Genomic DNA, 72089 nt, shown 5'->3' with positions numbered 1-72089 from the left:
TATGAAGAAATATCCTGTCATGAATGAACTACCAACTAAAAGACGAACCAGGTTGAATAATCTGCAGATTGCAAAATTAATATATTTTAATCAACGTTGTCTATCGGCCATTGTTTTCTACGAGCAGACAGTTTGAAAATAAATAGTTGTTACTCACAGTAATAGATTGGCTTTGACGCGGAATTGGTAGCCGCGCCGAAGACAATGGCCCTGCCGTCCTCATCATTTGCCATGACTTGTATCCCATAGCGACAAGACCTCTGGCAATTTGCGTCCACAAAGTCGAGGAAATAGGCAGAGTAGATGCCATCATCTTTTGTGGTATCAGCTCCTTCAGTGTACAATACATGTGGAGAATTTGAATTTGACAAGGGATAATTGATAAATAAGTATCACAAGGTAAAAGAGTCGGCCTAATTTGTTTCTTGGCATCCAGTGACAAGAAACCGACACAGATATGTTTGCAATCAACAAGGAATGACATAGCTAGCAATACCGTTGACGTAACTATTTCTTTTCGAGTAATGACAAACAATGAAAGGCATACATGTAGATAACATAATTTAAGTGCTAATCTGGCTGTAACAACATTTGTCACATCTTTCGTAAGAATCGACTTGTTAATTGTGTAATCTGTGTTGCTCATTTTTTTGGATACAACGTCATAAAACTAATCAAGTTTCTACGTGTAAAATAACATAATCCATTTTCAGATTTTCAATAAAAGTCGGTTCGGCTTATTGCGAACAATAGTATGAGAGACAAAGTACCTACCACCACCATTGTCTAGAAGGGGCAGCTCAATGGCATCGTACGGACTTGGCCTTTCAACTATGGCCGTGACCTTGGCATTGTTGACCTGTTGGTAGCCTTGGGAGAGGTCAGCGTATATTACGTCATTGGCGGGGATTCCGTGATTAGACTAGAACTGCTGCTTGACGACAATCTCAGTGGGCCTGAAGTCGAACTGGCCGACTTCGATTCTATCGATATTTCCACCACCTGATCTCGCGAGTCAGTGTTTCTGATGTGGTACAACCAGTGCCCTGGCTGCGAGAAGAAAGTAAAGTTGTACTGATTCGCAAAAGACTCGTGGTAAAGAATGGTTTTACTGACACGATACTAGAAATAAATAATGATTTGTAATAGTGAAGAGATAAATCTCGATACAGTAAATCATGTTATCTTGAAATCTTGCAACTTAAAGCTCCATCAATGATATTACATCTTTAGAAAGATTCATGATCAAATAAATACTATTTTTAGAAGAAGATTGAATGCAATGAAACGACTTTCTTAGTGTTTATATTACTATCAAATTGGTATTCATTTCCTGAAGAACTACTAAATTTGACATATCTGTACTGTCAGCAAGCAAACTGACAGAAGTACTTGTAAGATATTGGTTAATGAGAATGTTTATGACCATATGTCTTCTTGAATTGGTTTCATAGATATTGTTAGTAAACGATAGAATGTTTACGTTACGGCAACGTGTTCGATAAATAGGTTCGCTCCAGGAACTCGTGCTTCATACATTTTGCTACATTAATTTACCAGACTTTACTGCACAGACATTGTGTAGTGATGCAACAATAGACAATAGTATATTGTTCGACAGGTAATATTTGCAACAGAAACAATAGCAAAGTAATAAAACAAAAACAAAAATCAATAAATAATATTCGAAATAACATTGAGAAAACAACAACTATATGCTGTCGCGAGAACTTAATTTTCTACCTCGGCGATTCCTTCAATTATGATGACGATGCTGTGTGGTACCCGTATCAACAAGATAATTGTCCGAATTTTCGTCGATAATAGTGCCATGGGGAGATGTAATTGTGACGTCAACTCGCTGATTTCTCTTCAAGTCCCAGAATATGAAAAAGACGGTGTGTCGACCAATGGAAGAGTCAATGATCACGTGATTATGATAGTCATCTCCGCTGCCGATTGTTGTTTTGTAGCTAGCAAGCTGTATTTGGTGAGAACCGACAATAGCGTGTAAATAACTTGATTTGTTGAAAGACTGTTCTTTGTCTTACAAGCTAGAAGTGAGTATACATTTTGAAGAAAAATCAGAAAAATTTGCAAAGAGAAAAGACAGACGCTTACTTATTGAAATCTCGAAATTGACACTGTGTCCTTGTCGAACAAGGTCACATTCGGAATAGTTTACGAACGAATACAAACAAATTTCAACCAGAAAAATAGAACACCTTTCATATAAATTTCGAGCAATTGGGAGAAAGGTTTCAGCATTTAATATTGCATTGATCGGTGGTCTAAAGATCTCTATATTTTATGCAGGAACATGATGCTCGACGTTTCCGCATTACGTATCGCCCGTTTTGCAAGGCAAGTGACAGATAAAATGTTGCACAATTTCACTTCATGCAAGGACGATAGCCTGTGGTTAAGTAAAGAGTGTTAGCCAGAACATTTGGCGATGAATTCCTACAACAAACTTATTACGTAGGTTGCATTCACAAATAATGGGGATTGTCTAGAGAAATCGTGATTGAAATCTTACTTTTTCAGATTTTCAATCAATAAAAAAAAATTAAATCCCCCTTAAGTTTTCAAGTCCCCACAAAAGAAAAACCAATATACAGCAAAATATTTATTAGAGACGGAAAAATAAACATAATGTATTGCGCACTTCTGCCCACCAATGTTATATACTACCTTTTCATGAGGAATGCATCCTGTAATGGTTGCAGATTGCTTTCAGCAGTTTGTAGTACGGCAACTGAGGAGGCTCATGAAATCACTTTTAATAGTTTTATTTCAACTTTGATTTTGACTTTAGATTTCCTTTTCAATTGGATTTTCATTTTAATTTCGAGTTAAGTTTGCTTTTGATTTTGAAATTTGACTTTAGATTACCTTTACATTTTGATTTTCGTTTTAAAGTAATAATCATTTTTATTCTTGAAAATTAATTATATTTCATTTCAAATTTGATTTCGATTTTGATTTTATCTCTCGAATTAAACTTCACTTTGGATTTCCTTTACGTGTTGATTTTCATTGTCATTCTTAAAGATGAAATTAATTGTCATTTCGAGTTTAATTTTGCTTTTGATTTTATCTCTCGAATGAAAATTGACTTTAGATTTCTTTTACGTTCTGATTTTCGTTTTTAAAGTAAAAATCATTTTTATTCTTCAAAATGAAATTAATTTACATTCCGAGTTTGATTTTATCTCTCGAGTGAAAATTGACTTTAGATTTCTTTAACATTTTGATTTTTGTTTTACAGGAAGAATCATTTTCATACTTAATAATAAAACAATTTTTCATTTCGAGTTTGATTTTGATTTTGATTTTTTCTCTCGAATGAAAATTGACTTTAGATTTCCCTTACATTTTGATTTTTCATTTTCATTCTTGAAAATGAAATTTAATTTTCATTTCGAGTTTGATTTTGCTTTTGATTTTATCTTTCGAATGAAAATTGACTTTAGATTTCCTTTACATTTTAATTTTCATTTTAAGTTCGAGTTTGGTTTTGCTTTTGATTTGTTCTCTAGAATGAACATTGACTTTAGATTTCCTTTACATTTTGATTTTCGGTTTCAAGTAATAATCTTTTCATTCTTGAAAATGAATTAATTTTCATTTCGAATTTGACTTCGCTTTTGATTTTATCGCTCCAATTAAACATGACTTTTGATTTCCTTTACGTTTTGCTTTTTCACTTTAATTCTTAAATATGAAATAATTTGTCATTTCGAGTTTAATTTTTTTTTTCTCTCGAATGAAAATTGACATCAGATTTCCTTTACGTTTTGATTTTTCACTTTAATTCTTAAATATGAAATTAATTTTCAAATCAAACTCGAAATGACAATTCATTTCATGCTTAAGAATGAAAATGAAAAATCAAAACGTTCAGGAAATCTAAAGTCAAGGTTATTTCGAGAGATAAAATCAAAAGCGAAATCAAATTTGAAATGAAAATTAATTTTATTTTCAAGAATGAAAATGATTCTTACTTTAAAACAAAAATCAAAATGTAAAGGAAAACTAAAGTCAATTTTCATTCGAGAGATAAAATCAAAATCAAAACCAAACTCGAAATGAAAATGAAAATCAAAAGCAATGGAAATCCAAAGTCAAAATCAAAGTTGAAATAAAACTATTAAAAGTGATTTCATTAGCCTCCTCGGTTGTCATATCGTAGAGGTATATTGCTATGAATGCGTGTATGTAGCGTCCAACCAATTTATTGCAAATTGAAAATTGAAATAACCTTCAAAATGCAATTTCCATTTTAATGAAATAACAACCAATTTTAATATTCGTTTTTGCAGACAAAATTTTTATTTTGCCGATTTTTTGGCACAGTTTTTGCGGCCAATCATTTCTCAAAAATATTAAAATGCATTTTAGCACAAAACGCGTTATTTAAATGATTGAAATAGAATTTCATTTTTCATCATTAAAATGAAAATAGCATTTTTAAGGTGATTTCAATTTTCAATTTTCAATAAATTGGTTGGACGCTACGTACACGCATTCTTCCGCAGTAGGCCCTACATGCAGTAGCGCGGGTAACAAGTATGCGTTGAGGAAACCAAAAGTCTCGTACGCATTGATACTGCTCGCCCATTCGCCGGTAGAGGGCCGGGAACAGCAAAGAAATTCAAGAGAGTCGTCTTTCGACCATTTTCAAAAAAATGAAAAAGGTTGAAACTTACAATTTTCAATTTCCAATTTCTAATCGCATGCACCAAAGTAAAATTGCAAATTCCTCTTAAATCGGTAAGACATGATTTTATTTCAAAGTGTTTCCGTTCTCTTCATTTTGTTCTTCATCAAATACGCACAATGCCCCGTAATAAATTTTACGAATCTTGAAAATAGTACTATTTTTTATTTTAAGATTAGGTAATATTTGATACTGGTAATGATTTTTTTTGTTTGTTGAAAATGAAAACATCATTTTAGGATTCAAATTATAATATGACAACAACAACTTTCCTTAAAATAATCCAGAACACGTGATTTTGAAATTTAAGAAATACAATAGAATTAATAGATTAAATTTTATTTTGTTTTCACTGATAATTGCATTTCGGATTCAGAATATGAACAAGGCGAAACAGAGTTACGTTTCATTAATAACGTAATAATACAAGCTTTATTAAAATTGGTCTGTCAATTAGTATTTTCAATTAAGATGAATATGAAAAATAAAATTCTATTTCAATCATTTAAGTAACGCTTTTTGTGCTAAAATGCATTTTAATATTTTTGGGAATTGTTTGGCCTCGAAAACTGTATCAAAAATCCGTAAAATAAAAATTTTGTCTGAAAAAAACGAATATTAAAAATAGGTTGTTATTTCATTAAAATGAAAATAGCATTTTGAAGGTGATTTCAATTTTCAATTTTCAATAAATTGGTTGGACGCTACGTACATGCATTCCTATGGCAAGTTCTGACATTAATCAATTTTCAAATGCACCAGTAGACTGTTTTGGATTTAGTGACCGACTTGGTTAATCCAAGTCTGATCGTGTAATTAGTACTGGCTTAAGAGCAAACAAAAGACCATTATGAGAGAGTATGCAATCTGTGAATTCCTAGCAACATTTTGCCAAATAGTGAAAAACAGAGCACGGTGACCTACCGAAAAATATATTTATAAAGTACAGGAAATATGCGATATAGATGCCACTTAAAAGTTGTAAAAATTTGACAATACCTTAAGATTAAAACATCTCATCAAATAAAGGTTTTAACCTCTGAAACTTGGATGTACCAATGGCAAAATCAAGATTCTCAACTGTTCAAACTTTTTATTTGGTTTGTTGTACGACTACAATGCGATAATTTCATTCACTGCATACTATTTTGTAAGGGATTATAATATTTTAAGATCTCTCGGAGCAAAATGTACAAGTCCCCACTAGAAGCGTCGAAATTTCAACCTCCCTGAATTTCTCCAGTCCCTCTCAACCCTGTATTTGTAAATGCAACCCGACTAGAAACTGACACTGTTGTTTTACTCACCTGTACTGGGGTGTTGACGTTAGCACCGGTACGGCTGAGAACGGTGTCCGTGTAAGCATCGTGTAAGGCCGTCGAATAAGGGCTTTCCGAATACCAGTACGCATTGCCACCCGTCTGGTCAGACAAATCGGCCAATCCATCGTCAGCTTCGTCACTCAGAGCCAGTGTATCCACGACAACCTCTTTCTCGACCAGTTCATCGATAACGTCTCTTATATACGGGGATCGATTTTCACGTCCATCGGTGACAAGGAATAGTATCCCGCCAGCTGCAGTGCTCCCCCCGTGTTCCAAGACCTAAGTTATAAGTCGTGAGAAATATTCTCTAATTTCTGAACAAGGTAAATCTGTCAAGTTGTCTTTGTTGGATTTCAAATCTTTAGCTGTTATGTCACTTATGTCGCAAATTTCTATAAGTGTGAAGCGTTGGAAGTGTTTGGTCATGTGCATCATGACGGAAAATTACACAGTAGTTGCTATCAAAACGGCCTCCGGACATTTTAGTCCACCTTGGAGCTAGAACAATGGTTAGGGTAAGTGGATGAACATCAAGGGTTAAGTACTATCCTGGCACGATAGGATTCTGTTGATGTAACCTCACACAAGTAACAAATGGTAGAGCATTCTAAGATTTCGGTTTTATAACTTTTCAGGGTTTTTACTGACTATTAATTTATCTTCTCGATTGACTTTTTGATTATGTGTTGTTAGTCGTATAAAAATAAGTAAGATGCTACATTATCATACATGCTATGCCTGTATTGCCATTCTTCTATTGTTCAGACGGTACTGATATGAGCCCATATTTTAACTAGTGAAAATACGAATTATATTTTCACTGTAACCGAACTACTTACAGCGACGCGTACGCGTGACCTTCGCTGTATGCATGACCTTCGTTGGTTTATGTACATATAAAACAGCTGAGCGAATAAGACAAATGACAATCCGAAACGTCATTATGATTATGGTCAAAATTATGTTGTTTGCAGTCACTTCATGGGCATTGCACTTAGGCACAAGTACAGTTGTACCAAAAACATACAAACAAACGTATTGAAAATTTGTATAATTTGCCGACACCTGTCACTTCACGGCCGGTCCCGTGGCGGTGCACGGTGCAGTGTTTTCGTGTCGTCTACGCTGCTGAATATTTACACCATGGAAGTATCATTACACGTAAAGATATCGGTTGACAGAGCATCATGATAGAATCGCTTTACGACAAGTTTCCTGTTGATGAGCTTAAAGTATCTGGGCGGTGAATTAATTTACATCGTTTACAGTCATAAATGAGCCACGAAAATCCAACCGCACTGAACATAATCGTGACAGACAAGGTTGAAGGTGCACATGATATTTCCGATTTGTACCTGTCTGTGCACAGGATGCGGTGCGGGTTTCAGATAAAAGTGTACCATCTAGGGAAAGTGAAACTTTCGCTTAGGTTGTTAAAGGAAGTTTAGTTCTATTTAGGCAAGCCAGGAACGAAAATATACGAGCAGACGACGGAAATACCTTTGAAATGTTTTATTCGTACAGCAACAAAATCACGAACAAGTTACGACACTACAGCTTACAGTGTACTCACTTCATGTTTTCACTAATCCGCTTACTGAGGTTGTAAATTCGGCATATTTGACGTCTGGGAACATGTATAATTCTTCGAGATAAACTGACTGGTATGGGTATTACATTATATCCACTGTATGTGCATTCATAGATGTCGCAGAGCTGCTTGCTCTGTGCTCTCAGCTGTTCATACTCGATAGAGTTTGATGAGGTTACGTATCAAAACACGAAAAAAACACCCATTTTACAAACCTTCGCCTATGTTCTACATCCACCGTCATTTTAAACTAAAAATAAATTTTCTTCAAATTGTGAAAACCTGTGTCGACATCGTAATATTTAAATTGTTCGCTTTAAAAGTGCTCCACAACCCTCCTTTGAAGTGGAATGGCCCAATAGCGGAATAATATCAAGAAGTGATACGGTTGTCATCACTCCTTCGCAACCAACTTTTTATAAGTACAGCCTGGAGGAAGCAAGGTTGATTTCAAGTTGATTCCGTCGCTAATTTCGGAGCGTCTGTAGGAAAACAGTCATAACCCAAGCATGCATGTATGATAAAGGGGTTATTACACGAAGTTAGGGCGATACCGCGTCGTATTCTCGTGATGTGTCCGTATTTTGACTCGTTGCTGGCGCAACTCGTCAAAATACGGACACATCACTCGAATACGACGCGGTATCGCCCAAACGTCGTGTAATAACCCCTAATTAATAATGTTAATATACTTCGAAGAGGGTAGATTTGTACAAAATGTTAAAAAGATATTAAATAGTATTAATGTTACGGGGAACTTTAACCAAAACGAAGAAGATATTCCGCATTAAATACTGTTCGAGTGTTATGAGTTCATACTGTAAAAGCCAGTAATTCAATTTACTGTTTTACAGTAGTAGAAGTTGACCTACCTCAATGCCTTCCTCAAGGCCACATCCGATGCAAGTACCACTACGAGTATTGCTGGGGAGCAAGTCTATCAGTTCTTTTCGATTGTCCAAACTGCCCACTTGCACTAGATATGAAAGAATGTTTCCTCTATTGTTGAACTCTACAATGCCAATCCATGTGTCGTTTGGCACGGTGTAGCCGATATATTTCGTGCTAGCTTGTAACATCAAATCAATCGGTTGTTCTGCGTAAAATGTACAAGTCATCAAAAATTATACTCGCAATTTGCACGAACAAGTGTTAGAAATGGTGCAGACCGACTGCATTTACGTAAACTTATGAAAATTGAAATTTGAAACAAAAATACACTTGCACATGGAATGCCGGGGATACTCCGATAGAAAGATGGGTATGTGCCGACGAAATTGGTCACATTAAAGAAAATATATAAAACATGGGTCGATTTTTCATCCGAAAAAAAACCCTGAGCATGTGTCGATAACAAAGCAAATGTACTGTGTGTTAGGAAAACTTTCACATGCAACAGACTAAAGGTGAAAAATTCCCAAATTTGGTCAAGCAAATCCTTAACAATGGGGCATATTTATGAATATACACATGGGTAGATGTTTTCTACCAGGGTGGCACACTTAGGCCACCTCTCCCGGGATGAAACCCAGCCATGCAAATAAACACTCGCAGGCAAGCGCGAACAGATCTTGATCTTGAAGACACCCTGAATTATACTCACCCTGTCCATGCTGTTAGAATTATCGAGAACCAGAACTATTCTCAAATCCACTTCCTGCACCACTAGGAAGTTTGGTGTGGTGTCAAGTGGATCTCGGAAGGGAGTTTCCCCATCTTGGAAATCATCGTGTTTTAACATGACATCCCAAATGCTCTGATAAAAGCACTGTTTGTTGTGTTTTATTCTGGCCAATCGGTTGTGTTTTGCCGGGCCAGCTGTGTTCTCGTCAGTGCTGTGACAGAAATGAATCACCTAGAACACAACGGAAATTTTAGTCTTCTAAATTTTATTTGTCCCATCGGGTATACTGGCAACGTGCCGCAAATTTATAGAAATGCTTAAAATTCAAAAATCGCCACTCCTTTCGTTAAATACGTGAAATCATGATGATTGTGATTACTATGACAACAAAGTGATGTAAATTGAGAGTTATCAAAATGTTTTTAAATGAATGTATTCAAGTTTACCGTGACGTCAGAAATATGTCCAGAGATTCACTACGCCATACTCTAGTTTGAGATCCCTCAGGACGTGATATTTGTTAGGTTGATCAGTAAAAAGTTGAAACCTGACGAACAGGGTAAAATATATCTAAAACGGGCATTATTTTTAATGTCAACATTGCGCTTACAAAATGTAATGTTTACTCTAAAATGAATATAATGAAATAGATTTTGCTTCCATAGGGAACTTGCTAAAAGATTGGTTTGATCATGAACTGTCTCGGTATACTTTACTTAAATACTAACCGAGTCCAAGTAGTTTGCATACATGAATGACGCCGGCGCATCGTTTCCCGTAAGATCAGGGAAAAATCTACATCCGGGTCCCGGCATCACTCCAGAGTCCGGGTCCGTGTTGCATCGGACATAGTTGTTATGGATATCCCTGGACTCCCCGACGAGGGATTCCGAGCACCTGGTTGGTTCCACTCGGCCATTCTGGTCATAATAAAAGTGTTCATCATCATCATGGGATACTCGTCAAAGACACCCATCGTAAATGCGCCCATTCGTGAACTGTTACTTTACCTACAAAAGAACACATACACATATCATGAAATTTCTGCAAAATGAGCATACATTGTTTGCACCTTTTCTCTGTACTTACCAAAATAATCTCATCCAGCTAGGGTCACTGATAAGCCATTATCATATTCAAATATCGTTTCAACGCGAGTCTAAGAGATTATGCATGGCGTGCAATTTAGAATTATGAATAGTGTAAAATTATAATAGCAGTTATATCATTCATTTGTATAACCTACTGATGCTTATAATTTATATAGCCTGCATTAATGTGTGAATAAATTGATATAGTAAAAAAAGTATTGGGTGCAAATTTATACAACATAAATACTTAATGAAACGGTTAAGCAATAAACTACACAGAGCGACAGTGTACCACAAGATTTTGAGTCGTCACGACATATGTGCACGAGCGATAGCAAGTGCACTATGGAGTGAATTTGTCAAATCGACAGGTATACCCGTCGCTGAGGCGGTTTATTGCCTTTATATCATATTAAATCGAAGTTGTAGTATGGAAATTCAAAGTGGAAATTTCTCTCCAGCTGAGTTCCCGTGACTGTTGTAAACCGTGCTGTATTGCGAATGTAGCACGGTCATTTTTACGTCTCAAACAATCAGATGGCAGTATTTGCGCCATCAATACACTGGTATGATATAAGAATTCATAAAATCAGTGCAGAACTGTCATTTAAAGAAAAAATATAGAGAGAAAGAAGATTGATATAGCTCAAATACTGTTTCATCCCATTACTAATACATTTAATACGAAATAAAATATTTGCATAATGAAGAAACAGCAGCCTCTGAGTTATGACAATGCTTGTATGATAAACATGTTTCCCGATAGAAGTTCAGTCTAGCTTTTGTATGCGCGATCATTTGTGTTTAATGTTTGGGCGTAGTGCAATTTAAAACATAATTTATCATTTGCCTCTGATCTAGGTTTCTAGATACTCATCACAAATCCTATCAAACAAATAATTAAATTTTTACATCGTATTTTCTCTCCCGCCAACCCGTACACTACTCTCACAACTGGGGGAATTAAACATTTTACACTGTAAGAACATAGCTAATTAGGGATCATGGAGGATTCAAAGGAACAAAAGAGTCCTTATACAGCTATGGACGTATTCGTTACACAATAGATTATACATAAAACGACATGGGTTGAGGTAAGGTATAATTCAAAACAAACCAAAAAACAAACGTATCTTGAACCTCAAAAGAGTTGGTCCCATTGCCCACAGAGAAACTTTCTTGTTTCTCTGTGCATTGCCGTACGCCATATGACATGGATACCGCACTATGAATACGCATAGTTATTTATTGTCGTTTAAGTTCTTTGCATAACGTTATGCGAAATGATCAAAGAAAACAGAAATTGTTCACCTGGGTCTCCCCAGTAATACCAGCTAAACTCTTTGTTTACCACCCATCGTTTAGTAAAGTGGACAAAATCACCGGGTTCACCGCAACCGTGTGTTTGGCGCGTGTACGGATTGTCCCCGTACTCAGGATTCGGCTGATCGACGACGAAGTTGGCGATGTCGAATCGCTCTGTCGTAGCGTTCGCCTCTGTCAAGTTGTCGCTCCAGGTCTTAGGAATGAGGATGGTGACATTTTGGAAGTAGGTCCACTGGTGGGTGGCGATATGCAAATGACCTGACGCTTTCGTGAAGATATTCTGAATAAGAGAGAAAAGAGATTAGTACGTCAAGGCAAAATGCGCCTCGCAGTTTACCTTTGCCGAATTATATTGAAACTTGCTGAACAAAGTAACTTTTTAGTCCCCGCTGACGAAGTCCGGCGAGGTCTTATAGATTGGGTCCCGTCCGTCCGTGCGTCCGTGCGTCCGTCCGTGCGTCCGTCCTCAGCCGTTATTCAGACACTGCTGAACCAATTTTGTTCAAACTTGGCACAAAGGCATAGCACTATGACCTTCAGATGCACATCGATTTATTTTGCGATACGATTCAATATGGCCGCAAGGTAGCCATATTTTGCGATTTTTCATGTCTTTGAACCATAACTCAAACATCCTTGAACCGATTCTGTTCAAACTTGGCACAAAGGCCTAACACTATGGCCTACATATGCATGATGAATTATATTGCGATACGATCCAATATGGGCGTGAGGCGGCCATTTTGTTGCGATTTTTTCATGTCTTTGAACCATAACTCAAACATCCTTGAACCGATTTTGTTCAAACATGGCACAAAGGCAAAGCACTATGGCATACATATGCATGTATCAATTAAACTTGCGATAGGAGCCAATATGGCTGCAGAACTGCCATTTTGTTGGAATTTTGCATGTCTTTGAAGCTTAATTCAAAGGTCATTACACCGATGTTGTCCAAACTTGGCACAAAGATCATGCACTATGGCATACATATACATGTCAATGTACTTCGTGACATGTTCCAATATGGTTGCCAGATTGTCATTTTCCCCCAATATCGCTGCCAGATGGTCATTTTTGGATTTCTTCATGTCTTTGAGGCTTAATCATATGCAAATATTCCTTATCCAATGTTGTTGAGACTTGGTACAAAGATAAAGTACTATGGCATACATATGCATGTCTACTAATTTTGTGCTATGATCCATATGGTCAATAGACAGCCATTTGATTTCAATTTTGGTGTGATTTTTATGTCTTTGAAACATAAACATAGGTCACTGTCCTTCGATGGACTGATTTTGTTTAAACGTGATATGGCTGCATTCTTGTGCACATTAATTTGTTTCATTATATGATCCGAAATGGCTGATTACAACAACATACCCGATCCCATACCATTTCTAAAATTCCACCAAACCATGTGTATAGTATGTGCCATCATGACAATAGAGGCAGTGAGGGCATTATTATGTGTGATGTAATCAAAAGTTCCTTCAATGGTCATTACGGCAGAGATGGGTCAATTTTATTGAACGTTCCTCAGATTACTTTATTATGCAAGTCACAGGCCTGATGCACCCGTTGCATCAATGTCATTCTACAGCTACCTAGACCACAGCTACCTAGACACCAAAGATTATAACAAAATGGACAAGCGGGGACTGTGTCATCAACGATGACTTGTTACACTTAGGCCTATGTCTTTATAACAAATTAATATTTCATTTTTTCATCGGGTTAATATATGGAATATCTGCCGATTTAAATTTTAGGTATTTGTAATGTTATATGTGAAGTGCATCTATATTTATGGCATTTGCTTGATCTTGAATTTTTGATCTGGATTGTGAAGAAAAATATATTTTATGTTCACAAAGTATGAGCAACACTTAAACGTTTATTGCAAAGGTGCGTGATATTCGTTAGAGTTTGATACAAACAATCCATCCTGGAGTTATCTCCTCAATTTCCGAGCTATGGTTTAACGGCATGTGTTTCAAACTACGTTTCGAAAAGCTTTTTGTATGTTTGTCTGACACATTGAACGGATGATGAATAAATTGAATGAATAAAACGACATGATAAACATGGTTATACTCGGCCTTTATGTACTAAGAAGACGGCATATTTATGTGAAGATGACCGTGGCCTCGACTTGAACAAGACAACAGACAATAAATATCACACACGGCAAAGAACAGGCCATTGTTAATAATGGATCTGGGAAATATGTCCTTTTTGATGCAGAAGCTGACACGAAAAGAATCGCATACCATAATTCCGCATTCATTTGGAGTCCAAAATTTTGTTCGTCATCAGTTCGCCATGCCCGTCACGATATGCGATTCAAAGGTTAATACCAGGGTGTTAGGCCCAGTGACGCATCACTATTAATAGTCCACGCGGTGTTCATACCAAATCTAGACACCAGTCAATCAGTTTAAACTTATAAAATTGGTTCCCATATGATATCTTTAGTCACCGAAAAGATCATCAATGTATCTATGCATGTTGTTAAGATGCTTTAAAATCTCTTACATTGAGATTTATTTAAAGATTGCCTAAATTCGGCTTCATATGAATATAAAAACAAATCAGTAATAAGTGGTGCACAGTGTTCCAATTGGAATGCCCACAACTTATCTAAAGATCATGCCAGCAGATTTTATGAATATGCTGTCAATGAGAAAATGCAGCATCTAAATATCTTCCTCATCGTTGTATTTATCATTTAAACATCAGTATTATTACTCAAATATCCCCAATTGCGTGCGATGACAATGTATTGGTACGCACGATTGCTTTTCTTGTGAAAGAAGGCTTGTTTAATCAGCAATGATATTCTGCAGTTCAGTTCATCATGGGGGATTTTAGTGTACGAGGTGGAAAAATCAAATGTACGGATGGAACTGTATTAATAGGTTGCAAAGTATACAATAATTCTTTCGAATATTTTAGTATTCACATCTGATTTAATCCACTTGTCTCACAAACTGTATTACAATAACGTGTAAGACCACGTTTAATGTTACCTAAAATGACAGTTAAATGTGATAAACCTTAGGTTGTACCATAGGGTCTATGCTGGCACCTGCTATAAAGCATTGTTTATGAGGAATCTTATGGATCTCAGGAATGTAATACAGGTATAGCAATACATTGCTATCAGTCAATTTGCTTCGAAATGATTATTTTCGATCACTTTTAAAGCCGGCCTCCCTAATCACTGTGCACCGCCATTTTGAAACAAGCCAACTCTCGCCAAAAGTTACATAAGTTGATGCGTTCTACATCACGATAACCCGCGTATATTAGGCCAAACCCGGAATTCGAATCGACCACGGTACAAGCAAAGCCATGTGCGCAAACGTACGCGTATTTTCATAGGCGTTAGTACACATGTGGGTTTGTTTGTCGGAGCGTCGGACCTGTTTTTGCGTCGATCTTCTGTGTGCTCGTCAATGTGAACAACAACATGGCGGCCGGTATTTCCCCCACGATCAAAATGTATCCGGCGTGAAAACATCGTATAAATTAGTTATGATTATTAGAGTCTGACAAAATACATCCACTAGGCAATTTTTTTAGTCCTTGTGTTTTAGTTTTTTCTCCAATATGGGAGTTTGTATTCATATAGACCCCGCCGATGTCTGAACTTTCGACGCACTGTTTGCTTTCATGTGGTAGACATACGGTTTTTTCCCACTGCAACAAGGGGTCGAGTGCGGTGTCAAGGCCTCAAAAAGTCATGTCGATATTTCATAGAGTACGGCTATAATAATCCGAACAATGTGAACACGAGAGTATACCTCCTGTATATTTCTAGGGAATTACGTGAATACTTTGCGGAAACAACGAACTCGAAGGTGGTCGCGTTACCGTGGGTTCCGTAAGCTTAGAGGTATACTGTCACCTGTCCAATTTTGCCACAGTTACCATGGAAAGAGAAATCTAACCAATCACAGATTTTAAGCGGCTGGCCGCTTTTTAAAAACAGCGCCCTCAAATGGGCATTTTAAATACCAAGGAACGCCCCTTTGACAATATATGGGCATATTTAGATTACAGATGACTGTATACCTTTAAGCATTGCAGCCAGGGTCAGGCGCGACGTTACACTGTTTTCGCGCCGTCGAGATTCAGTCGATTTTTGATCCCGAAAAATAGCGTATCTTCGTCTGAGGTAAATTTCTAGGCCTATGCTATCTTTGAAATAGTGTATAACGTAGCGGAAGGTACGTGTAGACCGAGAGGTCATCTAGCATTTGCTCCATACACGAACGTTGACTCCCTGTGTTCCTCGCTCACTGCACGCGACGGACGACTGGAAATGATTGACAACTTGCGCATGGCGTATTGATATTATTCCTAAAGTAGTTAAACAGTGTAAACGCGGAATTGTTACGGAAAACTTCTTTTACTTCGCAAAAAGTAACGAATTCTTGGCTTGTGCATGTAACAAGTATATTATTCCTAATATTTTTCTTTGTCCAGCTTGGAAAATACGAATGACGTAATGACCATGTCACCACTCGTCTTCGACTTGTGGTGACACGGTCATTACGTCACTCGTATTTTCCTTCGCTGAACGAAGAAAAATAATAGGGAATAATATCTAATTATCACACATGCTATGCCTGTATTGCCATTCTGCTATTGTTTAGAGGGTACTGATGTGAACCCGTATTTTAACATAGTAAAATACGAATTATATTTTCACTTCAACCGAACTACTTACAGCTACGTGTACGCGTGACCTTCGGTTGTATGTTCATACACATAAAACAGCTGAGCGAATTGGACTTATGACACTCCGAACGTCACTGACAATTATGAACATTTCACTTAGATACAAGTACAGTTGTACCCAAACATACAAACGAACGCGATGAAAATACGTTTTGCTACCGACACCTGTCAACGTTCACGGCCGATCCCATACGGTGCAGTTTTTTATGCCGTCTACGCTGCTGAAGATTACGGTCCCGGCCGACAGTGCATCATGATAGAACTGCTATACGACAAGTTTCCTGTTGATGAGTTATGTATCTAGGTGGTGAATTACGTAAATCAAATGGCAGTGAAAATACTCGCGTCAGAGAAGATGCACATATTATAATTCCGATTTGTACCTGTCAGTGAGGTTCACAGGTCATGCTCGTGTCCGTTGCGCCGGTGCAGGTTTCGGTTAGAATGTAAGATACTAGGGAAAGTCAAACTTTCGTTAAGGTTGTTAAAAGAAGTTTACTTCTATTTAGGCAACCCAGTAACGTAAATATACGAGCAGACGATGCAAATACGTTTGAAGTATTTTATTCGTAAAGCAACAAAATCTACACGAACGTGGTACGACGCTACATAGCTTGCATAGTAACCCCGGATAGTAACACGCCACATGCTCATTCCATGTCGCAGTTTGCCAGAATACGTCAAGTGACGAGAAAATAGATACGTCTAGTCCCTACTGAATCGACAACAGTGACGTCAGTATTTTTTGAAAAACTATTTCCCAAGGCAAATGGTTTGTACCATATCTGGAAAGGTGCCCGGTCACGTGACCGTAGTGTCGTCTTCAGCTTTGGTGACTTTGGTGGCGGATGACTAGAATGTTCTTTGCGCCTGGGATGAGCGACAAGCCTTTCTCTAAAACAGATAGATTTTCCATTCCAACAGCGTAAGAACTTGAACAGTTTATCGACGGAAAAGATTCAAGTGCAACCAAGGATGATGCAAGGTATTTGCTTAGAATATTTTTGGAAGAAAGTGGTACCATGTAATACTGTGGTGGAAATACCGCAGAGGAAGAAGGGCTGCCAAATATTTTCAAATACGGTGTCTTCATTTGGGGTTCGAACCCACAACATACGGCATCCAGTCACGTAGAAAATTAACGATAAATTTCAGTATTTTCACCTTAAACCGACAAGCAATCAAGTTGGCCACCGAAAATCAATTATAATGGGCAAATTACATGGTTTGATCAGACTAGCATTGCCAGAGGCCCGAAACAAAGAAACTGTTAGCACCATTGGTGGCGCTCCGCCGCTGATGTTGAATTCTCGCGTGAGATAGCAGTCTGTAAGGAACGCCCAGAGAATAAATCCCGTATTTTTTGTTCGGAGACGACAAACTTGGCTTGTGCATGTGATAATTGTATTACATTTATGTATTCCAGAGAACGACGATGGCAGGGCGGTTTGCGTCTGCCCATCCCCAGACCGTGCCTCAGGAATCGTTGTGCTGCGGAAGACCGACCGTATACAGCGAGTGATCTGAACTGTGGACTCTCTGAAACTATCCACAGTTAACCCGGGCGTCTTTTACGTGGAATTGCAGGCTAGAATCATATGCACGGAAACGCTCCAAATATCTCATAAAATGATCGGATGCCAAGGCTTAGAGCTGTGGGGGATTCGTTGATCACAGAATACATGAACCATAACGTTTTTGAATTAATGTTCATGTTGTTATTTTTTCTGTGTCCCTGCCCGCTTCTTTCCTATGCTTGGGTTTGTGTTTTTCTGAGTAGATTATGTCCACTTTTGTCAAGCGCCATCACGATCGACTTTGAAATGTGATTTTCTCTAGAGTCAAACTGAAAGGTGGTTCATTATATTTTTAATTATTTATTTAATACATTTTTAATGAGAGGTACTTTTTCAGTCAAGCTGAATGTTGTTTACCTTTAAGGTAGAGACACACGTTAGATGATACTTATTTTAAACTCACTTTTTCTCAATAAATTTCGATTTTGGACCCTACACATTATATATTTTCTGTTGGCCCTATATCTCAACATTATGAAAAATATGTTTATTTTCCAAAATCACTGTGTCTTTGTCCATTTCTCTCAAAAATATGCGTTTTGTAGTTTTTTTACCTAAAAAAAATTAGGTGTTCAAGGACTATGGCGACTTGAGATCTTTGAACAGAAATCAGCAATTGAGTACTCTGGGGGAAAAAAAGGTGTCCGAGATTTTTTTCTATTCCCTTTTGTTTCAGCACAATAAGGTGTGAAAGTAACAACTCTGGGTTTTTGAATAAATTACCGGGTTTCGTTCACTTCAGCACAGAGTAATATCAGACAGAGTGGCAACAGCTATTGTTTAAGGCGTGAAGCGGTTACGTAAGCAATCCATGTTTGCCTCGCCTCACGAAGCTCTTGGCTCTCTTTTCCGAAGAGTGCCGACCATGCACCCTTCGGTAATTTTCGGATTTTCACCAATTGTTAAGCGAAAGTATGTTCGACAAAGCTTGTGTTGTAGTTGTCGTGTGGTGCTGATCGGAATTGATGTGCTGGCGAAAACGCGAGTGTTTTGAGCTTCAGGAAAGTGGGTTTTACCGTTTTGTACTGTCTGGTTTTACTCAATGGTTTACGGTCAGTCACACTGTCTTTTACACGTGCGCCAAGAAAGGACATGTTTATGAAACTGCTGGCGTGTTATGTTTTGATTGGCGTGAGGCAGTGTTTCTGGCCTGAGAGCTCACAAAGTAACTATGGTTGCTACGCGACTGGCAGTACGATGCCATCTCGTCGTATGTTTCGCATAATCTCGTGTAATTATCAACCACAAACCAAGCCTCCAAAAAGTTTAACACCTTTGAAGCTCATTTTAATATGAAAAGCCAATAGTCTACCGAGACGACCATGGAACAAAAGGCATGCAAGTGTTGCCACTCTGTCTATGATATTACTCTGTGGCTTCAGCAAGAATTTCTCTTGTTCCATAAATATTACCGAAAATCTGAGACATAGTTTTACAGATATTTATTGCTACTGTGACCTGGTAAAAAATCAGACCGATCTGTGCACCCTACTCCGACCTAATTTCTTTTGAAGTTACGCTTGTCAGGCCAAAATTGGAAGAGAGATAATCAAAGCATTGTGTAAACACCCCTATACGTACAAAAATCGATCGTTGATATGACTTTCCGGGCGATTTTTATTCATGTTCACGAACTTGCATCAAGCAGGAGACTAGATGTTTTGTATTTTACATCAAATACCCTTCCGAAGATCATAAATGGCGAGAAAATCGGGAGAAACTGACACAAACTGTTGAGATGTACGAGTAATGAGGGCGGTTTATTTACATAAAAAAAACCCGGCCAAGGCTAATCTGTTTTTTCTCAAATTAGAGTCTAAGCTTGTTACCGTAACTGTAAACGGTTGTCAAGATCTATCAATCCGTTTCTCTTCAGTTTAGAAGTATCTTTTACGCCCGTCGGAGGCGAATTGCGATATTTTACGTTTGCGAGAGTCTCAGTGGACCACATTGATTTCGACATCGCGGCGTCACGGAAGCCATGGCGGTGACTATTCAAGTTCGTCATTCGGCCCGTGCGCTTGTTGAACTTCCCCTGGAAGATGAAAATTTATGCATACGCATCGCTTGACACGTCCACCAGTTTCATTCACAAATTTGTTCACTTATCGCCGACCTTCGCATCGGAATGAGCGTACTGTGGTAGACAGACTCTGTCGCTGACTTTCACGTTGGAGAACTTACTTCGGTGGAGAGAATCTGATAATCAACCAGCTTCCTCGTCGGAAGAAAGACTCGTGTCCGACATCTCATCTTCTGCCACGTTGCTATAGTACGACCCTAAGTCAGACAATCTGAGTTTTGTTCTGGTAGCTCCATGATCTTACTTACTCTCTTCTTACGACCACGCTTACGTTTTACGCGTCTCTGCCTTCCGCTTGTCACTACAGAAGCCATTATTATTAACGTCACGCACACAGGACAGTGGAAAGTATGCGCATGCGCGCCGGACAAGATGAGAAAAATTAACATAATCTGTTGACCTTGCGTGGCTATAGTACGCGTAGTTCGCAAAAAGTCTATTTTTATTAGTATTTTAAGCATTTCTTAATACAATATTGTCTCGACATTTTTCCTCATGTAAAGGTCATATGGTACGGACTCCAATTTTGAAATAAAACCAAAATCTCTGTAAAAATGCATTAAACGTGTGTCTATAGTTTTCTTTCGAGCGGGATGGTAGTAGTGCTTTGTAATTATTTTCTTTATCGTGTTTTTGTGTACGTAGCATGGTTTAACTACTTTTGTTTAACTTTGTCTGTAAAATTAGCACTCAGTGCATTTTTTCTACATAAATATGGTTCGCGTATGGCTTTTTTAATTTGAAATAGTTGCAAACTGTTATAACCTTATTTTACTTTAAAGAATACTTTACATCTGTACAGACACATTCATTTATCTTATGACGCTTAGGGAGCCTTCAGTAATTACAGGGGGTGGGCCGGGGGAATTGGGGGAGGGTCACTTTTAGAAAACAGTTCAAGGGGGAGGGTCACTTTTTATAAACCTATCTTGGGGGAGGGTCACTTTTGACAGAAGCTGATTTTATGGCCAAAACTTTGATTGTCCATGTGATATTTCCTGAATAGGAAATCACCAACAAAATACGTACACATTATAGACCGCCATGCATAGTTAATTGACATTTCAGTGAAATTCCAAAATCAAATTTCTTGCACAACCATGGACTTGTAACCACTCTAGTCTAATCAAGAACAATAATGTGAATAATCAAGCATACATAAATGCACAGATTTATCTAATTTTGTACTGAAAAAAAAAATTATTCATAGTTTCATCATAGACCGCTATGCATAGAGAATCAACATTTCAGTGAAATTCCAAAATCAAATTTCTTACACAACCATAGACTTGTAACCACTCTAGTCTAATCAAGAACATTAATATCAATAATCAGGAGTACACAAATGCAAAGATTTACCTGTTTTTGTATTGGAAAAAATATTCATAATTTCATCATAGACACCATAGATAGTGAACCAACTTTTTAGATGAAATTCAGAAATCAATTTCTTGTACACAAATGCACATTTTACTTCCCTATTCAAGCAAAGTACATTTAAATACATTATCAAACATATATAATATACAGATATAGCATGTTTTGTGGGGGTAAATTGTGAATAATTTGCCTGATAGACTCCATGTATTATGATTTGATATTTTTGGATGAAGCACTAAATCAACCACATCTTGCCTTCTTATAGTTGCACAAAATATGGTGACCCTCCCTCAAATGTATGAAATACCATATCTCTTCAAAATTCTTGCGTGATAAATTGCGACTGTCCCTCCAAAAACACCAGCCCCCCTCTGTAATTTGTACCACGGTCCCTCCACCTTTGTGGAGGGACCGTGTTTGTCCCTAACATAACAATTGAACCAATTGTTATGTAAATTAGCTGATACTGTTTTAGTTATTTCTGGGGAGAATACCGCAGTGGTTGTGGGGGGGGGGGAGGGTCAAGTTTTAGAATGTCGGAAAGGGGGAGGGTCACATTTTAGACAGGAGGATAGGGGGAGGGTCACATTTTACAGTACAGGTGTGCGCGAAATTCCCCCGGCCCACCCCCTGTAATTACTGAAGGCTCCCTTACCATATATTTTCAAGATAAATGCTACTTTTATGAAAAGTTACATTAATAAAATGGATTCATATGGACAAACGACTTTTTCTGCACAGTATTATCCATACTCGTTCAAGAATTTATTTGGAAACTAGATAATATGCTTTGAGGCGAGTTGCTACTGCTGAGCATTTAATGAAATGCACAAACATAAGATTCCACGTTAATTTCTCATTCTTTGGAAACCGTTAGATTAACAAAATTTTCCTGTTCAAATTCTGATCGACTTTTGAAGATAAATCTTGATTTTTGAACAATAATGGTGCAGGCGGGGGGTGTAGGAGGGAAATCATTTTTCGATTGTGGCTACTGCTGTCTCATAAATGCCCAAGTTGATGCTCCTTTATTACAATAGCACGAATAAGCAATCTCTTCTCACGGAAATTCAACATACATGCGGAATGTACGTGGGGGCATAAAATTAAAATATTGATGACAATTACAGGTTTAGATTGACCGCATTAATGTCACCCGCTTTTCCGCCAAAACGAGTCTATCGAATCCCCTCAAAATGATGCTCATTGTCACCCGGACCCTCACAAAGGGGAGGCTTCGGACAGAGTCTGTCTGTCTGTCTGTCTGTCTGTCTGTCTGTCTGTCTGTCTGTCTGTCTGTATGTCTGTCTGTCTGTATGTATGTATGTATGTATGTATGTATGTATGTATGTATGTATGTATGTATGTATGTATGTATGTATGTATGTATGTATGTATGTATGTATGTATCTCTCTCTCACCCAAAAGTACCAACCCAGTATTAACAGCTCTATAGAGTCAACTAAAATCTGAGTCGGAAATGGTTTAGGAGCAGGTTGTAACAGTAGTGTCAGACGGCTGGTCGGGTAACGTCAAAGTCAATAATATGCACGAAGAATGTAAGTGCCATTCAAATGGCGAGTTCAATCGCTCACCTTTAATCTGTCAACGAGCAGATGGTCCTCCGGGATGCTTTCGTGTATGGCTATTAACACATCGCCGTAGCCATGGTTGATGAGCCGCACTGGATTGCGATTGCAGTCTACAATGGATATTGAGTACAGACAGAGGAACACATTACCGATGGTGACAAGTAAATACTTCGTATTTCCCATCACGACTCTAGCTATGTCTCGAAGAGACTCTGGGCTCAGGGTTTGTCTCTCTCTGAGTAACTTGATAAGAGTAGAATGATTCGGGTCTAAATGGCATCAAGTTTGCAGGTTACTACCTTATATATGTTAGGGGGAGTCAACAAAGAGTAGTACTTACGCGTGCGCACTCAAACTGATCAATAGTCTTAAAACATTAGTGGTTTACAAGATATCACCTTTGATCAACGTATGACGTCATCGATTCTGCCATCCACTTGCAGTAATGAAGAGTTTGGTCCAAAATTCGCAATCCCTATGATCATATAACAATAGAATATCTTGGTGATTATGTTTTTTAGCCAATCCTCATACAACTTTCATTATATTTTATAAACAGAATTAAAACAAAAGTATACACACAACATGTACAATATGAATATATATATATATATATATATATATATATATATATATATATATATATATACATATATAACAATGTATAATAACACGGATAACTTCAACTACAAAGTAATAATATATGTTACTTAAGTTTATGCATCCAACAAATCTCAGACGGACCAGTCTGACAACGAGTGATATAGTATCCTACGAGGCCATCCTTATACTTTGGTACATAATATATATATCTATCTATCTATCTATATATATATATTATATATATATATATATATATATATATATATATATATATATATATATATATATATATATATATATATATATATATATATATATATATACACACACACGCACATGGTTGGTAGTTTGAAGAAAGTTTGGTGGGGTAGTTGGACAGTTTTTCCTGTCCTTGTCTAAACATTTTCAGAGTAGCAGTGATCGGATATGTGGTGTCGTTTTCGTGTCCGTCAGAAATCAGGGTCAGAGGTCAAATAAGGATTGTGAATGTTTACTATTGAAATTTAACTACCAAAGGACCGAACTGTACAACTTTACCCTCTCGCAACATGTTTCTTAAAAGACCATTTATAAAAAATTCTGCGGGATCGTCTGCATATATGTTCATCAATGACAGCGAAAACTGCATTATCAAACGACAGAAACTTGATCGGACAATACAGCAAGGGAGTAAGAATTTCGACTGACACCGTGACCAAAATATTATTGAATGTATTGAATAAAAATCTTGGTCGCTGAATCTATATAGAGTAGTTGAAAATATGTCCTGAAAGTTACTGCTATCTGCCTTTGAGAAACAAACAATCGGAGTCACTGTTTTTTGAAATGGTCTAAAACATGTACAAGTGTACTCCCTTCTGGTTGGACGGACTGTCAATAAACCAATATGAGACTGAAGGATCTATCTTGCGACCAATGTCCTTGAACTATTACATTATCAACTGTATGGATATGGCTTAAGAGAAATTGTGAAGGTGAGATCCATTTATGTAGTGTTGATATCCACATATTAAATGTGATGTCAGCATGTAGAATGGTTGTATGCATGCCAATAAGTCATCTATGGCAAAACGTAAGATCTTTTATGCTGTCATATTATTACCATCTTTTTTTTCTGCGGCCATTGCGGGGGACCGCAGAAAAACACCCCGTAATACTTTGGCGTAAATGACTGACCCATCCTACATAGGGTTTTAATCAGATTGAATACCGTATAGATCGCACAGGCTTCAAAATGACTCAATAAAATGACAGACCATAACAGTATGATGAAAATTTGAGTACCAAAACGTTCAAGTTTAAACTCTTATGGAATCACTTCGTATTTCTAAAATATCAGTTTTACAGAAAATTATTGAAATTAGACTATTTAAATTGTTCCTGCATTGGAATCTACTGGAGGTCATTGTATGCGATCTAGTCAACTTTTCTTTGATTATTTTCGGTGCTTATTTTTAAGCAAACCGGTGAAAAATTCACAGTGTATTACTGTAATGAGGGTATCTAACACTGGTCTACCTTTTATCCTTTGTATCTAGGTATCTAGGTCGAGTATCCCCATTTTCGTCACAAGTTTGATAAAACGATATTCTCGATTTGTTTACACAGCATCGTGATGCTAAAGACCTTTACAAGCAATTGTAGTTTTATGTATCGAAAAACTGATAAGTACAACAGATTTTATGAGGAAAGACTACATCACATTAAACCGTTGCCGATACAGATTACACAGTATTACGTAAAACATCAGGGAGTCTGGCCGATGAAATTAACACAAGGCACGTGCCGGCACTGGAGTTTTACTCGATGGAATGAAAACAACGTCTACTAAAACTTTATCCACAGTAAAGTTTTGAAGATAAACCAAGTTATGGGTCTTATGACTCAGCTCTTTCAGTACATATTGCCAAGGCTTTGTGGGTATACTAATGAAAAACAATATATAAACAAGCACTCGCAACTGCTGAAAAGCGTGATAATGATAATCGAACAAACGTGAAATTCCGCGTATCAACAGTTGTTTTTTTTTGGCGAAAATCGTGTCTGGGTGTGCGCGTACTTGGCATGGCGGCCTTTTATCTAGTTGGCACATGTAAGCCAATTGAAATTTCCTATCATAGACGATTAAGACGACAATCAACACTCTTTCAACGACGGCGAATTATATGTCTTTCAGAAAAAGGAGTACGTTCACTATAGAAAATATAGGAATTCTGTGCTAACGATACATTAACCTTGTTTGAAACTGCATCACACCATGAACGTCATAGACCCTGGAGAGGGGGATATCTCGGTGTCGCTCACTTATTAAGAGACTCTTTACATACTTAAGCTAGTGTGGTATCCGGGTCGTTCGGTGGTCATGGATTCCTCTTGAATGTTCACAAGGTACGTGTATTTAAGCTATTCGCCGATAACAGGCAGTTCCTCTTATTATTTGCTAAATACCTTAAGAAAAGGGGTCATAAAAGTGAGGTAAAGTACTTCCATTGTTTTAAATGAGAAGAACGGCAGGACAAATGCCTCGTATGGATCAACAATCGCACACAAGGCGCCTTTGTCGGTGGAGTCGTGTAATAATGTATTACATCTCTTCATTTTTAGCTCACGTGTTCACACACGTGGGCTAATGTCATAGCGATGTCTGTCTGTCTGTCCGTATGGTGTGTGTGTGTGTGTGTGTGTGTGTGTGTGTGTGTGTGTGTGTGTGTGTGTGTGTGTGTGTGTCTGTCTGTCTGTTTACACGATAACTCAAAAACGCCTGAACAGATTCAAATCAGATTTGTAGACAGGTATCATGTGCTACTTGCAAAATTGGTTGGATTTTGGTAAGTGTGGCTTGCATATTAATGAAGTTATGCAATATCATTTTTTCCTTACACTGGTTTCCCTATGGAGACGCTAATGACAGTGTAGACATATATCAAGAAATACTGCACAAAATTTCATGAAACTTTCACAGATGACAATCTCAGAACATTATGATGATACTGTGAGTGTCATGTCAATTATCTGCTCGTTTGCATATTTAATGAACATTTTGTTATTAGTGACATAACTCTGAAATTTCTGCACCAAACTTGATGATACGTGCGACAACTATTGATCTAATATATCTGATTATGCTCAGAAGCATTGGGCAGTGTCAAGTTAATAAATAGCTCATTTGCATATTTTGGAAGTTTTGTAATTAGTTATATAACTTCGATATAACTGCACCAAATGTAATGAAATCTGCTGAAGATACTGATCCGACTAATATCTTACGGTGGTGTAAAGCATTTGATAGTGTGAAGTTAATTAAGGGTTCAATTGCATATTTTATGAACTTTGTAATTAGGTATATAATTCTGAAATTATGTCAACCAATTCAGTGAAATCTGGTACAGATATTGATCTGATAAATATCTTATTGTGCTGGGAAGCATTGGGCAGTGTCAAGTAAATAAAAAGCTCATTTGCATATTTTATGAAGTTTGTAATTAGTCATATAACTCCGACATAACTGCACCAAATGTGATGAAATCTGCTGCAGATACTGATCCGACAGATATCTAACTGTGGTGTTAAGCATTAAGTTGTGTGGAGTTAATTAAAGGCTCATTAACATATTTAAAGAACTTTGTAATTAGTGATATTACTCCAAAATAGTGATAGTTGAACATTGATATACTCTAATACATTATTAACGATTGAGACTTCAAAATTACAGTATAAAATTTGATGAAACCTGCCACGGATGTTGTTCTAATAAATATTTAATTGTACTGGGAAGCATTGAGCAGTGTCAAGTTAAGAAATAGCTGATTTGCTTATTTTATGAAGTTTTATTATTAGTCATATAACTCCAAAATAACTGCATCAAATGTGATGAAAACTGCATATACTGATCCGAAAGATATCTGATTGTGTTGTAAAGCATTTAGTGGTGTGAAGTTAATTATGGGTTCATTTGCATATTTAATTGTTTTTGTAATTAGGTATATAACTCTTAAATTACGGCAACAAATTTGGTGAAACCTGCTACAGATATTGATCTGATAAATATTTAATTGTGCTATTAAACATTGAACAGTGTCAAGTTAATTAAGGGCTCATTTGCATATTGAATGAACTTTGTAATTAGTGATATCACTCTAAAATTACAGCATTAAAACATGCTACAAATGTTGATCTGATGGATATCTAATTGTCCAAGAAGTATTGAGCATTGTCAAACTAATTAACAGCTAATTTGCATATTAAATATAGTTTTGTAATAACTGGTTAAACTCTAAGAGTACTGTGCGGAGTTGATGAAACTTGCTACATGTAGTGATGTAACAGATATCTGATTGTTCTGTGAAGCGTACTACTAGTAATGAACCTGTTGTAAAACACGAGAGCACATTTAGTTAATATCTGGTATTATTATTAGTCTATATTTCTCAAACAGCTGTTGTAGTTGAGAGTGTTTTAGAAAAGTTGGAATTTTTCAATCCATAGTTGCAGTCTTATAGCAGTTGTCGCAGTAAGTAGGACTGATCTTTAAGTAACACACAATATTTCAACGACTTTGGACGAGTCTCTCAAAAATAATAACAACTTAGCTTGATTATTTAACCACTCTTTCAAAGGATGGGGATAAGTCCGAGCGGTTGTGATTGTGATGTCTTCTTTAGATGACAGGGTGCCGCTCGTTGTGAATTTGAATCCGATCGAAAATATAATGTATTAGACAAGGAGGCTTTCGAAACAATACCTTATACCCCCAATTTAAACCTTAATAGAAATAGGCTATTTTCTGAAGCGAAATGATAAGGTTTGATTATCATATTATACATAGTCAAATCATCATATTGATATAATTGCACTAAGTGCTACAGACCCGTAAATATCCATATTATATAAGAAGTATTAAAGCTAACATTAGTTACCGATTGTTCCTGTCCTAGCACATAGGAGAATGTTGGACTAATGGGCTGGATAAAAGTCCTTGTTCTTTTGATTTATATCCCAACAACAGAGCAAGTAGAGAATGACCCTAATGTCAGACCCCTACTGTTACATAGAGTATATGGCCTGTACAATCAACTCGCATATCACCAAGTAATCACTGAAAATTAAAGATCGACCAGCTGATAAGTGAACATAGCTGTTGAAAGGTAACTTTCAAGCCAGCGACGTCGTTCACAAGGCCAGTCTCAACAGGAGTCAGTAAGAAGAATGTTTACGCAGACATCACTGATAACGCCTTCAAAACATGCTTCCCTAATCACATACAATCGTTTCATAACAAAGAGCTTGAATACACTGAAAACAGAAATTTAGTGTATCCGTTGCAATTATTGCGAGAGCATAAAGTAACTAATATAAGCAAACGATGTGATCATTGTCTGTCAGAACAGCTATGCATAACCAATTCTGATATATCTACACTATTAAACAAACGCTCTTCGTTGATTTCAAAGTGTCACCATCAAAACAAATATTATTCATCGAATTCAAATACCACCGAAGACCTTGATATAACGGTACGTACAATCATGTAAATTGGTGAAAAGTTCAGTTTTGGTATCAGAGGACGCGGCGTCTGATTAGATTAACGCGCAGTACAATATTTTTTGGTGTTTCTGGACCGTATTTGACCTTTTACCCAGGTCCACGTCAATCTGAGGGAAACAATACAAGTTTTAGTAATTTAAAAAAAAATTATATCTAACGACCGTACGTCGCTCAGTGAATTCTGGTCAGTTCATCAGTTCAAAACCCGTGAATTTATGTAAATATGTGCTGCTGAACTGCACTGCATGGGTTGAATTTTCGTTCCGTATGCTTGGATGACGCCTTGAACATGCCCAGTCCTAGTCCACTCGCCATTCCACAAAGTCGTTCACAACAGGGCATTTTCAAAATGCTATAATTTCAACTTCATGATAAAATTGGACCAAAATAAATTTATTCTAGTGTATGATAATATGATTATTCACAAATACCTGGTTTTATGTCCGAGAACTTCGTGCAGAAGATGCATTGAACGAGACTCACAGCTTTGTAGGTATGCATATTTTCTGCACATTAAAAAGTCTAGGATATGACAAAAAAAACCGTCGTGTTTAGTATTTTTAAATCGTTAAGTTACTAATTTGCATATTCAGCAATCTTTCTTATTAGAGATAGATATCAGGATTGACGTCACCAAAGTTTGTGACAAATGCTCTGTACATAAAGACACCAAGATAGAACACAAATTAAAGTACTTAAAGTAGAATGCACCTCGGCGACAGGTATTCGGACTCTTAAACTTTTACAATTCTCGTCTGATATACCACTTGTTGGGGTTCATTTTAAAGCTCTTGGTGTAAGAAAAATTTTCACCGGCTTAATTTTTCCAAATTTGAAAGTTCATCTTTTTCTCCATAGAGTTAACACAGGGATGGCGGCCATTTTGAATTTCCAATATGGGTAAATCTTGGGTATTATTTCTCTAGTACCAAAATTTGCACGGTGACCCCGATTTTGTTCCTGATTTTGAAAGACAATGATTGAAAGATTCTTCACGGAAAGTTTGAGCAAAAGTGTAAGTCTTTCACTTTCGAGGTGCATACTACCTTAAGCAATTTTACATCACCTAATTACTGATTTTGAGCACCAAGAACTCAATCGCTTGGTCCGGCATACTGCTCATTCAACAAGCACTTAGGCTAAGAAAACATTAAAGAAGAATAATTAAACCAGTATTGTCCTGAAATAGACTCTTACTGATATCATCCCTCGAAGTTCTTATGATACTCCACCTCAGACAACAGCAGCCAGTTTTCTACAAGTCGGTGATGACTCAACCGACAACCACTGCGACCGTGTGCATTTTATGAAGCGACAAATTATCGCCCACTTTTGCCTGGCTTGTATTCTCAGCAACAGCTACCATCGCTACGTCATGATATTTTTCTTGTAATTTGATTTTCAGAGAGCTAGTTTATTTAAATTCAGTCGATATCAGTAGACTTTCGATCGGATTTGAACTCATAGCGCACGGCATCCGGTCACCTTGCGAGGACACCACAGTAAAAACCGCTCGGCCAAATCCCTGCTCTTAAAAAGAGTGGTCCAATAATGGAGTAAGGTTGTTACAATTTTTCAGACTGCGACCACTCTCCTCCACATGCTGAATAATTCATGAAGCACTCAAACTCACATGCGCGCTATCACATATCGCATACAGATTTTATCAGAGCGATGAATACATCACTTAACCGGGCGAAATTCAGACTCACGAATTATTCTGTCCACCGGCAGAGCTATCAACCCAGGGTAGAAAATTCAATATAAATTTTCTTTTGTCATTTTGATTATTGAAACTTTAATTTCACATAAGCTTAGAGAAAAAATACCAAAATATGAGTTTCAGGCAATGAAGTTTTAAGAACCCGGCTGTGGACTGCCTCAGTAGTCTTGGCCAGGAACATTGTCCGATTTGCTACAATCATTCAAGTAACTGCCATGCATGTGTATGTGTGTTTGCGCGTGTGTGTTTGTATTTTATGCTGACATTAGTAATATACGGATAATATCCATAGCACCAAGTTGCAAAGAGTTGTAAAAGCACTATTTACTGAACCACGTTAAGACAAACATTAGAACTGTAGTTTAAACTAAGATAGAATGTGTCTCGGGACAGACACTTGGCCTCTCGAACTTTTACAATTCTTTGTGACCTACCACTTGTGGGGGTTCATTTTGAAGGTTTTTAAAAACATTTTTCACCGTCTCAGTTTTTCGAAAATCAGAAAGTTGTAGTTGAGTTAACACAGAGATGGCGGCCAATTTTTACTTAAAATATCGCTAAATCTTGGGTAATTTGTTTCTGTAGTACCAAAGTTTGCACGACGGCCCCTATTTTTATTCTTGATTTTTAAAGACATTGGCAGAAAGATTCTTCGAGGACAGTTTGAGCTAAAGTTAACGTCTTTCACTTTCAAGTCGCGTACTACCTTACAGCAAACTTCGACATACTTGTCCAAAGTCGTTGAAATGTTGTTTGAGTCCTTAAATATCAGTACTGGTTACCGTGAAAATCGTTAAGTCTGCCACTACGGATTGAAAAAATCAACTTTTCTAAAAACTATCTCTAGTGCAATATCTGTTTGATAAATATTTAGTAATGACCATAATATTGAAATTTTACTTGGAAATGAAGAGATACAATACATAATTACACGGCTCCTCCGACAAAGGCACCTTATGTGTGATTGCTGATCCGTACGACACTTTTTCGTACTGTTTCGTACTTTTCCTCGATTCTTGACCTCTTCTCTAAGGGTATTTATCTAATAATAAGAGGAACTGCCTCTTATCGGCAAATGGCTTAAATACACGTACCTTGTGGACATACAAGAGGAATTCATGACCGCCGAACGACCCGGATACCACACTAGGTTGAGTATGTAAAGAGTCTCTTAATAAGTGAGCGAGACCGAAATATTCCCGGCCCCAAGGTCAATGAGTTCACGGTGTGATGTAATTTCAAAAAAGTCAATGTATTGGATATCGTAAGCACATACGCCCTTTACTTTCTATTGTGAGCGTACTGCCAGTTTCTGAAATACATGTAATTCTCTGTCGTTGATTGTCGTCTCCATCGTCAATAAGAAATTTGAATTTGCTAATATGGGTCAATTTGATAAAAGGGCGCATCGGCAAGTACGCGCACAATTGAACACGATTTTCGCCGAAAAAAACAACTGTTGATACGCGGAACTTCACGTTTGTTGGATTATCACAGTTTTCAGTATTTAAAGCGTATGCTTAATCTTGATAAATTGTGTTTACATTTCACAGGTACACATCAGAAAGGTTTGGCAATATTTACTGAAAGAGATAAGTTATAAGACCCACACAGAATATTTGACGCAACAGGTATCAACTATTAAACCCTGGCTCGAAAAGGCCAAGGATAGGGATTGACGATGGCGTTAAGTAGATTATAAGCCACGCCTGCCTTTTGTTTCCATCTGCAGTCACAACAGTTATATACATATATTGCTGGATTTTTGATTAAGTATGAACTGGGGTTTAATTGAAAAGTTGTCAGGTAAAGCTTGTTTTTCAAACGAAATGTGTGTCTATTAAAAACCAAAATAAACATTATTTGAGGTCTGTAAGACCATGATATGCGGAGTACTCAAAGTTGTTTAATCGATAATATTATTTTATCAACTAAAATGAGGGTACTCGACCTAGGCACCTGCGTCATATCAAATTACACAAAAGATAAAGATAGGCCAGTGTTAGGTACCCTCAACTTAAATACATCTCTTTGAATTTATTAACCAGCTGGCTTCGAATATTATCAACAAATCAGAGATAAGTTTTCTAGAGCGCTTCACAACGACCTAGATTCCACTGAACTGATTCCACACAAGATTACACGTAACGTTTTTTTGGCTGAAATTTATTTCATAATACTGTTTTGGTCTATTGCATGTATTCCGTCATTTTGAAGCCTGTGCTATCAATAAAATTTTTACGGTATTCAATCTATTAAAATCTGATCTAGAGATGGGTTGATCCTTTACGCCAAAGTATTACGGTTTTCCTGCGGTCCTCCTTTAATGACCGTAGAAAAAGAAGATCATAATACAGTAACAATAGCGTAAAAGATCGACTCATCTCTACATCGGATTTTTATCAGATTGGATGGTATTGTTTTAGTGAAATTAAATTGTTTATCCTAAGCGTTAACGCATGATTAGTGGCAAAATTTTAAATATATGTAAATTTTAGGTATTATTGTTCTCTATTGTGCAAGACTTTTAGGGTGAATTTTTAGTTCATGACCTTGGAAGATATTACTTTGAGTTTCTTGCGCAAAGTGTTCGGAAATCAAAAGCTTAGAGTCTTAAGGCGCATGCTACCATATCAGGTCCCTGAAAAAACAAAAGAATACTGAGTTAAAGGGATGTAGTCGTCGGAACTGCGCATGTGCGAGTTTCTTGTTTACAAACAATGTATTTCATGCACGATATCAAGATGCACCTCATCATCATAGCTGCAACATTTAAATTATACGATGATAGATTATGACAGACATGTTTTAACTGTCATCAATCACCATTGTGCCTTGGATACATTGTTACCATGGGTCGTATGGGTCCCATACGACCTTTGAGCGCAGTTCCGACGACTATATCCCTTTAAGGGACACAAGGCAACTTGCTATCCAGTGGCTACAAATAATCATTTTAAGACGGCACACAGTGCAGAAAAGGATTTGAGATAATCGATACCGCCAAAAGTCCCGATCGAGCACAGTTATCAGTAAAATTTATAAGCCTGAATGAAGATGCAACTTTTTGCGTCTGGCTGACATTGAACACGAGTTTAAGTCCCAAAACGATGACATCAAATGCATGGTACACATTGTCAAACACATACATCCACTAATTGCCTTACTGACTGATCAATTTTTCAGTACTTTGAAATGATAGAGGGGTTCTGTCTACATGTATCTAATGTATCTATCTATCTAGCAAACTTATATAGCGCCAAATGTCCAAAGTTAACAGTACTTAGTATCGCTTAGAGTAACAATGTAAATGTTCTCTGGAAGATGTAGGTTTTCAGGCGTCTTTTGAAAATGTTGACATTGGGAGAGGTTTTTATGTCCAAGGGCAAAGAGTTTCAGTACAGGAGCAGCTGCAGAAAAGGTTGTGTGCAAAAGAAACTTATCAGATGAACGAAGAACACGAAGCACAAGGTGTTATTAAATTCCAAAGATATTGTGGGGCTTGTCCATTCAGGGCTTTGTAGGTAAACAGCAAGGTTCGTATACAATGCGATGGTTTACTACAACCAGCGAAATTCCATAAGTATCTTTATTAGGGGTAATGTGGTCCGATTTCTTGATGTTTGCAACAATTCTAGCTGCTACGTTTTGGGCACATTGTAACCGTTGTAACTGAGCATCAGGTAAATCATATAATATGACATTGCATTAGTCAAGCTTTGAAGAATAATGGCGTTGACGAAGGTGACACGGAAATCCAGGGAAAAGTATTTCCTGGTACGATTAATTTTGCGGAGAAGGATATATGTTGTTGAAATGTATGATTTTCATCAAATTTTCACCAATATTCCTTGCAAATGAAGTTGTTCCAATTACACTAAAACAGATGTTGATGTCATTGAAAGGCGCTGGTAGATGGTCAAACTAAGAACAAATTAAAATGATTACCGTTTTAATTTAGAGTGGTTTAACTTCAGCTTGTTTTGTGTCACCCTGATCATAATATCATTGACAGTTTCTTCAACGGAAGATACGGCAGATGAGGTATTGGATTTCTTGAAAGACAGGTACAGCTAATTGTCATCAGTGAATTGATGGAACTGGAGTTTATGGCGGTGGATGAGCTGTCCGAGCGGTGATATGTAGATTGTAAACAAAAGAGATCTAAGAACAGAGCCCTGAGGTACTCCACATTGCATCATTTGAGACAGTGATCTTTCTCCATTTAATGTAACTTATTGAGATCTGTGTGGTAGGATTAGATTTTATTCCAAGATTTGATAAATGCTTTAAAAGTATGTCGTGACCAATTGTATCAAAAACTGCCGATAGGGCCAATAGAACTAGCAAAACAATATCTCCGGAGTCAAGAGGAGAGAGAACGTTATGGACAAGAAGAGTGCTGTTTGAGTTCTATGATGTTTGCAGATTGAAGTGGATCGAGTAGATTGTTTTGGTTTAATAAGTCTGTCAGCTGAGCAGCAACGACCTTCTCAATTACCTTCGACAAAAAGGTAAATTGGAGATTCGACGAAAGTTTTTGAGAATTAGTTGATCCAGGACGGATTTCTTCATGAGTGGTTTGATGACTGCAGACATCAAAGACAAAGACATCAAAGACATCTGGTAAAAAGCCAAATTCCAGCGACAGATTAACAATACATGTGATAATCACACAGCCTGACAAAGATGCTGGAAATGGATCCAAACTGCATGTTGTATTTGGCGAATCCTTGATGAACTCACAGATTTTCTCCTCTGATACTGGTTGGAAATGATCAAAGGATACTGGAGAAACAACTTATACATAACCAAGGTTTTCAGATGAACTTTGCGCATCTAGGCGTGTGCGGATGTCTGTGATCTTTTTAGCAAAAAAGTCCCTTTAATGGTTTCTGAACTTCAGTGCAGATGTGTGGGACGGAAGCCAATTGTTATTTGGTGACGATGAAATTGACGATACAATTTGTTGTCATGTACATTCTTTTCGATGAAATTTTTATAGTAGTTTACTTTGGCGTTTCGGATGAGGACATTGATACTTTTGAAGGATTCACGGTAAATTTGTCGTTGGATTTCGAGTTTGCACTTACGCCAATATTTCTCAGCAGAGCCTCTAGTTTTCTTGGCAACTGCAATGTCGGGTGTATAGCATTATAAATCTTATCTTACAGTGATGATACGCTTTTACATCGGTGTATGCTTGTCAAGACAATGTTTTGAATTATAGGTATGGGCGACATCATTGAGATCACATGGTGGATCGGAGAATACTTTAATGTTGTCAAAGTCTTTCAGCAAATCCTTAGTTGAAATTTTACTCGGTTGAAAATATGTAAATTCTTTTTTGAGAAGATGTGGTTTCGGCAGAGTTAACTTTGCAACAACCGGATAGTGATCAGAGTAGCGGAAGCCATCTACATAGAGGGATGATACGAGTGAGTCACAGTTGCAAATTATCAAATCCAATTTTGGTTTGAATTGTGTTTACGGGTTGGCTAATCAATAAACTAAGTAAAGTTTACGAAGATAGAAGATTTGTATAATTCCTGGCATTATTATCATCGATATTGTCAACATGGATGTTAAAGTTAACAATAAGAATTATATTTGATGTACATGTAGCTTGCTTTTCAATTTTTACCCAAACCTAATAAGGAACTGAGTAACTATCACAAAACTCTTGCTTTTCTCTATTTTCACCAAAATAGACGTACCGCGTAAAACGTAGTCTATTCCACAACACGGAAATAACAAAAGCATAAAGTTTTCACAAGTTAGAAACTTACCAGAATTTTTTTTACTGAGTATAATATCGTATTTATTTAGCAAAATAACCTTGTGATAGAGCACATGATATAAACAGTGGATGCAAATTATGCTGTATAAACAGAAAATGACATGTAAAAATAGATCATTGGAAAGTAAATGATAAAAGACAAATAAGGGCAAAGCAAATAATCACAAAACAGGTGATGTTGTGTTTATTCAGTCTTCCGGGGATCTTGTCGTTTAGGTCTGGTTCTTTAGTTCGTAAGCCTTTCTCAGAGATACCTGCATGGACCGATGTCTTTCTGTGCCAGTAAAAGGACAAAGTGACATACCATACATCGATTTGTTTTGGTATACGATTCAATATGGCTGCCAAGCGGTCGTTTTTACATTCTTGTATAGAGCAATATCTAAGACATGTGTAGACTAATTTGTGTCAAAGTTGGTACAAGGACATACCGGTATGTCATGTGTATGCACGCGACTATGTCATGTTACAAACATGTTGACAATTGGAGAACTTTTAGGAACAAGGATGTTGTATGTTGCAAAATATAGTACTAGTATGTTCGATTCGTAGTGTTTCCTACGATAGTTCCACTGCAGTTCTCGTCACTTATTGTACAAGCTCCAGAGAGAAATTTACGGCCATACAGCACGGTCTTCCTCAGTTTGTCTTTCGAACCTCGGTCGTTTCGCTCTTGCATAATAATCATAGTAAAGTGCACCGCAAGCGTTTAGTGCCAGTGTGACTTAGCAACAAAAGAATAAGCTTCGCTCCTCGACATGTCCGTCCCGACCGCTGGCGGCGCACATAAATTATGTCAGCGATGTGAACAAGGTTAGAGGCGATATTACAGTTCCCTCAGTTGAATATGCAAGGTTATTATCAAGTGTAGTCTTTATAGTGCGCATACTACCGCGACCAACTATACAAGTAATATTTAAAACATATATAGATCATTATGTCAAAGACCAAAAAGCATAAACATGCCGGGGAATTATGGGATATATAAAATGTTTCAGAAAACTTGAGGACAAACTGAAAAAAAATAAAGGCATGATGATACCACGTAACGAAAACAATTACGACAAAGCGCAAAATTGACAAATGCGAACGATATCAAAAACACGATAATGTCAGAGTCGTCATTTCTGGTTCAAGTTTCTTACTTACATAAGCGAGTGTTTACATCGATCGGTGTAGGTGCGTCCTTTTAACGTTCGTTGTCAAAATCTGTGCCACACAATATCTAAACCAAGGTGAATACCAGTTAGTGCATACTTACTTAACCAACAGCTTTTCTCGTTCCAAATCATGTTTGCCTTGTAGTAACCATCGGGGAAACTCACGAAAATATGTACAATACTATGAATAGTTCACAAATTACATGAAATTGTCATTAATGTAGACGAAATGAAGGGCTATACGGCAAAACCAAAAATTATCGAGCAGGCTCTGTATTGTCTCGCTTTTCTCTCACCCTTTCTTGTACATAAACGTTAACGATACAAGTAGGAAGCCGACTAAATACCAAGGTATTGTCAGATCGACCAAGATATTATAAGCGTTCTGTTCTGTTTCTCGAAATCCTTCTGTTTGCTCTAGTACGGAGTCACTGTGTGAAGTACAACACTGATAATGTTGTGTACCATATTGTTTGCTTAGGGGATTTAATGAATCCAAATTCATTTTTAGACGGTTATCTTGCTAAATTTGCATATTTTGTTATCACACACGTTTACGGGCTTGAAAACGGCCCCTTTATTGGTTTTTACGGTTTAGTCACGTGGTCCTGTACAGCAAATGAAACCATCATCAATTGTTGACACAAATAGCAATGTATTAATGACACAGAGAGAAAAATACACTGATACGTAGTAATAAGCGATATAAGTCTGCATTCACAAATACTATTGGAGGGTGCCCGCGGCTTGAGAAATTCATGGGGATTTGAAAATTCTTTGTATAGTAGAGGGGGACGTGATGGTTTTGCTCTGCCTATAAGTGTGAACTGGAAATATTTTGGTGCCCTATTATCTTTACATGTTCAGTCTGAGATTTCACTGCTTTGTGGCATTCCATGACTTTTATATTGAAACTTGAAAATCTAAGAAACAATATTACAGACAAATGAAATAATATAAACTGATTGGCCAATGATGAGTAAATAACAACCTTCTTGGAGTATACTGTAATCTAAGATGTGAAATTATTGCTGTGACATGACATTCGAAATAATAAAGTAATTACAGTTTACAAGGGCTTTGGTGGGCGCAAAACATGCGCATTCGAGTACTAACAGTGCCGTGTATTTGTTCACAAGTCGGGATGAAATAGGACCAACATTAAAACTTCGATCAAAATAGCAAAATGCTGATATCAATTTATATCTTTGTGATGTACTTTCATGTATGTAGCTAAGCCCCAGTATCTTAACGTGTATAGTACGTTGTCATCCTTCTAGGATGTAACCGGGATTGTTGTGGGAATGCGTGGTCTGGTTTGGTTCTGCTTCAACTCGCGTTTCCTCAATATCGGCTTTTTCATTTTTCTTCGATCGCCTCTTCACAAGAATCAATACTGAGACAGCGAGTATGATAGCTATTACCGCGACAACCACAGAACAGATAAGAAATATCTCCCAACCTGCAAAACCACCGTCATCAGTGATCGGAGTCGGAACAACAGTGTTCTGTGCGATGTTAGAGACAGCGCCCTCATTGCTGGCGGCGTCAACTGCTCGGACGGCGAAGAAATGCGTCATTCCCGTACCGCTTGTATTAGCCAACACAACGTACGTTTCCAAAGAGCCCGCCGGCAAAGGTGATGTTAGGTTCCCGAGGACAAGATCGTCGTTCGTGATCACAGTGGCATTTTCAAAGGCACTGAAGATTTCTTCGAAGGAAGTGGAATATCTCAAGTCATAGTGATTCGCTGTACGAAAGAGGACATACGTGGCGTTCATTGGAAAGCTGATAAAATATTTTATGAGTCTTCAGCTTCACAAAAGTAAGTAGATTAATGTCGACAAAACAGCACCTTAAACTACCTTCGACTCTTTCTCCAGTCCAATACACCGACAAAAAAATGCATGATGGTAAGAAAGTTCACCGAGGAAAAGATAAATTTAAAAAATATTACCAAAACGCAGGCGGAACCAACTAAATTATATTTCCTACAATCAAATCAAGGAGGTCAGATATGAAAGGGACAGACACTGGCAAGATGCAACGTCATAGAATGATGTAACTACTCTGGTTTGAATATGGAAGTGAATAAAAAATAGATCAGTCTAATTTAAAGATTTTTTAAGATGAAAGAAGAACATACAAACCTATCCCTTGGTCGAAATCATCTCCCACAGCTGTCCACTCCAGAGTGATTGTCTGATTCTCGTAATCTGAACTGGGACTCTCTAGATCCACGATTCTTGACGGGGGATAGAAGTCATCGTCCTCACTCGGTATTTCGACGTCATTGTCAACTTGGAAAGACCCACCCGAAGCTATGCGGTCAAAGTCTCCGACAGGTTCAGGGTCGCCCTTCTCGGGGATTATTGCTGGAATTAAGATGTTCGAGACTCAATTTCATTAAAGTTGTTGTGAACAACTGCCTCGAATGAATTCCAACTGAAAAATAAAATAATAATAATAATAATAATAATAATAATAAACACGATTGGAAATATTTTGGGATAATAGGATATTGTAGTAATATTGGTTTATTCAGTAAATTTAAGCTCATCTACTCTTCTGTTTTTGCAATTCACATGTTTTTAAGGGTAATCTGTAATATTGTAACTTTCAGCTATAGGGTACCCGACACTTTTGATAAATTTGCACAATAAATAGATTTCTACCATTTCAAAATGACAGATCCTATTGTTTTCTTTGAAATTGTCATTATTGTTTTGTCCATTCCCCAAGTTTTGGTAATTTGAGAAAATAGAGGGTCATGTCCAAGGTGGCCCTGAAAAATAGAGGGTCATGTCCAAGGTGGCCTTGAAAAATAGAGGGTCATGTTCAAGGTGGCCTTGAAAAATAGAGGGTCATGTCCAAGGTGGCCCTGAAAAATAGAGGGTCATGTTCAAGGTGGCCTTGAAAAATAGAGGGTCATGTTCAAGGTGGCCTTGAAAAATAGAGGGTCATGTCCAAGGTGGCCCTGAAAATAGAGGGTCATGTCCAAGGTGGCCTTGAAAAATAGAGGGTCATGTTCAAGGTGGCCTTGAAAATATAAGGTAGTGTTGTCATGTACAATTTTTAGACATTTTCAACTTTTCAATTTCAAAATATCGTTTTAATACAAATATTTCACCAGCTACTTGAACTCCTTGTATTTTTTAAGTAGATAGAATAAAAAAATACAATTTTAACTATTTTACTTTGCCTTATTGAGGTACTAACTTCAAAAGTATGAAATACCTTAGTTTCCTGAACATCTACCACACAATGAAAATGACAGTTTAGCAAAATAGGAGAGTTTACAATGTACTATCAGCAGTCAAACAAAGTAGTGGTTATAACTGTTCGAAAAATCGCAATTTGACAACCATGATATATCAAAAACAGGTAAAGGATCAAAATTTGTAAGATTCAAAACATTCTGCAGAATTATATGATAAGTACAGTTTGCAAAAGTTTTGTTTATTTCACTGTATTTACGTTTGCAATAAAAGCAAATTTGACTAGATTTAGTAAAAAGCAGTTAACTTAACTTTGTTGCCAAGTAGATTGAACAAAATTTAGAATTTACCTTAGTCTGTAGCAACAAATTATGGTCTGGTGCCTTATTTTTCAATAATTTTTGACAAACTTTTCAAAATCCTATAAACCCAAAATATTTCCAATCGTGTTAATAATAATAATAATAATAATAATAATAATCTGCAAACAGCAAAAATAAAATATTTAATCAACATTGCCTATCATCAGTTGTCTACTTTTTTAAGAATAGAAACTTGAAAATAAATTTTTTGATAAAGAAGGGGAAAAAACTCACAGTAATCGGCTGGCATGGCGGCGGAATTTGCAAACGCGCCAATGACTACGGCCATGCCATCCTTGTCATTTGCCATGACTTGTATCCCATAGCGACAAGACCTCTTGCATTTCGCGTCGACAAAATCAAGGAAATAGGCAGAGTAGGTGCCATCATCTTTTGTGATATCAACTCCTAAAACCATACAAGTAGTGAATTTCAATTTGACAACCAATCCTTGATAAATATCACTGGGTAAAACAATAGGCGAGAATTTGTTGCCGGAACTATGGTTCCAAATGGCATGAAATGACGAAGGTAGCAATATCATTGATATAGCTATGTAGCTATTTCTGTTTTTGAATAATCAGAAACAAAAGAAGGACTACAGATATAACGACATGTGCTAATCTATAGCCGTAACAATATATGTCACAACTTTCGAATGAACTCACCGGGTAAGTGTAATCTATGTTGCATCATTTTTGACGGAACTTCATAAAATAACCAGTTTATGTAAAATTACATATTCGATCGTTTGCTCATAAAAGTCGATTCTGCTCATTAAGAACGATAGTATGAACGACAAAGTGCCTACCAACACCATTGTCAAGAAGGAGCAGCTCAACGGCACCGTACGGACTTGGCCTTTCAACTATGGCCGTGACCTTGGCATTGTTGACCTGCTGGTAGCCTTGGAGGAGGTCAGCGTGTATTACGATCATTGGCGGTGATTCTGTGATTAGACTAGAACTGCTGCTTGACGACAATCTCAGTGGGTCTGAAGTCAAACTGGCCGACTTCGATTCTATTGATATTTCCACCACCTGATCTCTCGAGTCAGTGTTTTTAATGTGGTACAACCAGTGCCCTGGCTGAGAGAAGAAAAAGCACAGTTGTATTGATTCGCGACAGACTCGACGTAAAGAATGGTTTTACAGAAACGATACTAGAAATAAATTATGATTTGAGGTTATGGATAAAAAAGCGAAGCATTGAGATACAGTAGAACATGTTATCTTGAAAATCTTACATCTCAAACCCCAACTAACTATGATAAAACTTGAGAAAGATTCATGATCAAATAAATGCTTTTTTCTGAGAAGAACTTTGAATATAATGAAGCTACTTTCTTGGTGTTTACATAAATATCAAAAGCACGAATGGAAGTAATTTGGGATAATTGGATTTTTATATTTATAAAAATTCCTAAAAAAGTGTTAGATGCCATATAGCTGAATGTTGCAATATCGCAAATTACTCATAAAAACAAGTGTGTAATATAAAAAGAAAAGCAGATGAGATAACATTTGTACATTAAATCGACATTACTTCACCATACAATTATCCCAAATTAGTTCCAATCGTGTTCAAAGGTATTAATTTCCTTAAAAACTGCGAAATTTGACGCAGTATTCTCAACCAACAATCTAAAAAGAGTACTTGTTAGATATAGTTACTTGAGGATGTCAATGGCAATATGTCTCCTTGAATTTGGTTTGATTGACGTTGTGAGCATATGATATGTTTACGTGCACGTGATGGCCACGTGATCAATAAATAGGTTTGCTTCAGAATTCGTGCTTTATACATTTGCTGTACTAACTACTACACAGATATTGTGTACTGATGTAACAATAGACAGTTTTATATGGTTCGACAGGTTATATTTACAGCAAAAATAGCAGGAAAGTAATTAACGTGCAATATTTAAAATAACATTGAAAACAAAACAAAACAAAACAAGAAACTACATGCTACAGCGAAAACACAATTTTCTACCTCGGCAATTCCTTCAATTATGATGACGATGCTGTGTGTTCTCGTGTCAACTAGATAATTATCCGAATTTTCGTCGATAATGGTGCCGCGTGGAGATGTAATTGTGACGTCAACTCGCTGATTTCTCTTCAAGTCCCAGAATATGAAAAAGACGGTGTCTCGACCAATGGAAGAGTCAATGATCACGTGATTATCATAATCATCTCCCCTGCCGACTTTCGTCTTGTAGCTAGCAAGCTGTATTTGGTGAGAACCAATAATAACATAATAATAACTCGATTTATTGAGAGACTGTTGGTTTTTTACGCCAGAAAGAAAGCGACCTAAGTACAATGTACATATTTTCAAGAAAAATTATGAAAAAAGTAACAAGAGAAAGAGACGCCTACTTATTGACATCTTGTGAGAAAATTGACTCGGACAGCGCCCTCGTTAAACAGGGTCATATTCTGAAAGGTTAACGATGTTAATACAAAATTTTTAGCTGAAAACAAAGGACATATCGTATCATTTTAGTCCATTCAAGGACAATAGCCTGTGAAGTGTAATTCGCAAGGACATTTGCCGATGCATTTCGTCAGCAAACCTACTAATAAGGTTGCCAATAATGGTGGGTGTGTGGGGGGGCACTTAAGGAATCACGATTGACATCTCATTTTTACAGATTCCCGCTCAATACCCCCCAAAATCTTTGAGATACCCTTATCTATATGACCATTTTTTTCAAACCCCCTACCCCAAAAAGTATCATACAGCCAAAGTATTTTAGGGATGTATGCACAGGGAAAAACAACATATATTGCGCACTGCGGCCTATAGATGCTTGACACAGTTTTATGCGGCACGCTTCCTGTAGTAGTGGTTATAGAAATGCTGTCAGCAGTTTGTAGAGCCATATTCCTAAGACAAGTACCGTAATTAATCATTTTAAATGCATCAGTAGACGTTTTGGATTTATTAATGTATAAAGCCGACTTCAGTTAATCCAAAGCTTGCCGGGTAAATGATACCCGCTGGAGATGACGATCACAAGATAGTAACTTGTGAACTCCTGGCTACATTTCGCGAAACAGTGAAAAACTGAGCGCGGTGATATACCGATTTTTTAAATACAAGACATATATGATCTACATTCTGATTAAAAAGATGTAAAAAATTGACAATATTGGGAGATTGACATATTCCATGAAGTAAAACTTTTAATCTGTGAAGTCTTGGGTGTAATAATGGCAATTTGGTGAAAACACTTATGTACACATTTCACATCTAACTTAAGAATCTTCACTGTTCAAAGTTTACATGTTGGGTTCGTGATCAACTCGAAATGTACATAGGTGATTTTCATGAGAAAGAGTGACTCTTCATCATAGTCACGTTTGTAGAAAATCAGGCATAGTAACCTCATCTTGTTTCTTTACGTTTTGATTATTCTAACATACAATAACTTAAAATTGCTTAATTCAAAAATATGACAATAGTTTCAATTTTTCCTATTGTACATCCTGAAGCAAACTATATTACGAACATAAAATTTTGGCACTTTTTCAGTATTTTTGCTTCTTGTATTGACTAAAATCTCTCGTTTTTATAATGTTGACATTTTCAGTATTCAGCCTATCAACACAATCTGCATGTATGTTATGTACACTTATATCGCTGTCAGTTGCATTTCATTAAAATCGAAATGTCAACATACAACTACACTGCTGCAGTCAGTATATCAACTGCGTTCTAGCTCTACTCTTACTGCAAGTTGAACTGTCCGATATTCATCTTGCCAACATATAATTCACGAACGACTTTCAGTCTGCAGTCTAATTCAATTATCTCCTAATATTTACATATACAGATTTTGTCGACAAGCTGAATAATATGTGTTTCAGCATGCTGTAGGGAGACCATACGGAACTGTTTTGATATGTGGCACAGAAATATTGAAAAGAATTATCAACAGTTGCAGCTTCTATCCTGTTAAAAGACCTACAGGAAGTTTTCCTTGTGAAAATTCAATTGCGTTCATGTTATTTTAGATTCCTTTGAAATCAAAGTCTTGAAATGCGATAAAATGGTTCCAGATTTAGTACTTCTAACATTAGAACCGTTAGATGATTTATAATATCATTCATTTGTTCATTGAATTACATACCAAATTAATTGTGGATGCTGAATATGTAAAATATATAAGGGACCAAAATATATTCAGATCTGCACCAAAATCTTCAAGTCTCCCTCTGGTAGTCCCAAAATTTTCAAATCCCCTCCATTAATTCATCAAGCCCCGTAACCAATATTTTTGAATGCAGCCAAACTAGAAACTGCCATAATTCTCTCTCTCACCTGTACCGGGGTGTTGACGTTTGCAGCGGTACGGCTAAGAATGGTGTCCATGTAAGCATCGTGTAAAGCCGTCGAATCGGGGCTTTCCGAATACCAGTATGAATTGCCACCTGTCTGCTCGGACAAATCGGCCAATCCATCGTCAGCTCCATTACTCAAAGCCAATGTATTGACGACAACAGCTTTCTCGACCAGTTCATCGACAACATCTCTTATATATGGGTGTTTATTTTCCCCTCCATCGGTGACAAGGAAGAGTATCCCGCCAGCTGCAGTGTTTCCTCCGTGTTCCAAGACCTACGTAAAGCTAAGAGTCGTTAGAAATGCTCCCTAATTTCTGTCAAGTTGCCTTTGGGACCCTTAACTGCCATTTAATGTCACAAATTTAGTGTTTGCGCGTTTGAAGTGCAGCTGCATCATTACAAGAAAGAGCACACGGTAGTTGCTATCACGACGGACCCCAGACATTATCATTTGGGCATTTTACCACTTGGGGCTAGAACAATGGTTAGGGTAAAAGGGTGAACGTCCAGGGTAAATTATTACATGTCTCCAAGTGAGTGCAATTCAGTGCATTGATTGAATAGGAATATTTGGGGATTTAGCGGGCTGTGTGATAGATGTACAGAGCGGTTTCCATAGTTACCCGGCCCGGTGTGGCCCTTCGACGTTTTCGACGTCAGAGTAGACGCTTAACGCTAGATATAAAATATCAGTGTGGCCACTGCTATTTTGACTTTCGTTAAAATCTGTTTGATGCTGGTCAATAATGCCATAGCGTTAACTGTGAAGAGGCATGTAATAAAAATAAATACATGGGTTTATGTGTTCTCGCAGCAGGAGACAATTTGAACTCCTCGCGTGGAGCAATGTGTCACCTGCCGTTTTCAGGCAATAGTATATGGTACTGTTCTGGCACGAACGAATTTTACTGATAGACTCACACACAAGTTACAAGTTACAGAGGCCTTGTGGTGGAACATTCGAAGATTTCATCTTCCAAACTTTATTGGAGTTTTACTGGCTATAAATTCCACTTCTCGATTGATTTTTCGATTGATCTTTTTATTAGTTGAGTACAAATTGGCAAGATGTTACATTAATGTTTGTTCAGTTGTATTCGGAGAGGAAAAATCTTTTTCTCCCAATAGATTTGGACAAACTTGTGTTTCTTGTCAAACGAAGAAGTATATTTCGTATTTAATGCTGTTCAAGTATTACAGTTCATAATGTGAACGCCAATATTGTCCTCGATTATCTAACAGCAGTAGAAGGTGACCTACCTCGACCCCATCCCGAAGGCCACATCCGATACAAGTACTACCACCAGTACTCCTAGGGAGCAAGTTTATCAGATCTTTCCGAGTTTCCATATTGTCAACTTGAACTAGATATGAACGAATGGCTGCGCTAGTGCTGAACTCTACAATGCCTATCCATGTGTTGTTCGGCACAGTGTAGCCGATGTATTTCGTGCTAGCTTGTACCATCGCTTCCAGTCGATTTCTCTTAGTAAAATGTGAAAGTCATCACACAATATTAGAAGTTACTCTTATAAATTGCAGGAAATTGTAATAGAAATAGCGCTGACCGATTTCGTGAACTTCGCGTAAACTTATGACAACTTTGAAACAGACTCGACCAAGCAAAAATATTCACAGAAAAACACGAACACATCTTGACGATACCCTGTATTATACTCACCGAGTTCATGCTTCCCGAAATATCGAGAACTAGAACTATTCTTAAATCCACTTCCTGCATCACCAGGAAGTTTGGTGTGGTGTCAAGTGGTTCTTTGAAGGGAGTTTTCCCATCTTGGAAATCATCATGTTTTAACATGATATCCCAAATGCTCTGATAGAAGCATTGTTTGTTGTGTTTATTTCTGGCCAACCGATTGTGTTTTGCCGGGCCAGCTGTGTTCTCGTCATCGCTGTGACAGAAATTAATCACCTGGAACACAAGGAAAATTAAAGTCTTCTTGTGCCGTGTGGGATACTTGTAAATTGAATCAAAATTTACAGTAAAGCTTAAAATTCAAAATGGCCGCCATTCTTTTCGTTAAATCCGTGGAAATCATGATTATTTGCGATTATTACGACAACAAAGCGTTGAAAAATTTAAACTTATCTTTAGGTTTTAACATTAATTCATTGTCCAGAGACTCACTGTGCCATATTATAGTGTGAGATCATCCAGGACGAGATATTCGATAGGGCGATCTGAAAAAATTTTGGAACCATGACGAAGAAATATATCTAAAGCAGACAGTACATTAATTTTCTTTTCAATGTCAAAATGGCGCTTACAAATTGTCATTTTCACGAGAATGCATATTATAAAAAAGTAGATATCACTTTCATTGCAAACTTGCTAAAACGTTGCATTTGCCATGAACTGTTCCGGTATCTCACACTAAAATACTTACCGAGTCCAGGTAGTTTGCATACATGAGAGACGCCGGCGCGTCGTTTCCTTTTAGATCAGGGAAAAACCTACATCCAGGTTCCGGCATCACTCCAGAGTCTGGGTCGGTGTTGCATCGGACATAGTTGTTATGGATATCCCTGGACTCCCCGACGATGGATTCCGAGCACCTCGTTGGCTCAACACGGCCATTCTGATCATAATAAAAGTGCTGGTCATCGTCTTCGGGATACTCGTTGAAGACACCCCATCGTAAATGCGCCCATTCGTGAACTGTTACTTTACCTAGAGAAGAATAACACACGCATAGCATGAAATCTACGAGATTCTACGAGATTATAGTGTATAATTATGATAAGTAATTATAATTAATTTGCATAACCTAACGATGCTCATTTATATAGCTCATCAATGTATGAGTAAATTTGATTAGAAAAACAAGTATAGGGTGCGAATTTAAACAACGTAAATTATACTGAAAGAATTATACAAGTAATAAACCACACCAAGCGACGGTATACCACGTGACATATTGAGCAGTTCACGACATATGTACACGACCGATAGCGAGTGCGTATAAGTCGTGAACTGGTCAAATCGAGTGGTGTACCCGTTGCTGAGGTGGTACATTGCTGAGATATCATAATGTCACTGAGATTCTAGAACGAAACGTCAAAATGGGAATGTTTCTCAAGCTGAGAGCTCATGCCTGATCAATGCCTGTTCCATGCCTGTTTTGCGAAGAAAACACGGTCGTTTCAGCGTGTCGTCCAATCAGATCGCAGTATTTGCGCCATCAATATACGTGTATATGGTATAATAATAGAGAAAGAAAGAGTAATGTAGCTCAAAAATGTTTACCAGAAAGGAATAGCAGCCCTAGATATGGCAATGCTTGTATGATAATCAAGTTTCCTGATAAATGTTCTGTAAAGCTTTGTTATGCGCGACCATTTGTATTAAATGATTGAGTACACTACAGTATTACACACAAGCTACCAGTTAATCAGACATTGATCTAGGTTTCTAGATACTCTTCATAAAGCCTACCAAACAAATAATTGAATTTGAACATTGAATTCCCCTCCCACCCTACACCCGCCAATGGGAAATTCAACATTTTACACTGGTAAAATAGCTGATTCAGGATCCCGGCGGTCTGAAAGGGAAAAAGAGTCATTCTTTGTCTGTGGATGTGTTCTTTAAACATAAGATTATACAGAAAATGGCATGGTTTGAGGTATGGTATGGTATGGTATTATTCGAAACGAACCAACAGACAAACACCTTGGGCCTCAAAAGAGTTGGTCCATGTGCCGTACTCTGTATGACAATGATAACGCGTTATGAAGAACCATAGTTGTTAGTTGTCGTTTTACTTCTTTGCATAAGGTTATGCGAAATAGTGAAAGATAACAGAAATTGTTAACCTGGATCTCCCCAATAATACCAGCTATACTGTTCATCTGTCACCCATCTTTCAGTAAAGTGGACAAAATCACCGGGTTCACCGCAACCGCGTGTCTGGCGTGTGTACGGATTGTCCCCGTACTCAGGATTCGGCTGATCGACGACGAAGTTGGCTTTGTCGAATCGCTCTGTCGTAGCGGGCGCCTCCCTCAAGTTGTCGCTCCAAGTCTTAGGAATGAGAATAGTGACATTCTGGAAGTAAGTCCACCGTCGGGTTGCGGTATGCAAATGAGATGACGCACTCTTGAAGATATTCTGAATAAAAACATATTCGTACATTCAGGCAACATGTACCCTGTAGACAAATCTTCTGACCCTGAAAATGCTACGATTCTGTGCGGATACTTTACCTCTGCCGAACTATTTCGAAACTGGCAGAACAAAGTACCTTGTCACCGTCATGTCTTCACAACACATAAACATTTTGCTTTTTCGTCGGGTTCACATAGGGAACATCGGCCTTTTTTAAATTTTAATTATTGGTACATTTACGTTCATTGCATCTCTAATTCTATCATTTGCTTGGTGATCTTTTATTTTTGTTTTGGATTGTGAAAGAAAGGACCACATATTTAATGTTCACAAAGTAAAACGTTATCGTAAAAGTGCATGATAGGAATTTGAGGTTCATAGAGTAACTTGTTGAGTTACACATATCTCACATACTTCTCAGGCTATCGTTTAACGATACATTGTATGTGTTTCAAACTATATATATGTTTCGAAAAACATATTGTATGTTTGTATGATACATTACACTGGAGGGTGAATAAATTGAATGAAGTAAAACGACATGATAGACATGGTGACATTGTTCTTTTGGTCACGACTGAAACAAGACAACAAACGATAAATATCACACAAGGCAAAGAGCAGGCTTCTGGTATTCACGGATTTGGGAAATGTGTCGCTGTTGAAGCTGACACAAAAATCGCATACCATAATTCTGAATACAATTGGATTCCAAAATTTTGTTATTCATCAGTTAGCCTAATGTCACAGTTCAAATGTTAATAACTGCATGTTTGGCCAACTGACGCAACACACAACCATAGCTCACGCGCAGGTCATACTTAATCTGGGCACTAGTCAATTAATTTAAAATTGTCAAATTGGTACCCGGATCTATCTTAGTTGATAGACATTGATCGATGACGCCGGCGTTACAGAACACCCGTTCGTGTCAAGTGTTTAGTGTAGGTTGAAACCCTGAATTTCCACAACATTTCTTCCCCATGTGTAATCGCTGAATTCATAATGTTAGTCACAGAGCGACACGATATAGCAACACGATAACAAATTTTGATATCTCAGCTGCCATTTTGTATCCTTAAATACAAACCAAACGTAATCTTCTCCCGAGGTCTGCCAGCATGAGGCTTGCAGCAAGAGATGCGCTTGACGAGCTAGGGAACTCAAATGTTCACTAAGATAAGCCAGTACGTGTTACTAATACGAGACAGGATGTATTTTCTTTGTTAGGGCTTTCATGCGGTGCGCCGAATGTTTCAACATATTTATCGTTACAGTGTAAAAATTCTTTTAAAAACTCAATTTTTCTTTCTAAATAAAGTCTGAACGTGTATGAATAATACAGAAAAATTCATTTTGTCTATATGATAGCAGTGTGTTCATGTAGCTTTTCATAAAAATAGCATTTATCTTAAAATACATGGGAAGTGTCATTAAATATATGAACGTGTCTGTACAGATAAAGATAGCCGGAAACTGTCTTTCTCGATTGAAATAAAAACATCGTTGGGATTACGGAAGAAAATAAATAAGAAAAGTTAATTCCAAAAAAATGTCATTTAATACTTTATTGTAAAATATTGTTCAAAGCGTAATGGAAAAAAGTTTGAAACGATTTGGAAAAAGTCACACACCCATACTTGACGTATTTCACGTACAATAGTTCACGTAAAATGTGCAATGAGCGCTGATTTAACAAAATAAGGTGAAAAAAGCTTTAACTCTCACGTTCTTGACCATTTGTGAAACAATTGGGATATTTCTTGAACATTGCTCTCTCTTTTATCCCGCTATTATTTTACTCTCATTCATTAATTCTACACCAAAACTACCAACCGAGAATTTAAAGCTCTAGATTAAACAGAAACATCCGTGTCGGAAATGGTTTTAAAGCTGTTTACATCAACCGGATCAAAAGCATTGTTAATGACTGGCCAGGTGCCGTCAAAGTCAATGACCGCCAAACACCCCACATTTCTCAAAATGCTGCTTCAAGTGAAGAGTTCGATCGCTTACCTTTAATCTGTCGACGATCAGATGGTCCTCCGGGATGCTTTCGTGTATGGCGATTAACACATCGCCGTATCCATGTTTTATGAGCCGCACTGGATTACGAATACAATCCACAACAGCTACTAAGTACAGGCAGAGGAACACAGTGCCGACGGTGACAAGTAAATACTTAATATTTCCTATCACGAATCTAGCAATGTCTCAGAAAAAACTCTGGGCTCAGGGTTTCCTCTCCGGAGTAACTTGGCTGGAGTAGAAATATTCGGCTCTAAATGGCAACAAGTTTGCAGGTTACTACCTTATATGTGTTAGGGTGGAGTCAACAAAGAGAAGTACCTTACGCGTGGGCATTCCTAAAACTTGTCACAGGTCTTAAAACATGAGGGATTGAAAATATATTACCTTTGGCCTACTTGTGACGTCCCTGATACTGCAAGCTGTGCTCATGCAGGGTGTGCTCCAAAACTAGCAATCCCTCATGATCATACAATAATATAATCCTTTGTTGATTATGTTTACTGGCCAATCCCAGTACGCCTTTCGTCATATTTCATAAATAGAATCATAGCATGACACACGAATGTCTTTAATTTTATTTATCTATCTATCTATCTATCTATCTATCATCGATCTATCTATCTATCTATCTATCTATCTATCTATCTATCTATCTATCTATCTATCTATCAATCTATCTATCTATCAATCTATCTGTCTATCTATCTATCTGTCTATCTGTAAATACACACACACACACACACACACACACACACACACACACACACACACACCGGTTAGGCTGTACTAGCTGGTTGAGAAAGTGCTCGATGCGGTCATTCCGCAGAGCGATTTGTACTTCAGGGTTGACTGGAGTGACAAAGTAACTGAGTTGTGACTCTGAGTTTCGCGCTCTATGCGGTCATCAGACAACTGAAGAATCCTAGCTCCCGGCATACAGAATGCTCGTCGGCACCCAGGTGGCGAAGGTGTTGATATATAGTTGGCAGTTCCATTTTCTAGGTGGGGTCGCAGGTATAGTTCATCAAATAGAATTTGTTTCCGTGGCGACATTTAGAGACAAGTTCTGACCTTTTATTGAGTAGACCGTTCTTGTTGGCGTTGTTTATGCAGAGTTTTTCTGCGAGGCACAAGTTGCGGCGTTTTGTTTCGTTTGCCCTGGTGACGATGGACCAGCTGATAGTGAATGGTCGTCCTCCTTGTTTTAGCTTCCATACGTGCTTTGAAAGTTCGGTGCTGTTAGCGTGTTTCTTGTGGTTGAATGAGTACCTGTGGTTGGTGTAACGGCTTTTGAATGTTGATTCTGTTAGTCCGTAGTAGCATTTAGTGTCTTCATTTTCTTCTTTCACTGTGGCTTTGTATATGACTGAAGATGTCGCTTGGCAGTTTCCATCTAGGGGGCAGTTTTCAATCTTTCGGCAGTTGCAGGCCTTCTATGTGGTATCATTCTGTTGTGTTGCAATTCTCCTGTTGTGGTCGTTGATGATCGAAACATGTTTTTCATGCAGCTGTGGCTGATTTTGACGTTGTTCTTGTTGAGTATTGGATGTAGTTTGGAGTCGCTTGGGAAGTGCTTTTCAATCAGCTTGAGGAAGATTTTCCCAATGTTAGATTTGACATTCTTGCTGTAAGGTGGGGTGTACCAAATGATGTTCCTTTGTCTGTTTTTCTTGCTTTGTTGATAGGTGTTGTACATGTTCTTGCGTATATTAGATTCTCCTTGAATCCGTTTGCTTTAAATGCCTTTTCGTATGTTGGAGGGGCGCCTTTGAAGACATTTTTGTCGCATGAGATGTTGCATAATCTTTTTAATGGACGCTGGGAGGTGTTTGATTTAGTTGGCGTATGATTTGACTTCGTGTTGATGTACAATGGGTGGTCACTCGGTTTTCTGTATGGCTGGTATTTACCATTGGTGAGGTTAAAGGTAAGTTCCAGGAAGTTTGCCACCTTGGTGAATTCTATGGTGGATCTTCAGGTTGAAACTTGCGAAAGTTTTGAAGATGTCTTTCTTGGTTCTTTCAGCCTGGCTATCTGTGATGTTTTTCAGTGCGGCTAGGCCGTCGTCCCTGTAAAGGCCGATGTTGGCTTTATTGTATTTCTGTGATAGGGTGTTAAGGACGTACGTGCCCACAAGCCTTGCTTATCCATATTCCTGACAAAGACATTACTAGTGGATCAATTTTGCATGGAATGAATATATCTTTCACAGCGAGCAGTACGGTAAAACAGATGAAGAGGCAGTTGCCATTTGCGCGTCATAATGCCAATGTCATTTGCGCAACACTGCACGTCTATTCAGCCCCTCACACCCGTAGGCCTCCCCTAAAAATAATGGTACAGTCCGCGAGATACTTCGGTGGCAGTCTACTTCACAACTTCTAAGTTTGGCCATTTCAATTAAACCCCCGTTTGGATTTAATCCCCAATATTACCAGCAACATTTGTATATAAGGATTGCAATTTCGAAGGAAAACAACAGACAGAAACATCTAACAGAGTTAATCCTGGTCTCTGATAGTTGATACAATCCGTTATTTGTTGCGTCATGTATTCTGTGAGGGTTTTATGACTTATCTCTTTGAGTAAATATTGCCAAGCCTTTCTGGGGTGTATTAATAAAATGTAAATACAATTTATTGAAAACAATGATAATCGAATCAATTTGAAATTCCGCCTATGAACAGCTATTTTTGTTGGCAAAAATCGTGTCAAAGTGTCTGCATATTTGACAGGGCGCCTTTTTATCTAATTGATCCGTGTTAGCAAATTTTCTCTTGACGATGGAGATGACAATCGACATTTATTTATTTTCATTTCATAACAATGTGCTAATCAAAAATTGATAAGATAGGTCGTGGACACATGACTGTAATGATATCCTTTTGTACCCCGGGAGTACGTTCACAATAGGAAATAGAGGAAGTTTGAGATTAAGATACCAAATACCTTAACTTTGTTTGAAATTACATCACACCAAACATGATGGACCCTAGACTCTCCACAGTCGCTGTGCCTTGTTTTGTGCGCGCCCACGATGGGCCTGCATTCGAAGACTACGCTGTGCAGCTGTGAGCACGCGCTGCCAGACACAGCGACTGTCAGTTTTTGCAAGGGTATGAATATTCATAAGGGTAGTGACCTCAAAAGAAATACCTATCTAACTGGGCGGAGAGGATATATACTAGTAGCCGGTAGACCTATATACGTGGTATGTTTTTATTTTTCATTTTTCATTTTATTTGGCTATGCTACTTGTCATTTTTGTTTAGATTAACGGGTGTGTGGAGTTCTATAAAGTACCCGGATCAGGCAGAAATCCGACCGGTCGCTTGCAAGAACGTCCAGACCCTGGGATTCGCGTCGCGTCTCTGAAGGGCGCGCGTGTTCCAACAGGGGAGAACGCGAATCGCAGGGTCTCTGCCAGACTAGATGGACCCTGGAGCCGAGGATATCTCGGTCTCTCACTTACACCTCAAGAGACACTTTACTTGCTCAACCTGAGGTCACTGTGGTATCCGGGTCAATTGACGGTCATAAATTCCTGTAGCTTGATTACAATATGTTTATTTAATCTATTTGTCGATAACTGACATTTTCTCTTATTATTAGTTAAATACCTTTAGAGAAGAGGTCAAGGAGCCAGGTGAGGTAAAGTACGTCCACCGTTTAAATGTGACGAACAGCATGAAACATGTCTAGTACTGATCAACAATCATGCACAATTTTAATAAGACGCCTTTGTCCGACGAGTCGTGTAATCAAGTATTGCATCTCTTGATTTTCAAGTAAAATATCATTTTTATTTTCATCACACTGATAATTTCCCAATCAGCCATTGTATTGACGACCGCTTTTTTAAAAATTGAATTTTAAATCAAAGTTGCAGTCTTATTACAGTTATCACAATATTCAGTACTGATATTTGAGTCTTCCACAGTATTTCAACGACTTTGACGATTAGGTCTCTTAAAGTCTGATTTGATTTAAACTACAGTTCTTCTGTCTGCTTTTAAATTGATTAAGTAAATAATGTTTTTCATTTGTTCGAACTGCAACTTGTTGCTATAATAACGTGGATAACTTTTTGTCAGCATAAGATGCACACACACGCCTATACACAGCCAAACACAAAAGTCAGTTATTTGGATTGTTTGTAGTAAATCGTAAAAAGTTCCTGGCTAAGAAAATAAACATGTGCACATAAGTTGAAAACAATGTAGCTTTCATATACCACCACGTCATTTAGACAATTCTGAGATATTGTAAACTTCTGTTTTGCAGCCAGGGTCATTTTAAACTTTGACATAGTAGACTTTAATGAATCAACTTACTTGTATTCGACGTCACATATGCATCTTTGTGTCGTTACGGATATGCGACAGTTTGATATGTTTTCATTTGGATTTTGTCAACTGCAGGAAACACAGAAGTCTTTTTTGCTACAAATGACAGTCGCTGTCGCTTTTAATACATGTTATATAATCATAAACGCTCAATAACTGTACGTATTGATAATGAATAAGCAGCTCATGTCTCCTCGATGTATGTTGAAACAGAAAGACCACATCTTGCAAACACGACTATGTTGGTCACAACATACATAATTTATATTATATCATTGTCGACTGGTGAATTCTGGTCTGGCTCAAATTTAGATTTCAACAATGATGTTGGACATTAAACAAATACACAGTTGATTGACAAGTTGAATAATAGGCGTTTGAAATGAAGTTTAGGGAAATGGGGAGTAAGAAACTCTATTTTACATGCTGAACTTGTGTTGCAAATAATCTGCCATGGCGTTACCACGGTCTCTCGACAAACGCTGAAGTCAAAACGTTGAAATACAGTGCCAATTGACCATGGATAGCGGACCGATATTTAAGTTTTTTAAAAGCATGGTGTATGCAGCAGCCAAATATAGGAAAATATAATCTTCCGGGGATATTACTTCACTTTACATCGCAAGTTATTGATGCCATACTCAGGAAGTTTTTAGACATGATACCATTAAAATTTCTCACAAAACATATTTATTTTACTTTAGAGTAACAATTACAATTACGTAGTTTTTAAAGAAATGCTAACCAGTTTGGTAATGCTATAAATATTAAGAAGGTCGCTTCATTGTATCTAAAGTTCTTAAAAAATATATTATTTATTTGATCATTAATCTTTCTCAAGATGTAACATCGTGCATCGAGGTTCGAGATGTAAGATTTTCAAGATAACATGTTTTACTATGTCAAGACTTATCTCAACGCTTATCTCTTTTCATCCATTACATCAGATTATTACTTATTTCAATCTGGCATCGTGCCTGTAAAACCATTCTTTACGTCGAGTCTGTCGCGAATCAATACAACTGTGCGTTTTCTTCTCTCAGCCAGGGCACTGGTTGTACCACATTAAAAACACTGACTCGAGAGATCGGGTGGTGGAAATATCAATAGAATCGAAGTCGGCCAGTTTGACTTCAGACCCACTGAGATTATCGTCAAGCAACAGCACTAGTCTAATCACAGAATCACCGCCAATGATCGTAATACACGCTGACCTCCTCCAAGGCTACCAGCAGGTCAACAATGCCAAGGTCACGGCCATAGTTGAAAGGCCAAGTCCATATGATGCTGTTGAGCTGCCCCTTCTTGACAATGGTGTTGGTAGGCACTTTGTCGTTCATACTATCGTTCTCAATAAGCGGGGCTGACTTTTATGAGCAAACGATCGAAAATCTGGAAACGAAAAATGTAAATTTACATGAACTTGCTAATAACATTTTACGACGTTGGCCAAAGAGGGATGCATCATAGATTACAATTATCCCAGTGGATTCATTCGAGAGTTGTAACATATGTTGTTACGGCTAGATTGGCACATTTTGTCGTCCATTCTTTGTCATTATTTACAAAAAAAGCTACATCAAAATTATTTCTACCGACGCCATCTCATGCCGTTTTGGATACCAAGAAACAAAATTTGGCCAAATGTTTCACCTTGTGATATTCATCAATGATCCGTTGTCAAATTCAAATTCTCTATACGTGTATTGTACATTGAAGGAGCTGATATCACAAAAGATGATGGCATCTATCTGCCTAGTTCCACGATTTTGTGGACGCAAACTGCCAAAGGTCGTGTCGCTATCATGGGACACAAGTTTTTGCAAATGATGAGGATGGCACAGCCGTTGTCGTTGGCGCGGCTACCAATTCCGCCTCAAAGCCAATCAATTACTGTGAGTCGTTTTCCCTTCGCTAAAAAAAGATTTATAGTTTATTTGAAACTTTTTATCCTTCAAGTTAAAATAGACGGCTGACAGACAACATTGATAAACTATTTGCATATTATCAGATTATTCAACCTAGTTTGTTTTTAGTCGGCAGTTCATTCCAAAACAGAGTAGTTCTTCATAAAGACTTTAATGAAACTAAATCTCTTTAATCTTAATTCCAGCGATAATTCCCGAGGCAGGCAACCCACTAGCCGTCGGAGACTTTCGCCGAGTAGCGTCGGATGGGTCTTCCAAGTTGACAGTGACGTCGAAATACCAAGTGAGGACGACGACTTCTATCCCCGTCAAGAATTGTGGATCTAGAGAGTCCCAGTTCGGACTAAGAGAATCAGACAATCACTCTGGAGTGGACAGCTGTGGGAGATGATTTCGACCAAGGGATAGGTTTGTATGTTTTTCTTTCATTCTAACGATCTTTACACTTAGATTGATCTACGTTTATTCACTTTCTTGCTCAAATCAGAATACTTACACCATTCTATGAAGAACAGCTCCATCTTGTCCGTGTCTATATACACCCCTTTCATATCTGACCTCCTTGATTCGATTGTAGGAAATATGATTAAGGTTTATATCCGTCTGTGTTTCGGTAATTATTTTATATTTTAGCTTTTCCTCGGACAACTCTCTTACCATAATACTTCTCTCTTATCCCTGTATTGGACTGGAGAAAGTGTTGAGAGTCGTCAAGGAACGCTTTTGCGACATTCATCAACTGAATTTTGTGTGACTCAAGACTTATTAATGTTTTATTGGCTGTTCTATTAACGCTATGTATGTGCTCTTTCGTACAGCGAATCACTATGACTTGCGTTATTCCAATACCTTCGATGACATCTAAGTGACTTTGAAAATACTACTTTGGTCACCAACGACGATCTTGTCGTCGGAAACCTGACATCACCTTTGCCAGCGGGCTGTTTGGAAATGTACGTTGTGTTGACAAATGCAAGCGGTGCGGGAATGACCTACTACTTCGCCGTCCGAGCTGTTGACACCGCCGGCAATGAGGGCGCTGTCTCGAACATCGCACAGACACTATTGTGCCGACTCCGATCGTTGATGACGGCGGGTTGGCAGGATGGGAGATATTTCTTATCTGTTTGATAGTTGTCGCGGTCATAGCTGCCATATTCATAGTCTCAGTGTTGATAATTGTGATGAGGCGATCGAAGAAAACTGAAAAAGGCGATATCGCCGAAACACGAGTTGAAGGAGAACCTAAACCAGACCGCGCATGCCCACAACAATCCAGGTTACATCTGACATTGATGGCAATGTACTATACACGTTTAGATGCTATCATAGGGCCTAGCTAAATACACGAAAGTACATTAACATGAAATAAATGGAAATCAGCATTTTGCTATTTTGATCGAAATTTTAATATCAGCACTTTTTCACCTTATCTTGTGATCAAATGGACGGCACTGCGATACACTCAAATGATGTTTCGCGACCGCCAGTAAAAACTATCATTAGGGCCTACCTTTTAATTATTATTTCGAATGTTATGACACACTGACAATTTCTCAGCTTTAGCCAGTCTGATTCAAGAAGGTTGTTATTTACTGGTTGTTAGCCTATTCAGTTCGTATACGTTTAATTGTCTGCAATTTTATTTCTTCAATTTCGGGTAATGAACTTCTTAATACGAGGAAACGCTCACAGTCTGAGAGCTCCTGTAGTTAAAGTTCACAACCTGCATCTCAAAATCATATACACAAACGTTTCCATGAAGAATTTGAACGGCCAACTCATTTGATCGACAATTCTAATCCACCCATCACATTTTCCTTGAAGGGGACAGCGCAGGAGCCAAACCAGTCAAACATTACAGGAAATGATTACAATGTTACTCATTTTGAATTTTAAAATAAATATTATATTCAGCATGCATTACCATTTTACTGCATTATTTCTTTCAGAACCATATATGGATAAAAAATATTAGTATGTATGTATGTATGTATTATGTATGTATGTATGTATGTATGTATGTATGTATGTATGTATGTATGTATGTATGTATGTATGTATGTATGTATGTATGTATGTATGTATGTATGTATGTATGTATGTATGTATGTATGTATGTATGTATGTATGCATGCATGCATGCATGCATGTATGTATGTATGTATGTATGTATGTATGTATGTATGTATGTATGTATGTATGTATGTATGTATGTGTCACGCTCGTAGTTAGGGGAATTTACGAGTTGAGGTACCAGTCTGGATCGTAATGCTTTCAGTAACTGAAGCTGACACACCAAGATGTAGATTGTAGCACAACCGTAGATCTTTATTCTTTATTCAAGATGGCAAGCGTAACACGCCAGTATCCAATTTTGATCTTCAGTGTACATTCTCTACGAATTTCAATACCCTTTCTTAACTTACATAACTATAAAATTATCAAACTAGTGTGGAGACATACCTATTACCTGGTCATTAGGGCTATGGCACCCGTTTATTACCTCGAGGGGTCATGCGTTACCAGAAATACATCGCTATTCCCCCGAGGCCGTAGGCCGAGGGGTATATATAATGACGTTATTTCTTGGAACGCAATGCCACCAAGGGTAATAAACAGGTGTTGTAACCAGTCCATTGGTCACGTGCTTTATAGAACACCACATGTTCATCCTCTTATATATCATTGTCTTAATGTAGGCATCGAAACAATACATAAAAAGAAGTTTAGGCCGACTGGGCGATTCTTCACAGCGAGTACACTTGTGCCAATTGCTTTGAGAAAGCAAAGCAAAAATGTCATCAGTCGTGTTAGTATAACGCACAAAGTCATTGTTTGCACATGAATTTTCGTTGTCAATGAGCTCTTTAAGTTCCCAGGCTGTTGAAATAGAAATTCCTTCTCATTTAGTCAAAATGGGATCGCGAGCGATGGCTTTCAAATATCAAATTACATTTTATTCTGGCAGTTTTCAATGTTTTTTTGAATAAACAGACACAAACATCCCATATTAAAAATACAACATAAAATAGATGCAAATCCATTATGATGATGACGTCATAAAACCGAAATGGCCGACTAAATTCAAAATATCCCCCTAATATTGTCAGATAATGTTAAAATACTATTTTCAGCATTTTATTGCCTAAACTGATATTAATACCCAAAATTACAGACAAAACACATAATTGACGCAAATAAATTATTGTGATGACGTCATAAATCTAAAATGGCAACCGAAAGTTACAAAATGGCAGATTATGAAGTTCACTATGCTTAGTACAATAGCTCATTTAACGAAATGATAGTATAAAGGTAATGTACAATTTGTATTTGTATTCCATATACTCAAAATAAACGATAAATGTAACAAAACTTAGCCAATAAGCTCAACACAAGCTACAAACTATTATGAAATTATTGATTATTTAACAATGACCTCTGTCTGAAAAACTGAATCGATATAAAGGAAATGAAGGCAACTTTACGCATCAGTTCTACCTTTCAAAGTGTTACGGTATAGTGAGTAGATCGGTATTAGTGTGATTTCTTGATAACGAAATATATGGCGAGAAACCGGTGAATTAATATTGCTTAGACCCTGATCATGTGACCTTGGTCCGCGAAAAAAAATTATGCTTGTGATTTTGGCCTTTTGCTTCCTTTGTTTGAGAAGCCTTTTTCGTTTGTTAAATTTTCTGGGTTTTTATGTCTCGGTTTTGTGACAGACACATAGTTTTGTGCTATAGTAGTTCTCTTTTTGGAGGATGTGCTGGCCTAAAAAGACTGTTTGGTAATGGGTTTTTGAACAAAGAGAAAACTTTAGTTTTTCTTGCCTTTGGAAGCTAGCTAACCTTAATGTTTTGCAGCTTCCGTGAATTTTATGAAGAGTGTCTTTGCCTTTCGCTTTTGGTCTCGTTTCGCTGTTTTGAAACCAAAAATGTAAAATCGGCAGGAAGCACATAAACAGAAATAGCAGGTTAAACAAAGACAGGAACTGAGAAAGATTCTCAGATTCATCAAAAAACTTGCAAATCACAGCTTAACAAATGTTGAAATCAAAGCATTAAGCAAAGGCTTAAAACGTATTCCCACTCCGTAGTGCCTATACAGAAAAAAATTGGCGTGTGAGATATCAAAAAAATTATTCGCATCATAAGACTGTACAATATCATGAGAAACAAACAACCAATCAATCAGAAATCCATTGTAAGATAAGTCCTTGTCGAACACTACGAACAGCGGAAACCCCAAAATTGTGAAATTATCTGGAAGCAACTTACACTTTGCGACATTAACTATACGATAGAAATGGTATATGAAATCATTTATGTGAGACAAAAGACCATTGACGACGTGACTTACAGTTTCCCCATTCCTGTATTATAAAGTAGAATAATTTGTATACCACGACGGCATCTTCTGCCAAATATAGATAAACCCAAGCAAGGAACAATCATTATCCCACCTGCCATTAGAAGTGGCTGCTCGAGCACAACAAACCAAATCTCTGAATTTCTAGACTTTGTCATAAACCAATCGCCCAAAGACGAATAACGTATGTCAAGGGCACAAAACTTCATTAGCTATTTATAATCAATAAAAATACCAAACAACTTTATTCTGGTATTAATAGACATGCTATCAATGTAGAAAAACATGCAACAAAATGAAGCCATGAATCGTAGCGTTGAACTCTGAAACAGTACCAGCAAACACATACGATACCAAACAAACAGTAACAACGTACATGAAAGCCTTTCTGTCGATTATTCTGAAACACAGCATATTTTAATTCAGCTGAGAAAAATACAAACAAGTCTAAGGATGCAGCATGGGCTCACCAGAAATAGCTGACATCACATACCATGAAACGGAGAAAGTTATATTAAATCTCAAATCTGGTCAAATACTCGTGTTGAAGCGTTTTAAAGGTGACAATTTCATGATTTACTCAGGAAGAGAATATTAACTTCTAACATTCAGAACATTTATCGAGGAGTGCAACACCCTGCACGCTACGTTCAACTTTGGAATTCATATTTTGAACATTCTATCGACAAAATCTCACACCTTAACCTAGTGGTCGCGTCAAATGTCGGAGACGCAGTCGAGAGAGACGGAAATTCCTGCCACCCACTTTCAAGGGCTTCATTAAAGTGAATTACTCGGATATGTTCACACATGCGACAACAGTGTGGACCTCATAAGAAAAGATCAATTTCTTAACGCAAAAAATTCAACAACGAGATTACAAAAAGAAAGACATAGCTGTATCGGAAAGAAGTTAATGTAACAAAACGTCAACATCAACAAAATTAAGAGTAATGATGTAAAAAAAACTTATCAGCACAACCTTTAATCACTCATCAAAACAGCCTAATCAAACAATGTGATAAGAAACTGGAAAATCATGAAGGCCGATCAAACACTGGCCATAGTTTTCAAGAAAAATCTATCATAGTGTATACAAGGAAGAAAAACATACCAGATATCCTCCTTCAAGCAAAAATCAAATACAAGGAGAGTACAAATGAACGGTCTGAGTAAAAATTCACGCAACGATCAGAACACAACATAACGATCCTTACCATCTCTCTTTGATTAACAATAGTTACGATCGATTGATAGGTCAGTGCATCGATCGATCAATCGGTCGATCTATCATTTGATCAATGGATTGATAGATCGGATCGAAGATAGATCTATCCCTATGAATCTATTCCCATGAATCACTTGATCCAATACATTATCAGTTGATTTCATACGTTATCGGTAAAGTTGTTGATACGTTATCGGTTAGGAAAAATTACAACGTTATCGATAAACTTTTACTACGTATTCGGTTAGTTACTACGTTATCGCGCTGTTTAAAGGCCTCCCATCACAGGCCTATAGCTGGTAACACACAACCCTGCCACGCAGATCTGTAGTCTTTGTAACTCTCGAAGTAGAGTTTGAGAAATTTCGATGATTTCATAGCGAGTATATGGCGCCATTGTTCAGGATGTTCTTTTCCCGCCGACCGACACCAAACTCAAAGTATTAACGAAATGGTTCGAAGGGCGCTATATGAAAATGTCAGTGTTAAAATAAACACGGCCATTCTATATTAAAATTTGTAATCACACAACATCAACTGCGTACCCGTTCAAGCCATTCTGGAGTTAATATTTTGTCGAAAACTGTCGTAGGTGGCGTCCTCCATGACCGGTATAACATACAACGTCTGTAGGAGATCTACTGCTTCATCCCATCGTTTCCAGTTCCGTTCGCAGTTAGTATGAAAAAATGTTATGTCAGCTTCAGTTTCATGATTCTGTAAACATTCAAAATGCTTACAAAGTTTTCACATTTTAAAGGATGACACGTAAACTGGCACGAAAAAATAATCCTTAGATTTCGAGAAACCTGTGTGGTTTTCCTAGATGCTCCACTGACATAGTTCAGGCTGCGTTCACAAATAACGATGGGGAAGTAATCGCAATGGAAATCTTATTTTTTCTCAGATAACTTCTAAATACTCTTAAAAATGTTCAATTTCCCCGTCTATATGATCCAGAGTTTTCAAGTCCCCCTTCACAAATTATCATATAGCCGTATATTTATGGGGATGCACGCCAAAAAAAAATAAATAAAAAAAAAAAAATAAATTTAGCAGTTTATAGAGCCATATTCCTAGGCAATTTCTAATATTGATTCATTTTTTTAACGCATCAGTGGACCTTTTGGATTTTATCGGTCTAAGCCAAACTGAGTCAATCCAACTCTGGCAAGGTCAATGGCACCTGCATGCTGAAGAGCACACGAATTGACTTTAAATGAGATAACCGATGATAATCTAGCAGGCTACAACAGATTTGAAAAGTCTTTAATATTGCAGTATTTTGTAAATTTTACAAATAAATACTGTATTGATATTTAACTTTTCTAAGCGGGTCAGTCAAAATTTATGTTAGAGAGGGAGGGTCACTCAAATTCATCATGGTTGAAGGGGGAGTTGCTCGAAATTTCTGAGTTTACGATGAAATTCCTCAGATCCCCTAGGCCGTAAATAGTGACGGCTCTCTAGGCTTTTTATGAACAACTTAATTCAGGTTTGTACAAATGAGGGTGATATACGTATGATATGAAATTTTCAGGGGGGCCAATTTCTCCCGTTTTGTCAGACATATCCGTCTCCGATAGGGCTGGTTCAACAGTAGATCTGGTTCGAGTCGGTGAATTAAAAAAAATAATTTATAATAGTTTCTCTTGTGTCTCTCCTATTTCGTACTTGTAAAACTATTCGGAATTTGGTAGCCCAGGCCAGGTTTTCCCAGCAATTGAATGTATTACCTTCGAGTCTACGCAGTGTAGTGAGTTAGTTTCTGTGATTTAGGGTGAAACTCCCCTGTATAGCGTTCACCCCACTCATAGCGTCCACTCAAGTCACGCGCGCGTTTCACATGAAAGCAAAATACAAATCATTACGTTCACTCTACTCAAACATTCACAAATCACAGACTTGAACAAAGTCTAGTTCGACAGCTTTGACGTTGAAGTTGTGGCTTCCAATGCCCTTTTTCTAATTTGTTAAAAGTGAAAAGTCGCACTATGTAAATGTTTGAGGTTTTCTCATTTTTCTTCAATAACATTTTCCCAGGAACTTCGAATGTGGTTCGATAGCTTAAAATAAAATTCGAACCTCTCTTTAGATGGCCTCACTTTAGATGGCCTCATTCAAATTTGTTTAAAGGATGGTGAAGTCATCAATACAAAGCAAATGGTAAAATTCTCGTATTCTTTTTAAAAGTGTGTCTTTTCTAAAAGCAATCGTCGCACTATTTCACAATTGGCTTATACATGATGATATCCCGATTTGATCAATGGTGACATTTTTGTTGCAGGTTCTATGATGTACATCCTGTCAAATTTGTTTGCTCTCTTTAAAGTTTTGGATAAAATTATTTAGTTTTGCGGAATTATGCACCTTATTCGATATTGTTTTGATTGAAACAACAGCCAGCGAAGCTATACCAGCCATCTAGTCGCTTATTGTCCAATGAGATCTAATATCGATGTGTATCTAACTTTTCAAAATAGGATGTATATAAATAAAGAAGTAAAAAGCGCATATCTCTACAACTTAGGATTTTTTCAATTTCTACTGTACAGTTATCAATCGAATGGACAGTATGGAAATCATTGGTAAGAAAGGCTTAAAATATTATTGTCTATGAGAAATTATCAATGCCACATTGACGCTTATTGCTTGGAAGCTTGATATCGAACGCCATGACTGTATATACTTGGTATTTTATCAATGTTGCATGTATATTAAAATTAATTCTGCACGTCTCGTACCAATCATTCTGGTAGAAATTGCTGCCTTTCTTCCAGATGAGAAGTTTTTTGTTTAATATAGTTTTCTTTGTCATTTTAGTGTGGAGTTTCAGGGTTTGGCACACACAGATTTTTTGTTTGGCACAGCCAAGGTTTACAGTTCGACACAAAGAAATACCAGACGGAAATGCAACATTTTATCCAAGACAGACGACACGTTTTCATTTCTGTCTTCGTCTGAGAATGCCGCACAGTGCACTGTTGTTGCATGCAAATTTAAGCGAGTTATTTTAACGGTCACAACTGTCGGTCTGAACAGAAAAAGACCCACGTTTGATCGTCGTATCTTCGTATAGCTATCGCCTTGGAGTAATCTATCGAAATAATGCAAAATACACGGGGAAGAACCTACACCCGTGGAAAGGCAACCAGCAGTGATCTCCGGCAATAAGTAGTTCACGAAATAGAGGAGATAGGTGGTGATAAGGCGACTGGTTTTGTACCTCGTGGATCGAAGAAATTGCGATTGGCAGCAACGACCGTATTAAAAGAAGATTTGGGTACATTTTTGCAAGACCGGTTCAGTAAATCCCCCTAGAAACTATCGCCGTAGTCGACAGAGAGTGTTCCTGGACGTTGAAGTTGAGTTCATAGAAGCCATCAAATCTGAGAAGCCCTCCGTTAGGGACCGTTCAGTTTTTACGGCCTTGGGGGCCGGCAAAATCTTGTCGCCGGTGTTCAAAAAAATATAGACCCCCTGCATTTTTCGTGAAAAAGATGACCCCCCCTTTGTCAGACGAAAAAATTGATGCCCCCCCCCCCCCGGATGAAAAATAACCAAAACACATATGTCAAATTTACCCGCACGGTTTGGATTTGAACTCCGGTACGCGGCGCACTTTATTCGTGTAGCAGAGATGCCAGTGCACAAACTTCTTAGCCACATCCATGCAAACGTCTGTAATCATGCAAACGTCTGTTAATTAGGACTCGTGGTACGAGTCCAAAAGGGTTGTGTAAAATTGTCTGCGTTTTCCCTGTATTGGACTTGGACTTGGTACTAGACTCATGCTTGTTTATTGCAATGAGTTCAATCTGCGCCTGCCTATCTGCGCCGCTGCTCGCTCTCAGAGAGCAAAGTTGGCGGGAACAAGTTTCATGCAAGTTTGATGAACACTGAATACACAGGTGGTTTCCGTTATGGAAGTCAAACCTGGCTACACTGAGTGAGTGTTACCCTTCAGGGTACAATACAAATAAATGTTTAGTCAATTTCATAACGAATAGCTTCAATTTTTGCATTTATTTAATATTCCCGGTAAAAATCACGCCCTTTAGTGCAAATCACATCCCTTGATGTTAAATGGAATAGTCTTCCGGTGTATTTGACCGAGACTCCGAAGGTTTGAACCAGTCATACGCCTGTATCGGGAAAGATTACTGTCACTCTTAGGTAAAAGTTCTGCTACAGTGTTATAGCTCCGTAACATTCTGCATGATAAGAGAACGTGCGGCAATCGACACATTACGGTGGCCCAAAACTACCTGTTCTCCGCATTCAAAGTCTGCGTCGCATTCAATTGTTTTTCTCTCACATATGTCTCCGCATTCAAAGTCTGCGTCGCAATCAAATGTTTTTCTCTCACATATGTCTCCGCATTCAAAGTCTGCGTCGCAATCAAATGTTTTTCTCTCACATATGTCTCCGCATTCAAAGTCTGCGTCGCAATCAAATGTTTTTCTCTCACATATGTCTCCGCATTCAAAGTCTGCGTCGCAATCAAATGTTTTTCTCTCACATATGTCTCCGCATTCAAAGTCTGCGTCGCAATCAAATGTTTTTCTCTCACATGTCTCCGCATTCAAAGTCTGCGTCGCAATCAAATGTTTTTCTCTCACATATGTCTCCGCATTCAAAGTCTGCGTCGCAATCAAATGTTTTTCTCTCACATATGTTTTTCCGCATTCAAAGTCTGCGTCGCAATCAAATGTTTTTCTCTCACATATGTCTCCGCATTCAAAGTCTGCGTCGCATTCAATTGTTTTTCTCTCACATATGTCTCCGCATTCAAAGTCTGCGTCGCAATCAATTGTTTTTCTCTCACATATGTCTCGGCATTCAAAGTCTGCGTCGCATTCAATTGTTTCTCTCCTAGATGGGCGTCGCAGTCAGTGATTTTGTCACCAACACATGAGGGCGCTGGCAAGTTTTTGTGAGCGTGACCCTCGCTCCATGACCCATGATTGCATCCGGAAAAAGTATCACTCTTTCAGTGTTCGTGATCGCGAAAAGCTCATTGATTTCGAAGGTAAGTGACAAAGTTATTCATTGTATTGTAAGCTTATGGGGTTAATGATCTAGCCACCGTCTAGCCCTGGATGTATTGGCAGTTGTGGGACGGGCTGCCGTTTTACATTCGGACGCTCATGTGGGACCCATTATGATGCGCCCATACTGGTGAGCAGCGTACCCCCTTGGCTAGATCATTAACCCCATAAGCTTACAATACAATGAATTACTTTGTCACTTACCTTCAAAAATGAGCTTTTCGCGATCACGAACACTAAAAGAGTGATACTTTTTCCGGATGCAATCATGGGTCATGGAGCGAGGGTCATGCTCACCAAAACTTGCCAACGCCTTCATGTGTTGGTGACAAAATCATTGACTGCGACGACCATCCACAGGCGGCCCAATCACTATTAATAAAGCTTATTATTGAGTTTTTCTCAGTTTTCTCTGTCACTATCAGTCCCTCTCCTTTTCTTCATGCTCTGACTGATCGTAGTAAATAAAATAAATGACTATATAGCCTAACCTAGCCTCTTGACTCTTTATTTATTTTACACCCCATTACAAGGATGTTTATCTCTCATATACACATCTTGTAATTAATTAGTCAACACAACTAATTATGCTAATCCGTGGACTTATCAAGGGTTGATCAACATTGGAAAGATAGAGATGTAAATGAAAAAGGAGTTTTAGTAACCTTTCCTATCTTTCGCGATGTTGACTAACCTATAAAATCCCTGATAAGTCCACGGATTAGCATAATTAGTCATGTTGACTAATTAATTACAAGATGTGTGTATATGAGAGATAAACGTCCTTGTAATGGGGTGTAAAATAAATAAAGAGTCAAGAGGCTAGGTTGGGCTATAAGGTAATTTCTTTTATTTCCTACGATCAGTCAGAGCGTGAAGAAAGGGAGAAGAACTGATAGAGAAAACTGAGAAAAACTCAATAATAAGCTTATTAATAGTGTTTGGGCCGCCTGTGGCCCATCTAGGAGAGGAACAATTAACTGCGACGCAGACTTTGAATGCGGAGACATATGTGAGAGAAAAACAATTGAATGCGACGCAGACTTTGAATGCGGAGACATATGTGAGAGAAAAACATTTGATTGCGACGCAGACTTTGAATGCGGAGACATATGTGAGAGAAAAACATTTGATTGCGACGCAGACTTTGAATGCGGAGACATAAGCTTATGTGAGAGAAAAACATTTGATTGCGACGCAGACTTTGAATGCGGAGACATATGTGAGAGAAAAACATTTGATTGCGACGCAGACTTTGAATGCGGAGACATATGTGAGAGAAAAACAATTGAATGCGACGCAGACTTTGAATGCGGAGACATATGTGAGAGAAAAACAATTGAATGCGACGCAGACTTTGAATGCGGAGACATAAGCTTATGTGAGAGAAAAACATTTGATTGCGACCCAGACTTTGAATGCGGAGACATATGTGAGAGAAAAACATTTGATTGCGACGCAGACTTTGAATGCGGAGACATATGTGAGAGAAAAACAATTGAATGCGACGCAGACTTTGAATGCGGAGACATGTGAGAGAAAAACATTTGATTGCGACGCAGACTTTGAATGCGGAGACATAAGCTTATGTGAGAGAAAAACATTTGATTGCGACGCAGACTTTGAATGCGGAGACATATGTGAGAGAAAAACATTTGATTGCGACGCAGACTTTGAATGCGGAGACATATGTGAGAGAAAAACAATTGAATGCGACGCAGACTTTGAATGCGGAGACATATGTGAGAGAAAAACATTTGAATGCGACGCAGACTTTGAATGCGGAGAACAGGTAGTTTTGGGCCACCGTACCACATCCTTTGATGTTTGTGTGTCGGAGTACAACACTTGTACGTTACAGTCAAGAAACCCGTGTGTGCCAAACCCTGAAACTCCACACTAAAAAGACAAGCGCTGTACTTGTCCTGGATTCTTGACCTCTTCTCTAGTGGTATTTAGTGAATAATAAGAGGAACTGTCAGTTGCCAGAAAATAGCTTACATACACGTATATTGTGAACATGCAACAGCAATTTGACCGCTGATCGACCCGGATGCCACCCTAGGTTGAACAAGGTAAGTGTCTCTTGAGGTTGCAGTGAGAGAGGCCGAGATATCACCGGCTTCAGGGTCATGACGATTGGTGTGATGTAATTTCAAAGAAAGTCAATATACTGGGTATAGTAAGCACAGGCTTTCTCTTTTTCCTATCGTGAGTTCATTCTCAGGGGACAGGGATATCATCATGACAGTCGTGTGTCCGCAGCTGATCTTATCAAGTTTTATCTACTGCCGTCTCCATCGTCGACAGGAAATTTGCTAACATGGGTCAATACAAAAGGTCGCCCTGGCAAGTACGCGCACACCCCTATACGATTTTTGCCGACAGAGACAACTGTTGATACGCGGAATTTTTATGATTAAATCACCACGGTTTTGGAATTCAGTGATATCAAGTGCTTGCTTAATCTCAATAAATTGTATTTACATTTCATAAGTACACCCAGAAAGAGATACACGTAAGTCATGAGACCAACACAGAATACTTGACTCAACAGTTAATGGATTGTATAACTATTAAACCCTGGCTTGAAAAGGCCAGGGATTAACTATTGCGTTAAGAAGATTATAAGATGTTTCTCTCTGATGTTTTCCTTTGCAATTGTTATATACATATGTTGCTGGATCTTTGGATTAAGTCCAAACGGGGGGTTAATTATTGGAATGCCGAGATTAGTCACGCACAGCTTGTTTTCAAACAAATCTTTGTCTAAAACCAAGGCAAAGTACTCCAAGTGGTCTAATTGAGAATATCGTTTGTCAACTTAAAGGAGAGGGAACATCACGATGCAAAGTACTTAAAGCGGTTTAATTGAGAATATCGTTTCATCAACTTAGAGGAGCGAACTCTATCGAGATACCTGAGTCATATCAAATTACACAAAAGAAAAAAGGTAGGCCAGTGTGAACTACACATATCCTCATTACATTAATGAAGCTCTGTGAGTTTATTCATCAGCTGGTTTCAAAAAAACAGGCCAAATACAATCACGGATAACCTTACTGGATTGCTTCACAACAACCCAGATTTCATGGCACGAAACATTTAAGAACTATTTTCAGTAAAATTGATAGTTTTAAAAATGCGAAGTAATTCCACGTAATTCCACG

At 37.8% G+C, this 72089-nt stretch overlaps 3 protein-coding genes and 1 long non-coding RNA gene across 4 annotated transcripts in view; all 4 read right to left on the bottom strand.

Moving 5' to 3' along the window:
* LOC139144343 (calcium-activated chloride channel regulator 4-like) overlaps positions 1-8718 on the bottom strand; it is a 10153-nt gene extending 1435 nt beyond the window's left edge. Inside the window, exons 1-5 of the mRNA XM_070715044.1 lie at positions 8512-8718; positions 6031-6327; positions 1744-1981; positions 775-1050; positions 158-331 (exon numbers count right to left, since the gene is read on the bottom strand). Coding sequence (XP_070571145.1) covers positions 1757-1981; positions 6031-6327; positions 8512-8718 — 729 coding nt within the window. The 3' untranslated portion in view covers positions 158-331; positions 775-1050; positions 1744-1756. The remainder of the gene's footprint in view (positions 1-157; positions 332-774; positions 1051-1743; positions 1982-6030; positions 6328-8511) is intronic.
* A 1516-nt stretch (positions 8719-10234) lies between these two features.
* LOC139143045 (uncharacterized) lies at positions 10235-23573 on the bottom strand. Its single transcript, XR_011554506.1, has 4 exons — positions 23463-23573; positions 23068-23174; positions 11666-11960; positions 10235-10273 (listed from the first exon to the last, which is right to left on the bottom strand). It is a non-coding gene; the product is annotated as an uncharacterized lncRNA (long non-coding RNA).
* A 15522-nt stretch (positions 23574-39095) lies between these two features.
* LOC139143044 (calcium-activated chloride channel regulator 2-like) lies at positions 39096-41869 on the bottom strand. Its single transcript, XM_070713222.1, has 3 exons — positions 41709-41869; positions 40045-40269; positions 39096-39644 (listed from the first exon to the last, which is right to left on the bottom strand). The coding sequence occupies exons 1-3, from the start codon at positions 41782-41784 to the stop codon at positions 39163-39165; spliced, it is 783 nt and encodes a 260-aa protein (XP_070569323.1). The 5' UTR covers positions 41785-41869; the 3' UTR covers positions 39096-39162.
* Positions 41870-42229: 360 nt separating this feature from the next.
* LOC139144342 (calcium-activated chloride channel regulator 4A-like) lies at positions 42230-57675 on the bottom strand. Its single transcript, XM_070715043.1, has 11 exons — positions 57550-57675; positions 53937-54090; positions 53061-53382; positions 51975-52161; positions 49667-49961; positions 48238-48521; positions 47511-47762; positions 47090-47314; positions 45807-46103; positions 43470-43706; positions 42230-42562 (listed from the first exon to the last, which is right to left on the bottom strand). The coding sequence occupies exons 1-11, from the start codon at positions 57673-57675 to the stop codon at positions 42230-42232; spliced, it is 2712 nt and encodes a 903-aa protein (XP_070571144.1).
* Positions 57676-72089: the final 14414 nt, after the last annotated feature.

Source organism: Ptychodera flava, chromosome 11 (genome assembly GCF_041260155.1).
Source record: "Ptychodera flava strain L36383 chromosome 11, AS_Pfla_20210202, whole genome shotgun sequence".
NCBI lineage: Eukaryota > Metazoa > Hemichordata > Enteropneusta > Ptychoderidae > Ptychodera > Ptychodera flava.
This window is presented reverse-complemented; position numbering and strand designations above follow the sequence as displayed.

Bases quoted from the DNA above. Each gene is read 5' to 3' on its own strand.
- LOC139144342 (XM_070715043.1), bottom strand. From the start codon at position 57,675: ATGAACGACAAAGTGCCTACCAACACCATTGTCAAGAAGGGGCAGCTC. The intron at 49,962-51,974 runs GTAAGCGATCGA...GTTTTTATTCAG, and splicing joins TGATCGTCGACAGATTAAAG to AATATCTTCAAGAGTGCGTC. The intron at 42,563-43,469 runs GTAGAAAATTGT...TTCTTCTCTCAG, and splicing joins TAATTGAAGGAATTGCCGAG to CCAGGGCACTGGTTGTACCA.
- LOC139143044 (XM_070713222.1), bottom strand. From the start codon at position 41,784: ATGGCAAATGACAAGGATGGCATGGCCGTAGTCATTGGCGCGTTTGCA. The intron at 40,270-41,708 runs GTGAGTTTTTTC...TCTTAATTCCAG, and splicing joins CGCCATGCCAGCCGATTACT to CAATAATCCCCGAGAAGGGC. The intron at 39,645-40,044 runs GTTTGTATGTTC...TCTTTCGTACAG, and splicing joins TGATTTCGACCAAGGGATAG to CGAATCACTATGACTTGAGA.